Raw genomic sequence first — 72089 nt, forward strand, 5'->3', positions numbered from 1 at the left:
AGCAGATACGCTCCACTTGGCGTCATCCCAGCCCGCACTAACAAAATCATATTCCTACGCTTAATTACTGTTCTGCAGTTCAACAGTACTGTTGGGCTATTAGTTTTGGTGTTGTGATACTGAATACTTTTAATACAAAATAACCTCTGAACCCTCCAAGTTTAATTTCAATGAAACAAACTCTGCAACAATTATTACAGCTTTTTATAAGGATTTAATAACTAACAATAAGTAGATCCAAGATTAAGCACTGTTCGATATTCGTGCGTAAATTATAGCTCACTATGTTTTTGTTATTTATAGCTCATAGTGAAAAAGAGAGTCTTTCGAAATTGTTAATAAAAAAGTTAGACCAATTTAAACGATTTTAGTATCTTAATCTGGGGCAAACTTCATGCTTAGAGCAAGCAAATGGAGGACATATACCATCAAAGCAACTGCTGTACGCTCACTTTTACTTGCAAACATTGACTAATTTGCAACTTCCTTGACTAATTTGTTAGTATCGAGCCAGTGTGTAAGACGAGGCTAAGATTTATCAGAGATAGCTGGTGACGAAAGAGGAATACTTGAGATTTGCCACGATTTTAACTCAATCAGCATATTATTTGACAGGCTGGGGAGAAGACCGAGATGCAGCCTAACGAAAGTGGGTTGTCGGCAGACAGAGTAGATCAAAGATGTGTTTTGTGACTCGTTATTAGTCTGTTTAGGTAGCTCTAGAGCGGCACTGAAACATTCAGCCAAATCTAGTGTGAAGTTCTACGAGAGGATGTTGAGAACCTCAGATAAGTTCCATACGAGTTTAGAAACACATTTTTTCTACCGTACAGGACCTCATGCAAGAATCTTGAAAGTAAAATAATTAAATAAAGTTTCAGTGCTAGACACAAGACCATTCATCCGTAAATCGTTAATTATAGAATTTAAATTTTCGACTCACTGATTAACTTTTAAGTTAATGAAAAAAAAGCAAACCTTAATGGACTCTAACTTCCGTTAACTTTCTTTGAGTCCATTAATCGTTAGCTGGGACCCTACCGTTTATGACATAAAAGACGCTGCTCCGCCTGCGGTAATCATGATCTGATAAGTTCTGGTCATGTAGGCGTATGGCTACGACGAGGTGCGCGCGATTAATGTAAATCATCGAGTTGCGGCACCCGTAAAAAAATTAAAGATAATTAAGGCTATGGGTCATATGAATTGCGTGGTTTTAGCCAGTGCCTTATTAACTGGCAATGGTGGAAAGCCCAGACTTCTACTAGGTGTTTATCAATGCGAAACTGCTGCTGCTTTACAGCCATAATTCCGGTTGATGTGGCTGGAAATGTGTGAAAAAAGTCGAGTGAAATTTGTGAGAAAATGAATGAAAGGAAGCTCGGGACATTGGGCACACGCTGAATTGCACATTTGGCCCACAACTAGCCCTTCTGTATCTGTCTCGGTAAGAGCTATTTGAACACGGCCAGAGCTGCGTATATTTACGCAGTGATGTTCTCTGGACCGTCGAATCCACAGCAGCCGGACCCTTCGTGGTGCCGCAATGTGGATCAGCGTCTTGTTGCAGCCGTGACTGACCCACACGATCGCCTACGTACAAAACTACACTGGTGGCCATTAAAATTGATACATCTAGAAGAAATGCAGCTGATAAATGGGTATTCATTCGACAAAAACTAGAACTGACTAGTGATTACATTTTCACCCAATTTGGGTTCATAGATCCTGAGAAATCAGTACCCAGAACAACCACCTCTGGCCGTAATAACGGCGTTGATACGCCTGGGCATTGAGTCAAACAGGACTTGGATGACGTGTGCAGGTACACCTGCCCATGCAGCTTCAACACGATACCACTGTTCATCAAGAGTAGTGACTGGCGTTTTGTAACGAGCCAGCTGCTCGACCACCATTGACCAGACGTTTTCAGTTGGTGACAGATCTGGAGAATGTGCTGGCCAGAGCAGCAGTCGAACATTTTCTTTGTCCTGAAAGGCCCGTACAGACCTGCAACATGCGGTCGTGCATTATCCTGCTGAAATGTAGGGTTTCGCAGGGATCTAATGAAGGGTAAAACCACGGGTGGTAACACAACTGAATTATAACGTAAGCTTTTCAAAGTGCCGCCAATGCGAACAAGAGGTGACCGAGACGTGTAACCAATGGCACCCCATACCATCACGCCTGGTGATATGCAAGTATGGCGATGACAAATACACGCTTCCAATGTGCGTTCACCGCGATTTCCCCAAACATGGATGCGACCATAATGATGCTGTAAACAGAACCTCGATTCATCCGAAAAATGACGTTTTGCCATTGGTGCCGCCAGGTTCGTCGTTGAGTACACCATCACAGGCGCTCCTGTCTGTGATGCAGCGTCAAGGGTAACCGCAGCCATGGTCTCCGAGCTGATAGTCCATGCAGGTGCAAACGGTGTCGAACTGTTCGTGTAGATGGGTGTTCTCATGCAAAACGTCCCCACCTGTTGACTCAGGTATCGAGACATGGCTGCATGATCCGTTGCAGCCATGCGGATAAGAAGCCTGTCGTCTCGACTGCTAGTGATACGAGGTCGTTGGGATCCAGCACGGCGTTCCGTATTACCCTCCTGATAAACCGCAATCGCGATAGGCTACAATTCGACCTTTATCAAAGCCGGAAATGTGATGATACGCATTTCTCCTCCATACACGAGGCATCACAACAATGTTTCACCACGCAACGCCGGTCTGCTGCTGTTTGTGTGTGAGAAATCGGTTGGAAACTTTCCTCACGTCAGCAGCACGTTGTAGGTGTCGCCACCAGCTCTGAAAAGCTAATCATTTGCATATCACAGCATCCTCTTCTTGTCGGTTAAATTTCGCATTTGTAGCACGTCATCTTCGTGGTGTAGCAATTTAATGCCAATAGTGTACTTTGTAATCACTCTGTCGCATGGACCGGAGCAAAGGTGACTGCCCCTTTTCGGAGCCAAAACGGGAATTTTTAATTTCTATAGTTATCACACGGACTTGGCGTCCCGAAAGGAAATGGTTCATATGGCTCTGAGCACTTTGGGACTTACCATCTGAGATCATAAGTTCCATAGAACTCAGAACTACTTAAACCTAACTAACCTAAGGACATCTCACACTTCCATTCCCGAGGCACGATTCGAAACTGCAACCGTAGCGGTTGCGCGGTTCCAGACTGAAGCGCCTAGAACCGCTCGGTCACACCGGCCGGCTAAGCGCTCCGAGCCAGGCCCCACACAATAGTAATAATCGTCTTATGAACTGCTCAATCACCATCATTCCCGTTCGCTGTCGAACACCGAATGGGTGTCCAATCGGCGTTGATTTAGGAGGCGCTCTTTGTTTGAGGTCACTGGCCCGAGTGCAACACCGGCGCCGTTTTCAGAATTTACGGAAGGTCCCTCTGCCGTCAGGCGATGACGCCACCGCCGTCTGATACGGGCGTCCGGCCTTCGGTAAGATCAAAGTTACGCTTCCACACAGAATGCCGACTTCGGCGGGCCTATCTGTGGGTGTTGTGAAATCTCCCCCTGACTTCTCAGCACCAACTCCACTCCGCGAGGCAAAAGCTCTTCATGATATGTGATTATTACTGCAATGCAGCTTGTGCTCATTGTGCGTTTGACGTGTGATAATCACAATGATGTGTGCGGAATCCTTATCTTCATCTCCGCACATCACTGGTTGCCATGGTAACCGTCAATTAAGCAGTAAAAATACAATGTAGGTCTCGCACTTGCAGTGCATGGCCCAAATAGGTAAGGTCGCAACCTCTCAAGATTTTGAGGCTTGGAGCCACCGATAGTCCAAAGGACCGAGATACTTTACGTGGCGTTGGCGAAAGCAGCTGCAGTGAGTACAAAGAGGGTGAATTATTTTTTTTTAACTGTCACTCAATCGAGAGAGAAACCTAGGAGTAATATATCCTTAATAAATGAATCCCAGAGTCTACTCAAAATGTGACTGGACAAGAAATCGAAAGATCCGTTGAGTGATGGCATATTTCTTGGGAAACAGCCTTTACGAAATTTATTTCTTAAATGTAATAGCCCATACCTTTGAATGCTGCAGGCGAATGGCTATTTACTGTGAGCAGAGAAGTTTCGTCTCCTAAACGAGCCTCGCTCTGGGATGAAAACTTTTACATTATATTGTTCATGAAGGGACATAAGGATCTTATGTCGCATACTGTTAGATTCTCCCGTATTTTCTTGCTCCCTTGATATAATGCTGGTAACTCAATAATTATAAAGTTAAACGGTTAAATGAGGAAGCTGTTTTTTTATCTTAATGACGTATCCAAACTTCCTACTATATTCACAGGTCTCTCTCTTTTATGATACCTGCGCAGTTCTCGCTACATACTACCTCATGTCAGTGGAAACAGCGACTCAGTGATAGAAGAATGTAAACTTAATGAAATAAAGTTTACTTTGGTACTCACAGGAACGATTAACCCTCTTGAATAACAAAATGATATTTTTTTCCTCTGGCTGGTATTTCATTAAACCTGTTCTCAGTGCTTTAATAGTCGCTGCACCTAGAGAAAACGTATACAGGGTGTCCCAGCTATCTCGTCCACCCAAAATATCTCTGGAACAATAACAGCTATTGGAAAACGACTTTCACCGGTATCAATGTAGGGCTGGGGCCCATGAATGTACATTTTCGGAAACATTCTAATCGCGATGTGATTGACATGCGTAATCACACTTTCATACTTATCGAGAGGTCCGAAACGAATAATACGGTCTGCTGCCATCCTGCTGCGATTACGGGCAGCATGGGGTTCACGCCTGAGCCTCAGGACGTGTGCTAGCAGCGCATGTCGGGTGTTTCAAGCGTCAACTTCGCGTCTCAATATATCGGGATGTAATGGGAATATTGCGATGCAATCAACGCCATTGTGTATGTGCTTTGTCATGCTACGGATTGCTGAAGAAAAAATATAGGAGGTCCATTTAAAAAAAAGTAAGTTTGTGTTAAAAAACACATATGCTTTCGTTTTAGAATGTTTCCAAATATGTACATTCACGGGCTCCAGCCCTACATTGATACCGGTGAAAGTCGTTTTCCAATAACTGTTATTGTTCCAGGGATATTTTGGGTGGACAAGATAGCTGGGACACCCTGTATATTGAAATGAAATTTCACCCATGTAAGTGCTGTTTCTGAATTTTATTTCTATGGTTGATGTTTATAACTACTAAGTGACTATCAAGGGATAATAGCTGACAGACCAGTTCACAGATATTTCAAAGTGACTGGCCAAACGAGACGTGTGATTTGTGGAACAGAGAGGAAAGTCCGGATATTCCTGGCTATATGTGTACCTGTTCTCTGGAATCAGTGGGAATGTAATTAATGGAACTTGATAATGCCAACTCGGAGAGGGCTTTCGTCTCTGCAACATCCCACGCGCAATGAGCTATCGCTGTGATGCAAGTTGAACCGGGAATCCGCCTCTGCAGCTGGACAGGTCTTTGTTCTGGCGTCAGAGCATTACGGGCAGATGGTGCACTATTCAGTTGAAACCGACCGGTTGTGAAGACATGTTGCTGGATTCTAACACCGTTCTAACAAACGTGGCAATGGTCTATGGTCCATACTGTAGAGTGGATTAACTGACTGTCACCGTGCAATGACTTCTTATTTCGCTAGCCACTGCAGCGCTTACAGCTTTGACACGCTTATCACTGCAGTGGCGTTAAGGCCTTGCCTTTCATTACACAACATGTGAGATTCTAGGAGCACGGTAATTTATCCTCTTTCAGACACCGTATTTATTTCGATTACAGCGATGTAAACGTTCACAGTTGGCAAACAACGCTTCTCTTAAGTTCTTTGTGTTAACCGCTACCGAACTAATAAGAAGAACCAAAATCTTTGTATATACGAGGAAATATACTGACTGATTCACTGTCACATCACTGCCCAGTTCAAACTGCTATGCAAACAAACTTAAAATTTTGAGAGGGTGTTGATCCTGTACTGTACACATCGTTGAAGAAGGGACTTTCCGAAATTTTACCATTAAGGGTTGATTTAGGGTATAAACAATTAGTAGTGGCAATATTTCATTATAAAAAAAGTATTGCGGCAAAATCTATATCAACTTGAATTTGGCTTTCGATTACAAATAAAAAAAAGTAATTCTGTATTTTTGGGCAGTCAGCCCCCTGGGAATGAAATAGAGAATGAAGATTATTATGAAAATATTTTTGAACCCATATCTATGGAAACTGACAGTTGACTTCTGGGTTAGAATAATGAAATATGTGTTATATGATGAAAGTTTTCATAGAAATATCACTACAAGATCTCAAAAGGCAGAATTAATCAAAACCTCCGACTCCAGCTACCAGAAATGCAGTTTGGTCAAAACTAAATTTGTAAAATACCATGCTTCTGGAGCATTAATTACCGTGAAAAGTTTGATCGTTGTATCAGTGTTTGAAATAAATCAAAGAAAGCTGTTTTACAGTAACCACGACAAATCGGCTTTACTAGAATTGCGTAGAAAGAAAACTGCTCTTTAATAGATAAATTTTTCAGTACGCCTAATGTATGCTTATAAAATTACGCTACTGGCCATTAAAACTGCTACATCACGAAGATGACGTGGTACAGAGGCGAAATTTAACCGACAGGAAGAAGATGCTGTAATATGCAAATGATTAGCTTTTCAGAGCATTCACACAAGGTTGGCATTAGTGGCGGCACCTACAACGTGCTGACATGAGGAAAGTTTCCAACCAATTTCTCATACACATACAAATACACATACCGGCGTTACCTGATGAAACGTAGTTGTCATGCCTCGTGTAAGGAGAAGAAATGCGTACCATCACGTTTCAGACTTTGATAAAGGTCGGATTGTAGCCAATCGCGATTGCGATTTATCGCATCTACATCTACATCTACATCCATACTCCGCAACCCACCTGACGGTGTGTGGCGGAGGGTACCCTGAGTACCGCTATCGGTTCTCCCTTCTATTCCAGTCTCGTATTGTTCGTGGAAAGAAGGATTGTCGGTATGCCTTTGTGTGGGCTCTCTCTGATTTTATCCTCATGGTCTCTTCGCGAGATATACGTAGGAGGGAGCAATATACTGCTTGACTCTTCGGTGAAGGTATGTTCTCGAAAGTTTAACAAAAGCCCTTACCGAGCTACTGAGCGTCTCTCCTGCAGAGTCTTCCACTGGAGTTTATCTATCATCTCCGTAACGTTTTCGCGATTACTAAATGATCCTGTAACGAAGCGCGCTGCTCTCCGTTGGATCTTCTGTATTTCTTCCATCAAACCTGTCTGGTACGGATCCCACACTGCTGAGCTGAATTCAAGCAGTGGGCGAACAAGCGTACTGTAACCTACTTCCTTTGTTTTCGGATTGCATTTCCTTAGGATTCTTCCAATGAATCTCAGTCTGGCATCTGCTTTACCGACGATCAACTTTATATGATCATTCCATTTTAAATCACTCCTAATGCGTACTCCCAGATAATTTATGGAATTAACTGCATCTATTTGCTGACCAGCTATTTTGTAGCTAAATGATAAGGGATCTATCTTTCTATGTATTCGCAGCACATTACACTTGTCTACATTGAGATTCAATAGCCATTCCGTGCGCCATGCGTCAATTCGCTGCAGATCCTCCTGCATTTCAGTACAATTTTCCATTGTTACAACCCCTCGATACACCACAGCATCATCCGCAAAAAGCCTCAGTGAACTTCCGATGTCATCCACACGGTCATTTATGTATATTGTGAATAGCATTGGTCCTACGACACTCCCCTGCGTCACACTTGAAATCTCTCTTACTTCGAAAGACTTCTCTCCATTGAGAATGACATGCTGCGTTCTTTTATCTGGGAACTCCTCAATCCAATCACACAATTGGTCTGATAGTCCATATGCTCTTGCTTTGTTCATTAAACGACTGTCGGGAACTGTATCGAACGCCTTGCGGAAGTCGAGAAACACAGCATCTGCCTGTGAACCCGTGTCTATGGCCCTCTGAGTCTCGTGGACGAATAGCACGAGCTGGGTTTCACACGATCGTCTTTTTCTAAACCCAAGCTGATTCCTACAGACTAGATTTCTAGTCTCCAGAAAAGTATTATACTCGAACAAAATACGTGTTCCAAAATTCTGCAACTGATCGACGTCAGTGATATAGGTCCATAGTTCTGCACATCTGTTCGACGTTCCTTCTTGAAAACGGGGATGACCTGTGCCCTTATCCACTCCTTTGGAACGCTACGCTCATCTAGAGACCTACGGTACACCGCTGCAAGAAGTGGGGCACGTTCCTTCGCATACTCTGTGTAAAATCGAACTGGTATCCCATCAGGTCCAGCGGTCTTTCCTCTTTTGAGCGATTTTAATTGTTTCTCTATCCCTCTGTCGTCAATTTCGATATCTACCATTTTGTCATCTGTGTGACAATCTAGAGAAGGAACTACAGCGCAGTCTTCCTCTGTGAAACAGCTTTGGAAGAAGACATTTAGTATTTCAGCCTATAGTCTGTCATCCTCTGTTTCAGTACCATTTTGGTCACAGAGTGTCTGGACATTTTGTTTTGATCCACCTACCGCTTTGACATAAGACCAAAATTTCTTAGGATTTTCTGCCAAGTCAGTACATAGAACTTTACTTTCCAATTCATTGAACGCCTCTCTCATAGCCCTCCTCACACTACATTTCGCTTCGAGTAATTTTTATTTTTCTGCAAGGCTTTGGCTATGTTTATGTTTGCTGTGAACTTCCCTTTGCTTCCGCAGCACTTTTTTAACTCGGTTGTTGTACCACGGTGGCCCTTTCCCATCTCTTACGATCTTGCTTGGCACATACTCATCTAACCCATATTGTACGATGGTTTTGAACTTTGTCCACTGATCCTCAACACTATCTGTCCTTGAGACAAAACTTTTGTGTTGAGCCGTCAGGTACTCTGTAATCTGCTTATTGTCACTTTTGCTAAACAGAAAAATCTTTCTTCCTTTTTAATATTTCTATTTACGGCTGAAATCATCGATGCAGTAACCGCTTTATGATCGGTGATTCCCTGTTGTGCATTAACTGTTTCAAATAGTTCGGGTCTGTTTGTCACCAGAAGGTCAAATATGTTATCACCTCGAGTCGGTTCTCTGTTTAACTGCTCAAGGTAGTTTTCAAATAAAACACTTTAAAAACTTTCACTGGATTCTTTGTCCCTGCCACCCGTTATGAACGTTTGAGTCTCCCAGTCTATATCCGGCAAACTAAAATCTCCACCCAGATCTATAACATGGTGGGGATATCTAATCGAAATATTTTCCAAATTATTCTTCAGGTGCTCAGCCACAACCGCTGCTGAGCCAGGGGACCTATAGAGACATCCAATTACCATGTCTGAGCCTGCTTTAACCGTGACCTTCACCCAAATCATTTCACAATTCAAATCTCCGTCAATTTCCTTCGCTACTATTGCACTTCTTATCGCTATAAACACGCCTCCCCCTTCACTGTCCAGTCTGTCTCTGCGGTATACATTCCAACCTGAGTTTAGTATTTCATTACTGTTTACGTCTGGTTTCAGCCAACTTTCTGTCCCTAGTACTATATGGGCGTTGTAACCGTTTATTAATGAGAGCAATTCTGGGACCTTTCTATAGACTTTCCTGTAGTTTACTATTAGCTCATTAACATTGTTATTCCCTGTTGCATTTTGCCTACTCCTCCCTTGCCGCGTCTCAGGAGGCGTCTTGTCGGGCCTAGGGAGGGAATTCTCTAACCTAAAAAAACCCCATGTGCACTCCACACGTACTCCGCTACCCTTGTAGCTGCTTCCGGCGTGTAGTGCACGCCTGACCTATTCAGGGGGACCCCACATTTCTCCACCCGATAGCGGAGGTCGAGAAATTTGCACCCCAGATCTCCGCAGAATCGTCTGAGCCTCTGTTTAAGCCTTCCACTCGGCTCCGAACCAGAGGACCGTGATCGGTTCTGGGAACGATACTACTAATAGTTAGCTCTGATTCCACCCAGCGAGCGAGGCTTTCCACCTTCACCAATTCCGCCAACCGCCTGTACGAACTGAGGACGACCTCTGAACCCAGACGGCAGGAGTCATTGGTGCCGACATGAGTAACAATTTGCAGTCGGGTGCACACAGTGCTCTCTATCGCCGCCGGTAGGGCCTTCTCCACATCTCGGATGAGACCCCCCCGGCAAGCAGACAGAATTAACACTGGCCTTTTTCCCTGACCTTTCAACTATTTCCCTAAGGGGCTCCATCACCCGCCTAACGTTGGAGCTCCCAATAACTAATAAACCCCACCCCCCGTGTGCCTGCTCGGAGCTTGCTGAAGGAGCAGCCACGTGTCCACTCACACGCAGAGCGGGCGATACCACACGGCCAGCCTCCACATTGACCCTCCTCCTCGTGCGCCGCGAACGCCGCTGAACCCGCCACTCCCCTTGGGGAGAGGGTGGCCCAACCGCGCCCGGTACCCGCGAAGATGTCTCGAGAGCAGGGACAGTGGGTGAAGCATGTAACACCTGGGGTGTACCTTGCGACGCACCAGACTCCCCACTGCCGCTACACTCCGAGGCAGCTGCCTCAAGACGGCTGACCGCGTCCATCAACACGCTCAGCTGTTCTCGAAGAGTGGCCAGCTCCTCCTGCGTCCGTACACAGCAGTCACACATCCCATCCATCCTAGGGAATCAATTTATTGAAGAGACTTAATCAACTTTTAACTAGACTGCTAATTCACTAAAGGCGGCTGATTATTGACTAAACTGTGATTGCTAGCCACTTCTTGTAGAAAACAATGAAAATAGCACTACCTGTCTCTGGACTGTAATCAAAACAAACACTAGCACTACTGGCACTATGGTTGACTAAAGGGACCCTCTCTGACTGTATTCAAAACAAACACGAAATCTATGGAACACTATTAATAGCACTCGACAATTAAAGCTTCCTAAAAGCAAAAACACACGGAAGAAGAAGTGACAAGTAGGAAAAATACAGTTAATACTTAAATCAAGGTAGCTCGCTGCACAGCAGACGTGAAGCAGACGGCGGTTAGGATGACACTGCTCGCATTGGTCGAGATCCAATGACTGTTAGCAGAGTATGGAACCAGTGGGTTGAGAAGGGTAATACGGAACGCCGTGCTGGATCCCAACGGCCTCCTATCACTAGGGGTCGAGATGACAGGCATCTTATCCGCATGGCTGTAACGGATCGTCCCTCCACGTCTCGATCCCTGAGTCAACAGATGGGGCCGTTTGCAAGACAACAACCATCTGCACGAACAGTTCGACGACGTTTGTAGCAGCATGGACTATCAGCTCGGAGACCATGGCTGCGGTTACCCTTGACGCTGCATCTCAGACAGGAGCGCGTGCGATGCTGTACGCAACTACGAACCTGGGTGCACCAATGGCGCCGGCCGTTGTGACCGAGTGGTTCTATGTGGTTCAGTCAGGAACCGCGCGACCGGGGCATGAGGCATGGATGTGTGTGATGTCCTTGGATTAGTAAGGTTTAAGTAGTTCCAAGTTCTAGGGGACTGATGACCTCTGATGTCAATTCCCATAGTGCTCAGAGCCATTTGAACCATTTTTTTTTTTGCACGAATGGCAAAACGACATTTCTTCCGATGAATCCAGGTTCTGTTTACATCATGATTGTCGCATCCGTGTTTGGCGACATCGCGGTGAACGTACATTGGAAGCGTGTATTCGTCATCGCCATACTGGCGTATCACCCGGCCTGATGTTATGTGGTGCCATTGGTTACACGTCTCGGTCACCCCTTGTTCGTACTGACGGTACCTTGAACAGTGGATATTACATTTCAGATGTGTTACGACCCGTGGCTCTACCCTTCATTCCATACCTGCGAAACCCTACATTTCAGCAGGATAATGCAGGACGCATATCGCAGGTACTGTACGGGCCTTTTTGGATACAGAAAATGTTCGACTGCTGCCCTGGCCAGCACATTCTCCAGATCTCTCACCAACTGAAAACGTCTGGACAATGGTGGCCGAGCAAGTGGCACGTCACAATACGCCAGTCACTACTCTTGATGAACTGTGGAATCGTGTTGAAGCTGCACCTGTACATGTTATCAAAGCTCTGTTTGACTCAATTCCCAGGCATATCAAGGCCGTTATTACGGCCAGAGGTGGTTGTATAGTAATAGTCAAAGACAGTGCGTTAAAGCTTTTGGTGTGTGATACTAAGCGATGGTGTATTATGCTGTACTGCTGATTAGCTGGCAACGGTTCTGGCTTTGTTTCTGAGCGGTTCAGCTACTATGAATGAGAAAACTCAGCTTTACAAGAGTCATGTTGTGGCACAAAATAGTAAGGAGTAGAAATTATAATAAACGTATTGAAACTCATTCGCATATCCACAGGTAAACTCAAGTCATACGAGAGACAGGGGTAGATGCAGGAAGCGAGCCAGTACGTCGAAAATAGATCATATCGGCGACACATTACGACACTGCCTTCCAAGTGAGGATACGCATTCAGCAGAAAGGAGTCTGTGACTGAAAACCAGAGGAAGCGACCCAAGGATGTTCTTTAGCTCACAAGACTTGTAACAAGGAACTGTATCACTTTCACAAGGACACATAGCGAGGAACTGACTCAGCAGTTAACCGCCTGTTAGGCAAGTATAGCAAGATAAGAAGGGCACGTGTAGCCATTACGAACTGAGTCTTGCATCGTAGCTGCAAACTAGCTCCTTTTAAGTATCCCATCCCTCCAGCTCTCATAATGAGATGGTCATTGTGATCGGTGCCATTCAAAGCAGTAACAGTAACACTCTATTCCATGATACAAGTAGTGTAGTGAATCTATGTTCCAGATACTTCAGCACGGTCTATGAACTAGCTGGAGATGTGCTCAAGATGACGGTCCCCACCTGATGAACTTCATGCTGATCGATGCCCACCATCTGTTGATGGAAGAACTGAGTGTCTTCCAACAAGACCACAACAGAGGATGCTGCCAACACTGAATTTCAGAGAAGAAGCCAGCAACAAGGCAACAAGGCCTCTATGGATCCACGCTCGAATCCTGCCTCGGGCATGGATGTGTGTGATGGCCTTAGGTTAGTTAGGTTTAAGTAGTTCTAAGTTCTAGGGGACTGATGACCTCAGATGTTAGGTTCCATAGTGCTCAGAGCCATGTGAACCATTTTTGATCCATGTTCGTGCTTAACACTCAAGCACCTCCGGCTGCCTACATGGAGTAGGGAGCAGATAACCAACCACACGATTATTGACACCAGACACATCATGGATGGATTGTAAAGGTCCATCGTACAATTCGGAGTATGCACTGGGCAATGGCCGCGCATGTTCACTGGTAACCTGCCATTGCACTGGGGTCGCTAAACCTCGCCTGGGCGTGGAACGAAATGCAACTTAATGAGCAACAGCTCAAGTTGGTGTGGAAGTACGACGACACGTGAACATTGAGAATAAATGATTGAACTCTAATAATTTTTTGCAGGTATTGTTGCTGCTTCACAGGTTCCCAACAGCTATCATGAATTCACGCAAGGGTGTCTCCATTCAGATTTCTGTAGCTCTAGCCGCTTTAGATACTTGTAGACGGTAGATAACTGGTACCAGATGGTCATGTGTCCCTAAAATTCTGATGTGACTCATAGCAGTAAAGTACCAGAAGTGCGTATGAGCCAGTTGGCTGTACACAATCAGTGATGTAAGATGAGGTGACAAGGAAATGTGACAGAATAGCAGAGGAGACATTGTGCTTTGACGTGCTATTGAGGGGATGGAAAAGATGTTGCCTTTTTTTTTGAGTATAGCAATATGGACTGTGCATCTCGTCCAGTAGGAACAGTTTACTATTGTCAGTCATGTGACACGCCGTAGGAACAGGAGTAAAGAGATCGTAACCAAAAGCGACTGCACAGGAAGACAAGGATTTCTGTCAGCGAATGAAAATCCATTTCAACCTGTTTCAAGTAGGACACCGCGAAGGGAACTGCATGCAACCCAATTTTGTAGTCGGGTATTCTGTTGAAGGCCATTGCTCACACTGGCACATAAAGCTGCATATTTTCAAAGTCAAACAATATAGAAAAGCTGGACAGTGGCTGACCAGTGACATGTAGTGTGGACTGGCTAGTCTAAATTTTGCCTCTTATTAAATTCGGAGGGTGCAGTTTCGGTCTGTGGTGGTTCTTGAGATTTTTTTAGATGTCCTCTGTACCATGACTTTACCCCCCTTCTTCAGGTTACTAGGTATGTGAACATGGCTGTTTCTGTGAATAATTTCGTTGTTCAGATGTTGCCTCTCTTTTGTATCTTCACGGTAAGTATGTTGTGGACACTCCCATCTTCGAAGATAACAACAGCCGTGCCCACAGGATTGTACATATACTTCTCTTGCGTGACGAATACCCAGCCACCCTACCGTACCTCGACTGCGTCGCTAAATCAACCCATCTAAATCTCATAAGAAATATCTCGGAACACTTTGAAAATCGGCCTCTGGATTTAATACACCCCTAATGTGGTAGCTCTACCAGATCGATATAATAACCAATCATTACGAGTTGTAAACTCTTCTGCTGCATCACGCCAACCTAAAAACTTATGGTGTGGTGGGTCTGCCTTGAAGGAGAACACTATTGTTTATTTTCTTTTCCAACCTAGTTCAGTGAAATACCGACATCATCAGCGGTTTCCTTTATTCTAAACCACCAAAAATTAATTAGCATTGTTACAGAACATTACGAAAACTCTTATTACATTTATATTGGTTGATTATAGATACTGTATTGTGTGAATAGTTTTATAATATTATTTTTTCTTTGGAATCTTTTCGTGTGTTCGTGTGTCTCTCTATGTGTGTGTGTGTGTGTGTATGTGTGTGTGTGTGTGTGTGTGTGTGTGTGTGTGTGTATGTGTGAGTGCGCACGCGCTCGCTTGTCTGTGTCTTATTTCGGTCCTGTGTCAGTTCTCTATAGCAGTAAAGATTGTATTATTAAAAGATCACACACACACTCACTCACACACACACACACACACACACACACACACACACACACACACACACACGTTTCCCCCCTCCTTGCCACCCCATACGAAACAAAAAAAGTCACACACAGAAACCTAAGCAAGGAACAGAAGTTGTCAGAACTCTTGCTACAGCTTTCAAAATCTTCTCGCAGTGTGCAATACGTCTCAGACACACATCAACAACAAGATGAGATAATGTTTCGAATCACTGCCAAAGTGATAATTTTATGATTTTCCGTATTCTTAGAGCAAAAACAAAAAACAAAAACAAAAAAAGACGAACACAGACCGACTGTGGTGAGTAAATGACATGGTTATGTTATAACCCAACGCTCACCTAACTGCATGAAAATTCCGGCAATAATAACACTGCTTATGTGTGTGAGAGTGAGTGAGTGTGTGTGTGTGTGTGTGTGTGTGTGTGTGTGTGCGTGCGTGTGTGTTTGACGGAGAGAGAGAGAAAGAGAGAGAGAGATCCATAAGCGTTTGTGTGTTTTTTTAACAACACAATCCTCACTGTTTTAAGAAAACTTACACAGGTCAGAAATAAACGCTGACCAACGAAGATAGGTAAATGACATGATTATGTTATAATCTAGCTTTCACCGAACCTGAATTCACAACTCTGCCAAAACTTCCAGTAGTAATAACACTGACTTTTTCTAAGTTCACATGTTGGTACTTTTTAATACGTGTCTCTCGCGCCTTGGAGATGACATGTTGTATGCTGAAACACTGCAACAAACACAGAAATTATGGAAAACTGTAATATAAAAAAATTGTCTTATAAAGCTATTCACACCGAAAGAACGCATGTTATAACGGTTTTCGTAAGACTCTTTTCTGACGCTAATCTTTGCATGTCTTAGAATAAAGAAACCCATTGGTCATAGCGGTGTTGCGCTTAAACTACTTTGTGGAAAGAAATAAACAGTAGTGTTCTGCATCAGGATGGACCAATAATCACATATGATCTAAAAACCAATTAGTGGTGTCAGGTAGGTGGGGCTTGTAGCTGAAATTTATGAAATCCCCTCCTGGCTCCATTGAGGCCGCATAAGAGTGTGAGGCAGAGGCATATGCTGTTAACCTGACGTCACATGGCAAGGATTAATATTTTTGTATGCGTAGTTATTATACACTTAACTTAACATCGTACCCGTTGCTTTTCTATCTACTTCTCTTTCAGTACTCAATTACGAAATTATCATCTATAGATTATCACCGTGTTGAGATCCAGATCTGCTGAGTTAACCGAAATCACTAAAACTGGGGCGTCTTGGTAATATCATCTTTGTTTCATAACATTTATTCGTCGAGAGTACAAATATTTCTCCTGTAACTACCACCGCCATTAGCTCACAACCAACTGAGAAACAGGCGAACAGCAAGAAAAATTTAGAACATGCATAGGTGCCAAAAGGAAGTTGAGTTCTCGTCGTTAGTGATGTCTTGTTTTACTCCGAACGTAGAGGTATCGCCCACGATCTCACATACGTCATCGGTCAAACTGTTAAACACTGTCTTTTCAGAGAAGAAATCATTTCAATGACTTGTTCATTTCGACAGAGAAAGAGACATTCGGATATGTCTCAGTGGTGCTACGGACTCACTCACCCCTTAACAAGTTTTTGGTGCCTTTTCATTGCTTATAAATACACTCCTGGAAATGGAAAAAAGAACACATTGACACCGGTGTGTCAGACCCACCATACTTGCTCCGGACACTGTGAGAGAGCTGTACAAGCAATGATCACACGCACGGCACAGCGGACACACCAGGAACCGCGGTGTTGGCCGTCGAATGGCGCTAGCTGCGCAGCATTTGTGCACCGCCGCCGTCAGTGTCAGCCAGTTTGCCGTGGCATACGGAGCTCCATCGTAGTCTTTAACACTGGTAGCATGCCGCGACAGCGTGGACGTGAACCGTATGTGCAGTTGACGGACTTTGAGCGAGGGCGTATAGTGGGCATGCGGGGGGCCGGGTGGACGTACCGCCGAATTGCTCAACACGTGGGGCGTGAGGTCTCCACCGTACATCGATGTTGTCGCCAGTGGTCGGCGGAAGGTGCACGTGCCCGTCGACCTGGGACCAGACCGCAGCGACGCACGGATGCACGCCAAGACCGTAGAATCCTATGCAGTGCCGTAGGGGACCGCACCGCCACTTCCCAGCAAATTAGGGACACTGTTGCTCCTGGGGTATCGGCGAGGACCATTCGCAACCGTCTCCATGAAGCTGGGCTACGATCCCGCACACCGTTAGGCCGTCTTCCGCTCACGCCCCAACATCGTGCAGCCCGCTTCCAGTGGTGTCGCGACAGGCGTGAATGGAGGGACGAATGGAGACGTGTCGTCTTCAGCGATGAGAGTCGGTTCTGCCTTGGTGCCAATGATGGTCGTATGGGTGTTTGGCGCCGTGCAGGTGAGCGCCACAATCAGGACTGTATACGACCGAGGCACACAGGGCCAACACCCGGCATCATGGTGTGGGGAGCGATCTCCTACACTGGCCGTACACCTCTGGTGATCGTCGAGGGGACACTGAATAGTGCACGGTACATCCAAACCGTCATCGAACCCATCGTTCTACCATTCCTAGACCGGCAAGGGAACTTGCTGTTCCAACAGGACAATGCACGTCCGCATGTATCCCGTGCCACCCAATGTGCTCTAGAAGGTGTAAGTCAACTACCCTGGCCAGCAAGATCTCCGGATCTGTCCCCCATTGAGCAGGCTTGGGACTGGATGAAGCGTCGTCTCACGCTTCTGCAGTTCCAGCACGAACGCTTGTCCAACTGAGGCGCCAGGTGGAAATAGCATGGCAAGCCGTTCCACAGGACTACATCCAGCATCTCTACCATCGTCTCCATGGGAGAATAGCAGCCTGCATTGCTGCGAAAGGTGGATATACACTGTACTAGTGCCGACATTGTGCGTGTTCTGTTGCCTGTGTCTATGTGCCTGTGGTTCTGTCAGTGTGATCATGTGATGTATCTGACCCCAGGAATGTGTCAATAAAGTTTCCCCTTCCTGGGACAATGAATTCACGGTGTTCTTATTTCAATTTCCAGGAGTGTATAATTGTCGAATTAGGAAACGTATTCAGCTTACCATACTAAGAAATTCCATCGCCAGGACGGGTCAAAACATCCGAATATAAGAAACTATTTTTCCAATAAGAAGTGGAAAATTAAAAAACCACATTATTTACGTAGTTCACTAATTACAAAAGAGTAAATCCTGTGCCATATCTCACGTTTTCTTGGAATTTTTCTGTTAATAGTACCCGGCTTTTATTTCCGGAAACAGTTTTCCGACATAATATTCGTAGTGAACTTGTGGGTCAAATGTATGCCACAGCATTCATCTATTAGTTAAAATATGAAAAAAATTAGTATTCCTCTTTTCTAAAAATGATTCTACATCAATAAACTTCAAAGGTGTTATTGCTTCATAAAATTTTCTGGCAGGAAACCAACCAATAACCCAATGAACGTATCGAGCAGAGAAAAGTGACATAAAGGTATCTTGCTTTAGTTAATGCCAGTAAATTCGTAAAAAATAAGTACATTTCTCCAGAATTTGACATACCGTGAAAGTAGTGCCATTAGGAGATAAAACGTTAACTGTTGTTGAAGATCTAGGCTCCATATTTCTAAGCAGCTGTAATATTTTCGCGAACAGGTGACGTATTATTTCTATGCTTATCAAGCAATTCTGTCGTAGCTACCTAATCTGCGTAAGTCGCATTCGTTCGTAATTAGCCTTCAGGGCGTCCGCCTACTTAGCTGGGTAGTAATGTCCTCGCCTCCCATGCAAGCGAACCCGGGTGCGATTACTGGCCGGGTTGGAGATTTTCTCCACTCGGGGACTAGGTGTTGTGTTGTACTCATCATCATTTCATCCTCATCACCGGCACACAAGTCGCCCAATGTGACGTCGACTGAAGTAAGACTGGCACTTGGAGGCCGAGCTTCCCCGGATGATGCCTCCCGGCCAACGATGTCATACGCTCATTTCCATTTTAACCTTCAGGGTGTTCATTACACTGAAGACATCGAAATATCTCGAAAACTACACATCACATCAAAAAAAGTTATAATTCCAATTTGTTTGTCTCGGAGGGGGACGTGCAATGATACCACATTCGATCCCCCATCCCGCTTTGAAATCTTTAATGCGAACTCCCGTTTTTTTTGTTGCAGATTATGATTGTACGGAAAACTCTACATACGTTTTGTATGAAGCATCTTCTTCGTTTCGCCACAGGTGCCGCTGTAATCGGAGTAATATGTATGTGTACACAATCGTAAATAACGACATAGTACCGAATGGCCCTTTAATACCCATTGGCACGTTGGACCTACCTCTGTGTTGCGAGGATAGGTCAGGTCAGTATTTCATAACTTCTAATTGGAAACCCAATTTGCAACGAAGTATTCCTCTGAAATACTTATGACGAACTACACGACACGCCATTGTGGACATGGCTCGAGGCTAACGGTGTTCTAGTTTTCCAATTAGAGTAAGTACTTAAACTTAATACAGTCAGCTTCAGTACCCTTAGTGATCCGCTTTTCAAACGACCGTACATAGGACAGAAGCATAGCTGAGGGAATGTCTGCACAGGCGTTTCTGATACGGTCGACCATGCCTTAACGGCCTGTTGACACTTGCTGGTACACCTTATCTTTTAAATATCCCCCCAGAAAGAAATCCGGGGGCCTAGCGGGACAATTAATAGGTCACCTTTGCCGATCCTCCGACCAATTTAAACACGGTCTGATACCTCCCGTGCTTCAGTTGCTTAATGCTCTGGGAACAGTCATGCTGAAACTACATACGTTGTCGAACGTCCAGGACAGAATCCTGCAGTAGTAGCGGTATTCCTTGTTCCAAAAACGTTCGGTATTTGCATCCATTTCACGTGCTGTCAATAAAATACGGACCAATGAATTTGTTCCCCATGATTCCACACACCATACGTTAACTGTCCAAGGACGTTGATGGTCAAATTTTCTTAACCAATGGTGACAGACCTGTCACTTCCCTGGTTCGTGACTGTAGGCTCATCGAAAAATGGTGCCTCCGCAAAGAATGTGGGGGTCATTTACATGTCTTGACGTGTCCGTTCATCCTGTTACAGAAATCGGCGCCGTAAAAATCTTGATGCAGTGACACGTGGTATCGACGAGACTTATGACGGTGAGGTATTGTGACAATAATAGCTTCAAACATACCGGACCCGCAGCGTAATTGCCGAGCTCCTATCCGTGGGTTGCGGTGCACTGCCAGTAGAACAAGTATTTCATTATCTTCACCTGTGACACGTTTGCTTTCTTTCCTTTTGCCGATCTGTAAGCTGCCATCAGATATAAAGTCGTTCACAACCTTGTAAAAGAACAAACGAGAACGAGCTTTCTCTAGAAAACCCGAGGCGTACAAGGCAACAGCAGCCTTTCTGCTACATTCCCCGTAAATCAGTAACATTTCAGGTTTTTTTTTTTTCTGCGGCTCCAACGTTCATCGTCCACTTGCACGTCTGTTCTTCAAATGATAGGTAGGTGTGCTGGCAATAAATAATGCTCAAGTATTGTAATGTTTAGGGCCACTATGTAGTTCGTTATATGGCCACGGTGGTGCGTAGAGTAGTCCCCTGTTTGATATATCGGAGGAATACAACGTTGCGAACGGGATTTCCAATTAGAAGTTATGAAATACTGGTCTGTCCTACCGTCGCACTATGGAGGTAGGTCCAGCGTGCCACTGTATATTTAAGACCCATTGAGTAGCATGTCGTAAATTACAATTGTGAACCCATTCATATTCCCTAGGGAGCCTGTTTGGAAGAGAGTGGCCAACCGGACGATACGGCGGCCAAACTGCGGGCGAGACTTTTGAATGGCCAGTAGTGGAGTAGTGGAGTACACACTCACAGAATCAAAAGGGCAAGACAATATGGTGAAATCATTCGTTAAATGCCTTTCTTTACAGCTGTAGTATACTCATAGTGGCCTATTACGTACAGCGCAGGGAAATGTGGTACAGTGGCTGTAAAAATTATTCGTTACTTGCATTTATCTCCTTTAAAGTTCGTTTACTAGACATATTGCAATGAAAGTAACGTAAATAAAAAATATAGTGTATAGCATTTGTTTTGTATCGGAAGTACATAACGCATAACGTACCTGTATTACGCCAGATGAATGAAAGTCGTAAGCAATGTGTAAAAAGTGTGAGACGTATTAGTACTTCTTGTCGCGTCTTCAAACTTTTTGCATGTCACAAGCAAAAATCTGGAATACCTCTCGTAGATAACAAACGAAAAGATTACAAAAATCTGGTAATGTAGTGTAGGCTACTGTAATAACGACCAAATATAACAAGAAAGCTACAATATCCCTTCTAACCAACAGCAAGTAGGCCTATTAAAAACTGTCTTCAAGAGTACCTACAATTATTTACTACGAATAATGTTTGAGCAACCACGACAACTGCGGAAAACGTGCCTACTACTTGCCTGCGTCAACAGTCAGGCAATAATACTGAAACTAAAATAATGCCTAGTGTTCTGATTCGGAACGAAATAAAGTTTGACGCTATAAAGTCGAATGAGCAAGGCACAACGATTACAGGAACTTTCCGTTTCCAGCAAGGACTGTCAGATATTGGCTTCAGAAAAGTTTGTGATGCTACCAGAATGCACACAAACGCTAATTACGTACTAAAAACGATATACAAGTAAATCGAAAATGCATGCACAACGCATAACAAGTATCTCAATAATTCAAATACCTTTTAATCGTTTCCAAAAGTCCTCTGAACTTCACGGCTAACATAGGAAGCGCGAGAGACGTTTGGCAGAAAAATGGCGCCAAAGCTAATCAACCAATCACGGCCAACTTCACCTAAGGTCACTCTCTCCCTATACAGGCTCTCTAATATTCCCCCGATTACAGCGCCAACTGTGGTGAAACGAAGGAAATGCTTCAGACAAAACGGATGTAAATTTTTACGTAGAATCGTAATGTGCAGTAAGAAACTGTGGTTCCTATTGCGCATTTCAAAGTTGCCCCTCGCCAGTCACGCGCGAGGTAGGGTGGTGGGTCGAGTGGGGTATCATTGGATGTCCCCCTCCGAGACAAACAAATTGCAATTACAGCTTTCTTTTTGATCTAATGTGTAGTTTTCGAGATATTTCGATGTCTTCAGTTAAAATGAAAACCCTGTATATAAACAGGGTGGTCCAAATTAATCCATAATGGGGAATAATTCCTTATGGAGATGAGATACAGAAAAATCTCCTAGATGGAAGTTGTAGGTGGCAAGGAGGGTAACACATTGCTACTAATGACTGTAATTTGGAGGTTAAAGTTTTTGATGTGAACCCTCATATTCGATTTAAAATTTGAGATGAGCGGAAAATTTCACATATAAAATGACTCATTATTCTAGGTCATGGATAGCTCAATGAAGATCTAATAAGCAAAAATGTTTTTTAGTTCTAGTAGGTATCACCTTAGAATACAGGAGGGATACAGCAAAGCATAATGATAGATTCACAGCGGAAGGGACATCAGGGGAATGAGAGCCGGAGGGAGTCATTCAGCGACTTGTAAATCAATGATCTACGTTTTATTTATGTTTCTTCTTTCTTGGCAATGCTGCAGTAACATTTACACGCCGTGATGTATTTATTTTTTTCCAATACAGACATTAGTTATAACTTATAGTTCAAATCACTGTCTGCTCTTTCCAAATCCCATGTCACAAATACGCATTTCCATTAAAAAAAACTCAACCTTCGAATGACCTTCGATAATTACCTTTGAAATCATGTTTATTGGTAATGACACATGACCCCTTATGCTTCTTCCAACCTGCATCTAACATTGTATTTTACATTGTTCCGAGTTAATTCCTACTAGAACTGAAAACATACTTGCCTATTCCACCTTGACTAAACCTTGCCATGACCTTGAATAATGTATCATTTTATACGTATAATTTGCCAATATTTTCATATCTTGAATCAAATATTATGATTCCCATTAAAAAAAACTCCAAATGACTGAAGATAGCATCCAAGGTCACAGCCATTAGTAGAAATACGTGACCCTCTTTGAAATAAACAATTTTACTTAAAATATTTTGCTCTCTCTCATCTCTGTCCCTATTTATTACCCATCACGCACTAAAATGGATGTGTCATGAGCATTCTGACTGATCTGATGCGGCCCATGCCAGCGCTTCATCCCATAGTACCACTTGCCAATTATTTTTGACTGCCTTCCAATCTGTTATGCTCTATAGTTTTACCCTCTGCAACGTCTTCTAGTTTCACAAATGTTATCCCTAATATAAGAACACATGTCCCATCATCTTGTCCCTTCTTCTTGTCAGTGTTTTCTACATGTTCCTCCCTTCTCTGAGTCAACCTCCCCATTCTTTATCTTATCAGTCCGCCTAATTTGTGGCATTCGTCTTTCGCACCACACGTCAAATTCTTTGATTCTCTTCTGATCCGATTTTCCCATAGTCCATCACTACCACACAATGTTTATGTCCAAACATACGTTTTGAGAAATTTCTTCCTCATATTTTTGATATTAATAGTCTTCTTTTGGAAGGAATGACCTCTTTGCCTCTGCTAGTAATTTTTTATTTCTTTTTTTTAAAAAAAAAAAACAATCGCATAGGTTACTTTCGTTCGAACCGGACAGTATTCTTTAACTTTCTCAACTTCCTGATCACAAGTTTTGATGTTAAACTTCTCTCTATTCTTATTTTTGTTAATCCTCATTGCTTTCGTCTTTCTTCGATTTACTCTGAATCCATACTCTGTACTCAATAGACGCTTCATTCCATCCAGCAGCGCCTCTAATTCTTGTTTACTCTCACTGAGGATAGCAATATCATCAGCAAATGTTTGTGTTCATATCACTTCGTGATGAAATTTAATCTCACTCGTGAACCTTTTTTTCACTTCCGTCATTGCTTCTTCGATGCACATATTGAACAGTTGGGAAGATACTCTACATCTCTGTGTTTCAGCCCTTTTAAGCACTTCGTTACTTGTCTTGCAGTATTATCGTCCCATTTTGTTTCTTACAGATATTGTATATTAACCGCCTATTTCCACAGTTTAATGCAATTTTTCTCAGGATTTCGCACATCTTGCACCAATTTACATGTCGAATGCTTTTTCCAGGTCGACAGATCATATGAACGTGTCTTGATTTTTCTTCAGTCTTGTTTCCATAATGAAGCACAACGCCAGAACGGCCTCTCGGCTGCCTTTATCTTTCCTAACGCCAAAATGATCATCATGTAACAGATCTTCAGTTTTGTTTTACACTCTTCTGTATATTGTATAATAGTTATCGCACTTATCTACTCATGCTATCTCGTGAATGACACTTTCACGAACGTTCAATCGTATGTCGGCAGTCTCTTAGATTCTACACACCAACTTGAATAGCCTTTTAGTTAATTAATTGAAACCTGCAGCTACCGACAGGTGTTGTTGATATACCTCGATTGGGAGAGCTGAAAATGTGTGTCCCGACGGGGACTCGAACCCGGAATCTCCTGCTTACATGGTAGACACTCTATCCATCGTTCTTCGCGCAATCTCATTTTGTTCGTTATAGTTCGTTGCAATTGTTCGTGGCGGACGTCCCCTGACTCCTGTTGAAGTTCGTTATTGATCCATTCACTCAGTTTTTTTTTTTATCACGTAGGGTAGCTAACCCTCTGACGAACACTCTGAAGTACCGTGCCGGCTATCCATCTTAGCCATCGAGGACACAGATGAATATCGCGACTGCAGGGAGACCCACATTCCCAACTGTCCACAATCTACATATGTAATGTACCTCATAGATATTTGCCCATCCACTCATTACTCGCGCACACTAAGGTGACTATTTCCGTAAGAGTTAGGGCAACCTGTGCGCATTCTCACAGACGAAGGTCAGTGGCTGGGTAGCCTTTAACTATGTATATGACGATAGTATCTGTTCTCGAAAGAACAGATACCATTGATGACCGTTCAGATTCTCTGGGATAAATGATAATTAATTGAAACCCTCAGCTGCCTACAGGTGTTGTTGATATACCTCGATGGGGACAGCCTATTCCCCAAATGATTTAATAAATTCCAATGGAATATTGACTACTTCTTGTGCTTCATCTCAAATCTTCCAAGGTTCTTCCATTTCCATAGGCAAAACAGTACTCGTGTTCCGAGTTTCCTCTTAAGGTTTACGTGCAGTGGTAAATGTTTGCAAACAAATTACAAGAATATGAATTTCCATTTTCTTTACATCAGAAAAACAAATCGATTTAGGAAGGCAACATTTTTTTCAGGCGTGTAGTATGCTTCGCAAAATTGAAGACGTGGAAAGTAATTTGGCGTCTGTGGTGATTTCAGAGTCAAATTATGAATTTAAGGTAGTAGCTGTCTTCAGCACTTGTAATACAATTTAATTATGTGAAACGGGCTACATTTTTCTATGTGGAAACTCAAGCTAATCGATGATTTCATTCATATGTAGGAACAGTAAGTACAAAGTAACTCTCCACAGTCAACAAGCATGGAAGAAATAACAATGCTAACGGTCTGATATAATGGGTGGGAAACATCACGAGATTTTGTCTGCCGTGTGCCTGTATCCAGGGGAAATAGGTTGCATTCTGAAACGAATGATAAGAAAGGTAATGTGTACAATGATTAGGATAGCGAGTAATATCATCGCATGCCCAACGATAATCATGTTGTCACTAAATCTGAACAAAACGTGGTGTCCATGTCAGTGTTTCCTCACATACCGCAGAGCTCGATAATTTGTAGATCCTGCCCATTTATTGTCATACAGTCAATTTAATTTTCATCTTCCTTCTGTAACATTACACATAGCACGATTCTCTCCTTTTCCCACGCTCCATCATACACTTCCATAAAACGCTGTGTTGCAGACGTTAATTTCTGAAAGTTTCTTACTGAAAGTAATACCTGTAGTTGACAGACTTCAAAATGGTTCAAATGGCTCTGAGCACTATGGGACTTAACATTTGAGGTCATCAGTCCCCTAGAACTTAGAACTACTTAAACCTAACTAACCGAAGAACATCACACACATCCATGCTCGAGGCAGGATTCGAACCTGCGACCGTAGAGGTCGCGCGGTTCCAGACTGTAGCGCCTAGAACCGCTCTGCCACCTCGGCCGGCTAACAGACTTGCTACCACAATTATTTTGATGAAGAATGGCCTCTATACCTGTGCTAGTTTACTACTTGTATCCTGCTCGTTTCATTCGTCATTAGTTGTATCGCTTCGACCACCACGTTAAGTTAGACGATGGACAAATTTTGTTGACGTCTGATGATCGAAGTAAGTAATAGTAACAATTTTACTTATTTTGCTGGAACATTTTGTGGTTATAAGGGCAGTTTCTTAGCTATCGTACACTGTCCTGTAACGCTGAGAGACGTGCAGGAAGAAAGTCAGTGATGGTCTGAAAGGTACCGACAGGGTTGTGGAATCATGAAGACTCCAGAGATGTGGCCAGTTGCTCTAGGTTTTTCGGTTTAGGATACATGGCGCTTACACCCCGATCGAAGTGGTCCCACAGATAAACTCATCCCGTGCTCTTCGAAACACACACGTAAGCTGTGAACCTGTCAAATGTGACATTGTCCTGCTGCTAGATGCTGTATGTGTTTGTGTGTGTGTGTGTGTGTGTGTGTGTGTGTTTGATTCTTATGGGCGCCTAACAGTGGGTTTATCAGCGCCCGATGCTACCATGTCGAGGAAAAATAAACTGAATGTAGGGCTGGCCATGGTCCCTAAGGATGGATACGTACTTGTATTGGTCCATTGTGCCTTCCAGATTGACGAAATAACCAATGGAATGCCACGAAAACGTTCCCCAGACCAAAACACACTTTTCTTAGGCCTTGACCATTCCGACGATTGCTGCCGCATGTTTGACTTCAGGCGTTTCACGCTCTACGCGCCAACGGCTCTCTGCCCGACGGAGCGTAAAACTTGTTTCATCTGAAACGGCCATCTGTCGCTTATCAGTCGACGTCCAGTTGCGGATCTGGCGTGCAAATTCGAGCCTTCCTAGCTGATGAACAGCAGTCAACACGGTCGCATGAACGAGGCACCTTTTACGGAGGCCAATATGCAGCAAGTTTCGCTGAACGTTAACTGAGGTGGCACGGTAGGTAGCCCCTTGGTTCACAAGCGCAATCAGTAGCTCAACGACTGCACTTCTATTTACACGTCCACATGTCCGCAGCCGTGGTTCACACCTGTCATCTGTGGGCTGTGGTTCATCACAGTTGCCTGGCGCCAGTTTTGGACAGCTACATTTTCTCATTCACTATATACTTCAACCATTTGTCATTCACTATATGCATCAACCACGGCGGCACAGTTTACAAACTTCGCAATTTCGGAAATGCTTCCACCCTTGTCCGGAAATAAAATGATCAGATAAATCGCTCTGTTTCTGCTTTCCGGCAACGATTGCACTGTTTACCACGTCCACGCCGACACGCTTTATGTACCCTCGAGTGCAAGTACAGCCATCTGCCGTCTGTGAGTGGTTATTGCACGTTGACGTCGGACGCTGTCAGTTGTCACACTAACGAAACCAGCCCGTTAGACCATTTGAAAATTTCGGAAGTGAGGGTCCTGAAAGACATGCTAAGCGATTTACGAAGTAAATCTCACTATGTAAGTAACACAACTGAGGGGAAAGGATCCGAACCTAAAGTAGTATTTCTATGATTCCATGCCGGCCGCTGTGGCCGAGCGATTCTAGGCGCTACAGTCTGGTACCGCGAGACCGCTACGGTCGCAGGTTCGAATCCTGCCTCGGGCATGGATATGTGTGATGTCCTTAGGTTAGTTAGGCTTAAGTAGTTCTAAGTTATAGGGGACTGATGACCTTAGGAGTTAAGTCCCGTAGTGCTCAGAGCCATTTGAACACCAGATAGTCTGAATGACATTGTTTTCTGTCACTTTTGTTGCAGTTTTAAGGTTTAGCAAATGTGTTTCAGTTTATCACATTTATCCGCAGTCGGTTCAGAGATGACGACCCAAGGAGAAAACTGTGCTACTAATTTCGACTTTCTGTGTAAGTGTTGTTATTGATACAACAGGGAAATTCAATATACGGGTGGCGTTCAATAAGTAAAGTAATAGAGTGCAGCTACATACACAAAAAGGAGCATTGCCGAGCAACCAATTAGGAGCAATAAAAAGATACAGTAATATGCTGTAAAAATACCTAATGGCGTGCATATTGCGTATGTTTCCGGTGACTTCTGTAGAGACTAGATGAGGAATATTGTTGTACTTTGGCTTTTGTTGCCCTTGTCGAAACTAATGATTTAGCACAAGCAACAAGGAAGAAGTTGCCCACAGTCATTTGCAAGTTATATGGACCTGGAATCCAGTGAAGCCATTAAGCACAGCAAGTAAAACATGCGGATGATACTACAGATTAGCGCAAAATGCTTGTTATAAAGTGTACTGTGGTTTAATCGTATAATGTAAATAACTCTCCTAGTGATAGCTCTGAAAAATATATAGGTCAATCACAGATGTCTCAGTTCACATTTCAGAATGGAACCACTAGCAATGGAATAGTATTTGTTTACCGTAAAGATATTTTATGTCAATTGTGGATGTAACGCAAAGGTGAGACGTACATTTAACAACACATGTGGTTCAACGACAGCACCGTCGCGAATTATCATTTCTCGGTGATTTTATAGCACAGAACGGAAGTCTTATTGTGATGAGGAACTTCATGTATCCCGTGATAAGAGTTTTGTATAATGTTTTCCATGTTTCTTTACATATTGATGAAACGTTTGCAAAAGACCGGACCTCTACATGATTCCAGAAAGCGGCACTCAGGGTGACCAGTATCAGTTGTAACCTTGGAAAATAAGTCCTCTCTATCAACAAGAAATCCAGAACAGCAACTCGGTATGTCACGACGGGCACTCCAAAGTGTAATGAAAGAGAAAATAACCTCTTTCCTTATAAAATTCAGCTGTGTCAACCTTTGAAGGACAGCTATGTGGAGCGACGATATTCTTTACCAAAGGAGACGACAGATCTGTCTGAAGGCTCAGATCTAGTTCTGTGACGAGGCAGTCTTCCATCTCCATGGTTACGTTAACAAACGGAATTGTCGCCACTACGTTGCTGTGAATCCACACGTTTAAGCTGCTGGTCCACTTCATCCACACACTACAGTTGTTATTTGGAAGCAATCACTCCACAATGCATAATTTAGTTCATTTATAATGAGGAACTTGTCACAGCAGAAAAATATAGATGGATTCTTGAACATGAATTTGTACTGGCCACCCCAAATGCGCCGAAACTTCTAATTCATGTGGAATGGAGCACACCAGCACCATACTGCTGACGACTTCCATTTCCTTCAGGAAACATTCAGAGACGGGATCGCTGCCCCACAAACTTTACAAAACACTGAACAAGGTGTAGAACAGTGTCGTTATACCCTTGATCTTCGCCCATGCGATTATTTCTTACGGAATTGTCTAAAGCGGTCTTCAGCGATGAACGTGCAACACTTTAGGATATTCGTAGTGTAGTTTCCGGAGAGATTCGTGCAGTCGAAAACGTTGTTCTCCAGATACTCATCATGGATTCAGTTCAAGAATCTACGCACTCATTGCTGCAGAATGAAAGAACTTTGAAAATCTTATGTTTTAAATTTCATGTTATGTGCTATAGCATAAATATAATAACAAGAGTCTCTTATGTCGAAGCGCTTTGAAAATCTTGTGATTTAAATTTCATGTTATGTGCTATAGCATAAATGTGATAACAGGAGTCTATTGTGTCGTGGTAGACGAAACCTTTCTAACAGCTATTTTGCGCCACATTCTACGTAAGTATTGGACTCACGGTAATCATAGCGTACAGGAAGAGACGTTGCCATTTTTTAAATACAAACAATGACATAAATGCAACAACATTCATAAATAGTTAGAAATTTCCGTAGCTGTATTTTTAAGTGAATGGCAAATAAGTTGTCGACGCTCAGCCTTGAATGACAGTGGATTACTCATAGTACTGTGTTAATCAGTGGTCAGAGACAATTATTTCAGAATGAAAACATGTAGAGAAAGACAATCAGAACCGCACTAGAAAAAAAAAGAAAATTAGAAGAACTTCCTTTAATGAAAAAAATGGTCATAGTTTCTCGTAGCAAATACGTGCATAATTTAACTACCAGCAAACCCGTTCTACATTAGTCCCGACAGTGAGTGCTAATCTGTTACCAGGACAGTGCTAAATACCATTTTCAGCTATGCCAGACGAGCAGTGGAAAACTATTGGACAATTTCTGATGAACTAGTTAGCGTCGCTAGTTGACCTGGTGCGTTGTATATGGTAACAATTGGATTTGGAGCATCTGGTATACTCCTTTTCAATAGCCCTCTGCTGAGCATCATTCAGCATAGGACACTCGAAATTTAAAAATAATGTCATAACAACGTCATAATTTCTGTGTGTGCTGAAGGTGTGCCCCACCGTAAGTAGTTATCACCTAAAGGGGATGTGATTAATGGCGTATTTTTCATCAAGAGATGTGATGCACTATTTGTGGCAATGAATTCCAGTTTTTGAAGCTCTGGGTTTCAAATTCCTGTCCGAAAATTTGTGTTTGGCTTACATATGGTTCCGCTTAATCCACACAGGTTATATCCGAGAAGAATTCTGTCAAGGGGACAGTGCCGATATCGTCACGCATATTCCTTCGGTAGCAACTTTTGCTCTATATCCGACAACCGCGTCGTTGGAATGACGTTGAACTCAAAAAGTCCTCTCTCCCTCTCATTATACCTTACTTGATAGTGGGTACAGTCATGAAGAAAACATTGGGCCGCTTTGACCAGACAAAAATCAAGGACTAGCTTTCTATGCAAATGGCTCCAGCTATTCAGTTAATAAGACAATTATTGTCGGGCAGAAACGGTTGCAACGCATTTATTTCATCACTACAGTACGCCTGTGATACTGCTAGCGTATGTTTCCCCAACCAGCAAACAATGAGCTTGAAATGCCACAGTATGTGGTGTGTTACAGATGTGGTTACTGCTTCAAATAACATGTCAGTGAAAAGCTTACAAGCAACAGACGAGGGGTGTTCAACAAGTAATGCAAAACTTTTTTTTTCTGTTAAGATAGTTTTATCAAGGATTCCAATACGCCATATTATTCCCCACTGTTTTAGCCACAAAATACTTTTTCAACATAACATTCATTCAATGTGACGGCCTTATACCACTTGTCTGGGGAGACCTGTATGTCCACATGGTACCACTCTAATGGTCGGTGTCGGAACCAGCGTTTTGCTGCATCAACAACCTTCCCATCAGTCACGCTCGGCTTCCCACGGAGTGCACCAAGTCAGAAGGCGCGAGATCGGGGCTGCAGACTGGATGAGGAAGAACAATCCACTGAAGCTTTTTGAGCTGCTCCGGGTGCTCAGATTTGTGTGAGGTCTTACGTTGTCATGAAGAAGAAGAAATTCTTCTGCGTTTATACGGCGATTAACACAAAGGAAGAGTCACAAGTTAGTTCGGCCGGCCGGCCAAGGTCAGGCATGTCTTGGCGACCCTGTTATGATCGTGATACATGTCTCGCCCGAGGGCTCCCCGTTCTTTTTTTTTTTTTCACTGCCAGGTATCCGTTGTCATTCTGCAAGGCCTTTGAATAAACTGTCCTCTTGTTTTCCTCCAAAAGAAACACAATAACAGCTCTCTCTTTGGAATGCACATTCACGATGTACCACAACAAATTCCGCTTTTTCTCAATCGAAACTGGATGACAAAAGACGTGTTGCGGTACTTAATGAACGACCCTCGTGCGACACACGCAGAACCACTAGCAAAGATACACTATTTGGGCAAGAATATTATTTAGGAGACTTAACTGTATAGGTAAATATCCATAGCGTTATAAACGCTGAGAGGTAGCTCCTGCTAGTTTCAGTACGAACAGGGTAGATTCAGGTGACAGAAAAACTGAGTCAGTAAGAATCAAGGCCATCAAGAACGCTCGTTTCCGCGGCCAGTAAACGAAAAGAAGATGTGGCTGGTATAAACTGAAAGAAGATGTAGTTTCTAGTGAACTTTTATACTAGAACGGGCACAGTACTTGTCCAGTGCTTCTCAAATTATTAACGAACACAGAGGTATGATATTTCTCATGGGGCTAGAAACCAGTGTATATCATCTATCTACAGTTTTGAGTCATTTTGAAACCAGTGGTCGTCGAGTTGCGCAGCAGTCCACCGACATTTCTCCGTAACATAGTGCCGCATTTTTTCTACGAGATTGTCACTAATGAGGGACGGCTACGCATTCCGCTCTGCAGCATCAACACTTTCGATACGATCGCAAATTTGCTTCTGACATAACTGTACTATATGTTTGCCCATACGTCCACTAAATACATTACGCTGAGATTACGTTTAATTAGAAATGACGACGCTCTGTACGAGGTAGTTAACTTCACTTTTAGCCCATGCAGTTTGTGGATAATGGAGTGAAAGCCGCCATGCCAAGTAACTACAAAGGCGCTACCCCCAGCGAAGGGGAAATTACGTTAGTGCATGTTTTCACGTTATGTTGCTTTCTCCCGTATCCAGTCACTTTCCGTAATACAGTGATTGCTATCTCATGCTGGGATAAGAGGTCTGCTTTCTGTATCTCAATGTATGTTGTGAAACAAATGGTGATATTGCAATATTTTAACTAATAATTTTTACAAAGGCAAAAGCGGAATTTTTTCCACCGTGACGTGAAATCATGAACAAGCTGTGATCTTTAATTTCTAGCTCATTTTACTGCCTCTTTGTTCTTCCTCGTGCCGTAGGTACCCTCTAGACACCACAGAAAATGAATTCACAGCGCAAGGGGCCTTCTGTGAAGCTGAATTTGTAGCAGTGGCCTAAAAAGTGACTATCCTAATAAGATTATAGCCAGCCGCAGGGGAGAGCTGTTATTAAGTTAGGGGCCTTCTCTGTTCTGACGGCAGCTCGTGGAATCCTGTCCACTGAAGAGGCTGCCTTACACTGAATCTTTAGACACTTGCCGTCCACCAAGAATAAAAACTATAACAAATCTGCCTTTAAGGGATACTAGAACATATTCAATTAAACAGTAGTAAAGACATTCGATATTTCTTCCTACACTTGATATTATAACAACATAAATAATAATTTATATACTCAAAAACACTAGCGTATGCCTGATAACTTTTTTTTCCTGTGACTTCCTTTACATTGTTTAGGATATCACACCAATCATTTGTTTAACTTCTGATGTTCGAATTTATCTCATATACTGTCTAATATTAAAGTATTTTCTCTGTAATAAAAAAAAGTTCTGTTCTGTTTTGGAGCTCTTAAAAGTGCCGATACCTATAAGTTAGCATTCTATATGATTGCCTTCCAGGTAGGTTATCAAAGAGAAAGTTTGCAGAGATACTTTGTTTTTCATTCAGCTTACTAGCAGAACACAGAGCTCCCTGTCGAGACATCACTTCTGGACAGATGAATACTAAGTAATGGACAGATTACTAAGCTTTCTGATAGCACGTTAGTGCATTAAACGCAGATGGATTTCATAAAGAATGTGTTGTTCACTCTTCATTCTCATTGCAGTTACTTACTACTGTTCATTGAACTTTATATAAATTTTACAGAGATGCAATTAATAACGAATTATATGATGGTTCTCTTTATCACATTCACAATGAAATGCTGGTTCCTCCAAATAGACCAGTCACTGTGAGGTAATGAGCAAACAAAAAAAAAAAAAAAAAATATTGCAATTAGTCTGCCTGATTTATGAATTTCTGTGGAATGTTAAGGAGGTGATTTATAGTTCACGATCAGCTTTTACTAACCTCTAATAATTAAATCAATTATATAATCAAGGAATATCTAAGGGAGTTTGGTAAAAAGAATTTCAACCTGTAGGGAAGCAGCCTACTAACGCCTTATAAAATTCACATCAGTCTTTCCATTGTGTTCCAGCCAGTCCACTGTAACTAGCTCTGACGTCATAAAACTTGCGAAATACTTTGAAATGAAGTAAATAACCTAAAACGTTTCTAGCATGTCAGGAGTAATAGAAAATCAATATGTGTTGGATATCAGTTCAATAACTTTAAGCATTTTCTAAATTTGGATGTTTTTCTGTAAAAATCATTTGCGCAACAGAAAAGAGCTAGAAACTTAAAAATTTATATTTAGATTCCTTTTGCAGAATAATTTAGCATCAACAGTTTTCTGGATCTCACAAATTAAAATTTTTGTGGAAATTCATGATTTTCTGGTTTTTATCTTAAAAATTAAGGAAGGAAGGTAGATTAAGTAGGCGAATAAATAAAGCTAGGATGTCTACATTTACGTACAAGGGAGATCCGCTATAATCATAAAGACGTGAGAAGTTTCAACTGAATAACTATAAAACTATAGCTGTAAGTGGTCCATGATTAAGGAATTTGTTGTGAGCGCACTCGAGCTGATATAATTTCGATGTATTGCTCACGCGCTGCCTGCGATATGTAAGCTGTAAGAGAATCTGAGACCAAAGAGCAGTGTTGACTACAATAGGAACTGTGTGTTAGTAGCAGTAAGTAGTTGCTAGCAGTTGTGTGTACGGAGTTGGCTGGGCCGGTGCTGGGGAGCGATGGCAGAGCCTGAGCGTTGTAGGATAAGGTAAAAGCAGCCTCGCGCATATGTAGTACTGTTACATCAAGTCCCATCTAAATGTTTCTAAAAATATCTCATAATAATAATCTTTCTCATAAAAAAGTAACTTTTGACAATCACTCATCTCAATTTAAAGAATTTACTAATTTCTCCGATCCTTGGTCATCCCGATTATTGAAAAGAAAAATCAGTTCTTTCCTTTTATATAAGACAAATCTATCGGCCAGCATTGCACTTAGCTGCGCCAGAAAAATTTCTTATAGGAGCAGATATATACGCGTTATCCGGCTACCTAATTAAGGTAAGATTTTTCAGTTTATTCAGAATGATGTATCAGGTCCATGACGCAGCACTGCTGACGTCCAAAATTTACCAGTTTAAATTGTCAGTCAATTATTGAAAGGTTGTAAGTGAGCGACAATTTTATTGAGAGAGTAGTCACATTGTATTATTGGTAGGTTACGGAATTTATTTTTGGGAGGGTACGCTGAATACTATAAATAATTATATTTCTTACTGTTGGGAGGTTGCGGAAATTGTTTTGTGGGGAGGTTACACTTGTCGACAACTGGCCAGGATCATATTTTTGTGAATTTCTGAGAAGCAGTCAGTTATATATCTCCTCTTATTTACTTAATATTAAAAGTAGTTTGCATCTGGCGCAACGCATTTACTAATTTGTCACTCTTTCTTTCACAGATAATCGGCAATTAATTGATCTTTGTTGTAATTGTATTTGTTCCATTTTGCTTTGTCTTTGTTTGATTTTGTGCTTAGCTTTGATCTGTGAAAATGCCGCGAAAAGTTGCTAACATTTCATCACGATGTGCAATGAGTGAAAAAGCCGATTCAAATAATTTGACCGATAATACTAGCGACACTCAGTGTAATAGTGATAATCCTCTAATTACAGATAATCAGTGCATGCCGATTACTAGTAATGATTCTAATCTACATGATGAGCAAACTAATTCAATTGTGTCCACTGTAAATTTAACAATTGATGACGCGGCACTTTCCGTTACAATGAACGCTGCCCAGTTTAATACACCTGATTTGCAAAATTTACACAGTGAACAGACAAATGTTTCTAACGAAAATGAACAATGTACTCAAAATATGTCAGATTTATTTGATTCCGGTGTAGGGGCCAACAGTGCACATCCAACTGGCAAAATTTTTCAAAAATCAGAGAATGACCAAATGGTTACACAAAACGTGACAAATGCAGATACACCATCACGCAGCACAGAAAATAGAGTCGCAAATTTTGGATTGGATCAAGTTATGGCATTATTGCTACAAGCTACTGACTCAAATAAACAACTTAATGAAAATATCAAACAACAACTTAATGAATCGAACAAACAGCTTAACGAAAAACAAGACAACAATTTCAAACAGCTTAGTGAACAGATTAAAGCCGTTGCCGTGCAATGTCATGATACTAAAGAACAATTACGTGAGGAAATTAAGGCTTATGCTAGGAACAGTAGTGAACAAATTAGATCTGTTGCATAAGAATTAAGTAATACGGAAGCAGCCACAACAAAATTACTTAGAGATTAAATTGGTGCAGTTGCTAAACAATGTGCAGAAAACGCAACACAGTTACGCGACGAGTTTAAATTAATGTCGGCAGAACTTTCACGCACACTGGATGCGAAAGTAGACAAGAAATTCGAACAACAGAACAGGCTAATTGACGAACGTTTTAATCACCACCTACAATACAGTGAAACCCGTTACCGTCAATTCATACAGAAACAGAACAAAGTAAAGAAACAAGTCATGGAAACAATTACTGCACAGAGACAGGAAGATAAGCGTAAAATGTTTACGAAAGCGAAAACATACGTAGACAACAATATTGCAAAAGTATCAGACGGAATCAAACAGTTGAACACCGAATTGCATGATGAAGTCTCCGATCTTAAAACAAAAACAGACACACACACAGTAGACTTTCGGACAGTGACCAACAGACTTGAACAATTAGAATTAATACAGGATCCCGATGCCATTGAAGCAGACGTTAAGAAATCGAACAAAACTACCCGTAAAATCCAAAAACAAATTAATGTTTGTGACACTAAAAATGACGATCAGGTAAAAGCACTGACTGAAAAAATTGATGAATTGGCCAATCGCATTGACGTTATCGGAAATAACAATGATTCCAAATCAGACGATACGTCACCAATTTCTTTCAATCAAACACCCGAATTCCAAAATTTACAGCAGACAGTGATTGAGATAGGTTCGTCCAATAATATATTGGGTAGAAAAGTGTCGTCTTTACAGCAAGAAATGACAGAAATGAAAAATGTTTCAACCTTTACAACGACACAGCGTCCGCTACATTCCAAATATTTGTCACACTCCCTCAGCCAGTGTAACTTAGGTAATCTACAGCGAGTACGTGACTTAGAATCCGAAGAGACACAGACAAATCGAGTCTCATACAATCGTGAACCTGCTCAGACACACAGAGACGATGCTTTCGATTATAAGCACTTTCTATCTGTGTGAAAATTTAATGTATCTAAGAACGACAGAAAGCAGATGCACCCCGTGGACTGGATACAACAATTTGCTTCTGAATTTTCACCGGCACCGCCTGTAACGCAGAAACTAACATTTATTTGCAGCGCGTAAGAGACCTCAGGGGATTCATTACACTTTGCTGAATATGTGCCGTAGCGTGCACAGGGCCCCGCGCCGTAGCAGTGCTATTTCATCTTTAGTTTTCTGCACTGCTGCCTTCTGTTCTACTATCCTTTATATCTATCAAAACAACTCTTAAACTATTGATCTATCTCGGATTAAGAATGAGTAAAGACAAACTGATACGAAGAGTTTTACCTGAAAGTGACAGTCATCATTATACGCTCCAGAAATGACAACCACGAGAACTTTAATACCAGACAAAAGTTTAATCATCAGTATGTACAAAATTTTCAGCTATCGCAAACACATTTTTGCAACAATAGAGGGTTTTCTCCGCAACAGCATCAAAACCAGCCGCTTAGCATAGCTAACCAACAATGTAGTCTGCAAGGTCAACCAAGCTTTAATGTTTCGCCGCCTACACGAATAGCGTCGGCTCCACCAAATAGTAACGCACAGCAACAAAGAAATCACTACGTACAGAATACGCATCATTTCAACTCCTGTCGCAATGCGCCGTATAGCAATGATTATTATAACAGACGTAAAAGTAATGAGCACAATTTTCAGCGTTAACAGTCGGTCTTATCAGCAGCAGAATCATCCGCCACAACAGATTATCAAGAATGAACCAGACATTAGGTATCATTCCGAACCTAATACGTCAGGAAGAAATAACAGAACAGTACAAATAGTCGAGATGCCACAGCATCCTCCCACAAATAACAGCACGCCAGAAAGAATCTGACTAGATACAGTACAGGTTGCATCTTCCAGCAACGCAAGCAATACTTTTGACACACAGAATCTTGTTCACGAAAATGTTATTACTTTTGACGATATCCGAGACACACTTTTGCAGGAAAAACCAGTTATTCAAAAAAAAAAAAAAAATCCCACCCTGTCATTGAAGGAAAGATTGGATCATCCACATTTTCAGCAGTAATCGACTCCGGATAACATGTGCCAGTTATAAATGAAGAAATCTTCAACGAATGTAACAAAAGAGAACACCTATCCTACGTTACTATTAGGCAAAACTAAAGTAAAAGGTGCAGTATCTGGTAAAGGAGTAGGTGTAAAATTACAGACACACTTATCATTTTGTATTGCAGTTCATACGTTCCATTCAATTTTTTGGATTGTTCCCTTATTGACAACAGACGTTATTTTAGGTACGAATTTTCTGGTTCAACACGACGAAATTATTGACTTTCAAAATTCCTATTTAATGTTAATGGATGAAAATGTAGATCTGGCATTATAATTTGAGCACTCTTTATCTGCAGAAGAACAAACAATTAATCGAACAGAGGTCATTTCTGCATCACGTAACATAGACTGTCATTCCACATTGTTCACAGATACGTTCGTACACAACTATAATACACCAGACGAAATGATTTCTGAGAACGCAGAACAGAGCAGTGCAAATACAGACTTTGAACGTACTCAACTATGCAATATCCTTTTACAGGAAGCTCCAGTTTTTGACAACATCCCTGGTACTATGTCCGGTTTCATGTATGAATTTCAAGTTAAACAGCACGACACATTTAAAGCCAAACATTATCCTATCCCGTATATTCACAGAGAACAAGTTAAGAAAGAATTGCAAGCTATGCTTGACCAAGGTATTATTGAACCGTCCGTTAGTCCATATATAAACCCGCTCCATATTGTTAAGAAAAAGGATGGCTCTCTTCGGCTCGTACTTGACTCGCGTCACATCAATGACATTATTATTAATGAAACAGATCGCCCTCAAACACTAGAAGAACTTCTACAGAAATTTCATGGTACTGGTGTTTATTCCACATTAGATTTGAAATCGGGATTTTGGCAAATTCAGCTCCATCCGAATTGCAGAAAGTACACAGCATTTCTCTGTTTTGGTGACTGTTATCAATTTTGCAAATTACCGTTCGGTTTAACAATTTCCTCAGCAGCATTTATTCCCGGTTTTAATACTATACTTCCGACAGAATTAAAAGACAGAATCACAACGAATGTAGACGACATTTTTATTGCAGAAGCAAACTGGTCTGAACATAATCTGAATCTGGGAAAACTGTTGCAAACTTTTCGTACACAAGGACTCACAGTTATTCTCAACAAATCGCACTTTGGCAGAACTTCCATAAAATTTCTTGGATATGTAATTTCAGCAGAAGGCATTGCGCCTGACCCGGAAATACTTCAATCTTTACGTGACATTACTGTTCCAACGACGAAGAAACAACTACGAGGCTTCGTGGGTTTAATTAACTATTTCCTTAAATTTATTCATTACTCTGCTTTAGACACCCCTAGATTGTGCCAACTAACGGGTAAAAACGCTATTTGGTCCTGGGATAGCCAAGCGCAGTCTGAATTTGTCAATCTGAAACAAGCGTTGTTGAACGCGCCACTTTTATCACACCCAGATCCTACCAGAAATTTTTCCATTGCCACCGACAGTTCTAACACAGCTTTAGGCGTACACATTTTTCAGGAAATTGAAGAAGACAGTACGAATTTTCTGGTTCAACACGACGAAATTATTGACTTTCAAAATTCCTATTTAATGTTAATGGATGAAAATGTAGATCTGGCATTATAATTTGAGCACTCTTTATCTGCAGAAGAACAAACAATTAATCGAACAGAGGTCATTTCTGCATCACGTAACATAGACTGTCATTCCACATTGTTCACAGATACGTTCGTACACAACTATAATACACCAGACGAAATGATTTCTGAGAACGCAGAACAGAGCAGTGCAAATACAGACTTTGAACGTACTCAACTATGCAATATCCTTTTACAGGAAGCTCCAGTTTTTGACAACATCCCTGGTACTATGTCCGGTTTCATGTATGAATTTCAAGTTAAACAGCACGACACATTTAAAGCCAAACATTATCCTATCCCGTATATTCACAGAGAACAAGTTAAGAAAGAATTGCAAGCTATGCTTGACCAAGGTATTATTGAACCGTCCGTTAGTCCATATATAAACCCGCTCCATATTGTTAAGAAAAAGGATGGCTCTCTTCGGCTCGTACTTGACTCGCGTCACATCAATGACATTATTATTAATGAAACAGATCGCCCTCAAACACTAGAAGAACTTCTACAGAAATTTCATGGTACTGGTGTTTATTCCACATTAGATTTGAAATCGGGATTTTGGCAAATTCAGCTCCATCCGAATTGCAGAAAGTACACAGCATTTCTCTGTTTTGGTGACTGTTATCAATTTTGCAAATTACCGTTCGGTTTAACAATTTCCTCAGCAGCATTTATTCCCGGTTTTAATACTATACTTCCGACAGAATTAAAAGACAGAATCACAACGAATGTAGACGACATTTTTATTGCAGAAGCAAACTGGTCTGAACATAATCTGAATCTGGGAAAACTGTTGCAAACTTTTCGTACACAAGGACTCACAGTTATTCTCAACAAATCGCACTTTGGCAGAACTTCCATAAAATTTCTTGGATATGTAATTTCAGCAGAAGGCATTGCGCCTGACCCGGAAATACTTCAATCTTTACGTGACATTACTGTTCCAACGACGAAGAAACAACTACGAGGCTTCGTGGGTTTAATTAACTATTTCCTTAAATTTATTCATTACTCTGCTTTAGACACCCCTAGATTGTGCCAACTAACGGGTAAAAACGCTATTTGGTCCTGGGATAGCCAAGCGCAGTCTGAATTTGTCAATCTGAAACAAGCGTTGTTGAACGCGCCACTTTTATCACACCCAGATCCTACCAGAAATTTTTCCATTGCCACCGACAGTTCTAACACAGCTTTAGGCGTACACATTTTTCAGGAAATTGAAGAAGACAGTAATGCAGTAATTAAAAACATCGCCTTTGCAAGTCGCATTCTGTCACCTGCTGAACGCAATTATTCTGTTACAGAACTTGAAACATTATGTGTTGTATGGGCATTTACCCGATTTAGGCATTTTCTTTATGGAAGACATACTACCGTTTACACAGACCACAGAGCTATCTAGTTTTTACTTTCCGCTAAATTTACAAATGACAGATTAAGCAGATGGAAACTGTATTTACAGGAATTAAATTTACAATTGTTCACATTCCTGGTACGCAAAATATTGTAGCAGACGCACTATCCCGTTCTCTCTGCAACAATCAGCAAGACATCGTAACCAACTTCTGCCAAGCAAATTCTAGCGTCATGTCTATCCAACATGTCGCATTTGAAAATTTTATTTCATCGTCATTACGAGACATAGCACAAGAGCAGAGTAAAGACAACGCATGGAAAGAAAGTAAACACCTTTGGCAACATAAGAATAACGTTACGCAATAACATTCTGTTCCTCGGCTCTCACCCTGACGGCAACAACTGGTTATTATGCATTCCTGACGAACTTGTTAACAAATTGATTTGGTATACTCATTTAAGTTACGCACATTATGGAGCCAGAAAATGTTTTCTTATACTGAGACAGAAATGTTATTTTGCCAACATGGGGAAACGTATTCGACGAGTATTAGCGTAATGTAAAATCTGCCAGAAAGCTAAATCAGAGGCGACTTCACATATTCCTCCGTTACATCCCATTGTACATGTTAAATTGAGACACATGGCCGCTGGAGACATCTGGACCGATTCCCAGAACTAATAGAGGTTTTTCTTACATCTTTGTCGCTGTTGAACTCACTTCGAAATTTGTTACCTTCACTCCGTTTCGCAATGCTACTGCTAAATCTATTTCGAATGCATTTGTAAATCATTTTTTATTTCATGTAGGGCATGTATTGAAAGTAATTTCTGACAATGACCACAATTTCGATCTGCGATATGGACACGTATGTTACGAGCTAGAAACATTTCTCCGATCTATATAGTCAAGTATCACGCTTCTTCGAACAGTTGTGAACGACTGATGAAAGAAATTGGTAAACTGTGTAGAATGTACTGACATAAAAGACATATTGATTGGGATAGACACATACTCTCATTCCAGGATGTAATTAACTCCATACCAAATGAATCTACTATGCTATCTCCGACTGTTATATTGAAAAATGTTGAACCACCCAACAAAATTAAAGAATTAGTATCCTTTCCTACATCTCGTCGACTACGCCACCATGAAATAATTGACATTGCACTCAAGAACATCAAACGTGCCGCAGAGCGCCGGAGAAGACAGCAAAAACAGGTTTGTACATGCCGTGACTTTCACATTGGACAGAAGATATTAGTACACACACACTATTTATCCAACAGAGGAAAGAATAGATGCAGTAAATTTGGACTTTTATACGCAGGTCCATACAGAATTCGCAGCGCTCCTCATTCCAATGTGGTACATGTTGAAACTTTGAGAACCAGAAAAAGCAAAGGCAATCACCATGTCTCCAATATTAAACCCTTTATTGAATGAACATACTTTATGATTTATCACATTGTAATGCCTTTTCCGGTTATTGATATGAACACTTACTGTTGATTATCATATTTTTTCCTGGCAAGTGCGCGGCAAGGTAAAGTTAGCAGGTCGCTTTTCTTGTCGTTATATATCAGATCGTGCACATTTTCGATTTTTTGTGTATGTATGATTGTTTTTCTATCGAAAGTAGAATTTTTCTCTGTATGCACTATGAAATCTTTAAGATGTAACAAACACCAATTGAAATTGACATTTTTCCTTCTGATATCTCACTATCGTGACTATTCTACATTTTTTGCTACTACATTATGATACTGTGTATATATTTTATGCACTTGAAAACTGTCTATGTTTTTGACCTAATACGTTCTCTGTCATGCTATGCTGTATGCTTAGTTATACCACTAGGAACAAGTTTTCTTTTAACAAGTTTGTGATTTAAATGCAAGATATTAATCCTTAGTCATAATTTTCAGAAAGCAATACTATGTAAAAGAAATGAATTAAACAACCACAGTGGTTTACTATGAAATGGAAATTTTACCATCAGAATGAAGGGAAGAAAATGCAATATCTTGTCATGAAGAGTAAATGGATCAGAATTAACAAGCATGAACCAGAATATACTATACACATCGTATGATAGCAGTCTTGACTATTTATTTTTCTTTCAGAATACGAGGTGATTGATGCAGGCTGTCAGACAGAACTACAGATATTAATTTTAGTGATGATGTATGCTAGAAGTAAGAAACACTATACTATGAATAGCTGTATGAAGTAAATGGTAATATTAATATGAATAATGAAGTGCCTATTTTGCAGATAATAATAAATGATGATGAATAGTTATATGAAGAATATGGTAATATGAATAATGAAGTTTTTCTTTGCAGATAGTGATGAAGTTACGATAATATGAATAATGAAGCTTTTCTTTGCAGATGAGAATAATGATGAAGTTTATATATTTACTATTAGTTAAGAGATGCTATGTAGTTATTTAAGTATTTGTTGCAGTTCCTTTTGACAGTAAGTCTTATGTCACATAGTATAATGGCTGAATGTTTTGGGAAGGACAACTAGTGTACATACATAGTGAGTACACGTTTCATTACCTGTTAATTCGAAGTTTAATACTTTTCAGCATAATATACATTTTTTCTTTCAACTCAATAATCCATTTTGTAATTTTACCAGGAGAAGCTTTTCATGATATTAATATGCTATAAGCAGTTCGTTATCTACCTGTTGTAGTACTTGCATTTTTTACCCAGTTGTGTCTACCTTTTATGAATTTGATCACATATACTGTACTTATTTCATAACCTTGCTACAGCTAACTCATGACGAATGACGTTATTAATCCTTATTTACAGCAATAAGTCAAAAGCAAATATTTTCATGCCCCAGCAATTATCAATCCTAACGCAATGCATTGCTAGCACAAATCATGGTAATGCGCTACTAGTCCGTGCAAAATCCCCACTGGATTCGACAAGTTGCTCATCAACGACAGTGGAGTGTCAATTTTTAGTGCGGTATCATTGCCAACTGTATTGTAGGTCCCTATTTTTACCGTGGGACATTGAATGAACAGCAATATGCATCATTCCTTCAACACACACTAGCGCCCCTCATGGAGGATCTAGGAATGGAAATTCGTCTATCAATGTGGTTCCAACATGGTGGATGTCCAGCACACAATTCAAAAGTTGCATTGACGCCATTAGACTTCTTTCTCTGGGAAGCAGTGAGAGCCACAGTGTATCAAGAGCCCCCAACAAAAGTAGAGGATATGTAACATCGTATCGCTGCGGCGTGTGCGGCAATTTCTATAGAAACTCTACAGTCCGTGCAACACTCTCTCGTTACCCGTCTACAAACGTGTATTGACGCAAATGCAGGGCACTACGAACAAATGTTGACGTGACAAAGCTTCACTGGTAATTTTCTTTGCTGCATGTAATGCACAACAGTACAGTATCTGTGGGCGTCAGGCCACTAGTAAATATGTTTAGCAAAGTCAATTCAAGTGTGTTATCTGTAATTGTAGCACTAGTTGTCTTTTTGCTAGAATAAACTTACTTTTACAATCTGAAAACGAAACTCTGCGTTAGACGTGTTTCTTGTTTATTTTCGTGTACTGTGCATACTTTCCCATTGTGTGATCCCCTATCACAGGCAGCATGAGGTGCACACCTGAGTCTCAGGACGTGCGCTAGCTGCGCGCTTCATTTATTTGAAGCGTCAGCTACGCTTCGCAATTTCTCGGGATGCAATCGACGTATTGCGATGCAACGAACGCCATTATTTTGGTAATTTTTTATGCTATTGATTGCATACGAAATAATAGGTGGTGTCTATTGAAAAAATACATAAGTTTGTGTTATGTGTTAACGTTTTAAAATTTCGTACACTATTTGGTCTTGAAACTGAAGGCGATAGACCGAGGCTGGAGTAGTGTCATTATGAAGCGAATAAAGGCCAAGGTTATCATGGGTCCCTTCAAGAAGCCAAGGTGGTAAAGGGTTCACTCCCATTGAGAAAGTTGCAGGTAGCGTGAAGTTAAGCCGCCGTAACAAGTGGCGAAAGTGGACTCCAGGAGGAAACAGAGAAGAAGGACGAGGCCCATACTGACGATCTAAGGAATCATCAAAGAAGGAGACATAGGAGGCGTGGCCACACATGGCAGACAAGCGGCATGCATACCTGCTAAGGAGAAAGTCACGGCAGTAGGACCGTGGTAGTTCAGCCGCTTCAACATACAGACTCAACGAGGCTGGTTAGAAGGTGTCTGTGGCCAAACGGATGCCATGGTGATGCACAGTGTTGAGGCAGTGTAAAGGGGATGGGCATGCAGATGCATAAACAAACCACCCTTAGTCGAGTTTCGAATGGACTACGGACCGGTACAAATGGAGGAGGCTGGTTCCATCGGCACCCCAAGAAGTATCACTGGGGACATGTTGGACATGGAGGGACTGCTTGCAGTGGGCTGCCAGGTAAGAGACATGGGAGGACCAAGAGAGTTTCCTATCGAGCATGAGCCCCAGGAATTTCGTATTTTCAACAAACGGAAGGGCAACAGGCCCAAGATGTTGAGATGGTGGGAGAAACCATTTCCGGAGACAGAAATTCATACAAACGGTTTTGTCAGTGGAAAAGCGAACGCCATTGACGATGCTCTAGGGGCAAGGACGATCAAGACAGCGCTGAAGACGCTGCTCTTTGAGAGAGGTCCATGGAGAACTGCAATAGATCGCCAAATCATCGACAAAAAAGGAGCCAGAGACGCCTGTAAGGAAACAGGTCATTATAGAGTTAATGGCTATTGCAAAGAGGATGACGCTCAGGACAGAACCCTGAGGCACACCATTTTCCTGAATAAAGGAGTCCGACAAGGCAGAGCCCACACGCACCTTGAAAACTGGGTCTTGTAAAAATGCCAGAAGGAAACAGGGCAGGCGCCCACGGAAGCCCCATGTGTAACGAGTATGGAGGATACCAATTCTCCTGCAGGTGTCATAGACCTTCTCCAGATCGAAAAACACGCCCACAGTGTGGGATATCCTCAGAAAACCATTCATGAGATGGGTGGACAAAGTAACGATATGGTCAACTGCAGAAAGCAGCGCTCTAAATCCACACTGTGCATTCGCGAGTAAATGGCGAGACTCGTGCCGCAACACACGCTGGGTATGAATCATACGTTCCATTACCTAGCAAACACAGCTCGTAAGAGAGATAGGGTGGTAGATAGAAGGAAGGTTTTCGTCTTTACTGGGCTAAGGCAGGGGCATGATGGTGGCTTCACGCTAGCATCCGGAAATGTGCCTCCAGCTCAGGTACAGTTGTATGTGTTAAGCAGAAAGTGCTTGCCCGCAAGAGAGAGGTGCTACAACATCTGAATATGGCTGGCATCTGGCCCCAGGGCGGAGGACTGGGATGAACTGAGTGAGTGATCTAGCTCCCTCAGACAGAAGGAGGCATTGTAGCACTTACGATTCAGAGAAGAGAAGATTGTCGCCTAAGCCTCCTCCACTCGTTTCCGATGGGTGAAGGCAGGGTGGGAACAGCTGTAAAAATTTGCAAAATGGCGGCCCAAGGTGTTGGAGATAGCAACGGGATCCACGATGACATTGTCACCCGCTGTCAGGCCAGAAATGGGGGAATGAATTTTGGTTCCAGAGAGCCATCGGAGGTTGGCCCACACGACAGAGGAAGATGTGTAACTTTAAAAGAACTAGTTAATGATATCCAAGTAGCTCTTTTGCCATCCCGAAGAACTCGACGACACTTCGCAAGCATCTGTTTATAGTGAATACACTTTTACAGTGTAGGGTGGCTGTTAAATACGCGGAGAGCACGTCTCCGGGCGCGAATTGCGTCATAGCATGCCTCAGTCCACCAGAGGGCTGTGACACGACGTGGTAAAGAGGAAGTGCGAGGAATGGAACGTTCTGCAACAGTGAGGGTAACGTTGGTGTGATAGTCCACCCGGTCATCTTAACTATGGTAATATTGTTCTGCGAAGGTCGCCAGGGAAGAGTAAAGTTGCTAGTCAGCCTTAGTAATCTACCATTTGGACATGCATGTGGATGGGGTAGGAGTCAGCAGACAGAGAGCATACTGGAAATGGTCGCTCGAATAGGCATAAGAAAGAACGGACCACTCAAGACGATGGGCAAGCTGTGTTGTGCAAAAGGATAGGTCCAAATAGGAAAAGGTGTGCAAGGTGTCATAAAGGAAAGTGGGTACTCCAGTGTTAAGGCAGAAGAGGTTGAGTTGGTTATGGTCAGCCAAGAGGGCACCTCTCTGACAGGTCCTGGGATAACCCCAAAGGGGGTGACGTGCGTTAAACTCAACGAGTAGCAATAATGGGGGAGGTAGCTGCCCAATAAGCTGAAGGATGTCTGCTCTGGTGACATCGAAGGACGAAGGTACATAAATGGTACAGAGGGAGAAATTCAGGTGGGGAAGGAAAAAGCAAAGGCAACAGCTTGTAGATGGGTAGTCAGGGAGATGGGTTGACTATGAAGGTCAACCTCGTATGAGGAATATAGCGTCCCTATGACATGAGATGCCGACCTCAGGGGGAACGTCAAAACGAACCGGTAAGTAAGGTGAACGCTCAAAGTGGTCTTGAGCGCGCAATTTCGTTTCCTAAAGGCAGAGTACAATGGGGTGCTGGGATTCTGGAAGCTGCCGTAAGTCCTATTTGTGGAGCCGAAGGCCGCTAATGTTCCATTAGAGGACAGTCATGAGGAGGAAGGGATGTAGGGGTGTCGACTTGGTAGCCGCCAAGCGACATTCAGTGGTGAGTCGCTACTACAGGTTACAGAAGCAGGAGGATCCTGCTCCATGGGGGCCCACAAAAGCATCGGCGTGCTTGTGCAATCGGTCTGTTGAGTCCAACGCTGAAAACCGTTTGATGGCGCACACCTGTGAGACAAAGGCCAGCAGGGCTAAGTGACCACATGGTGACACCGTAGAGAAAGATGTTCGAGTTGGTGAATCCCTTCTGGTTAGAGGAAGACTTGTGTGTTGTTTTGCTGGAGGGACAGAGGAAGTCTTCTCGGAAGTACTCATTTTGTCCTTTTCTGCCTGCCAGGTGTGTAGTGGGTAGCTACACCCCTTTAGGCGAGAATATGACGGTTTGTTGTCCAGCGGGACGGGGGGTTGGCGATTCTACCTTGACACTGGGCGACATCTCAACCTCAGAGCCATATTTGAGGTCGCATGTCCGAGTGGCCATGTCCTTCATGGAGCGAGGGGTAATAAGAACTGAACTATAGGAGCCAAATGGGATGATACAGGGTTTGCAACTATCCAGTAACTTGCGAGCTACTGGGTAAGGCACTTTTTCCTTTACCCGAATCTCCTTAACTGTCCGCTCATGTAGATACATTAGATACATGGCCACTCCCGGGAGGAGGCAGCATGACCGCCACTGCAGTTGCTACAGTGGGGAGAAGGAAGCATACATTCGCCCTCATGTGTATGTGCCACGCAAGATAGTAAGACATGGAAAAGAGCCACCGTGGTACAAAAACTGAGTTAGAAAACTGCTACGGAAGAACAGGGAACTTCACAGCAAACATAAACATAGCCAAATCCTTACAGACAAACAAAAATTACACGAAGCGAAATGTAGTGTCTATGCGAGAGGCGTTCAATGAATTCGAAAGTAAAGTTATATGTACTGACTTGGCAGAAAATTCTAAGAAATTTTTGTCTTATGTCAAAGCGGTAGATGGATCAAAACAAAATGTCCAGAAACTCTGTGACCAATATGGTACTGAAACAGAAGATGACAGACTAAATGCCGAAATACTAAATGTCTTTTCCCAAAGCTGTTTCACAGAGGAAGACTGCACTGTAGTTCCTTTTCTAAATTGTCGCACAGATGACAAAGTGGTAGATATCGAAACAGATGACAGAGGGATAGAAAAACAATTAAAATCGCTCAAAAGGGGAAAGACCGCTGGACCTGATGGGATACCAGTTCGATTTTACACAGAGTACCGGTACGAGAAGGAACTTGCTCCCCTTCTTGCAGTGGTGTACCGTAGGTCTCTAGAAGAGCGAAGCGTTCCAAAAGATTGGAAAAGCGCACAGGTCATCCCCGTTTTTAAAAAGGTACGTCGAACACATGTGCCGAACTATAGACCGATGTCTCTAACGTCGATCAGTTGTAGAATTTAGCAACACGTATTATGTTCGAGTGTAGTGACTTTTCTGGAGACTAGAGATCTCTTCTGTAGGAATCAGCATGGGTTTCGATAAAGACGATCGTGTGAAACCCAGCTCGCGCTATTCGTCCACGAGACTCAGAGGGCCATAGACACTGGGTCCCAGGTAGCTGATGTGTTTCGTGGCTCCCTCAAAGACCCACAGTCGTTTAATGAACAAAGTAAGAGCATATGGACTCTCAAACCAATTGTGTGATGGGATTGAAGAGTTCCTAGATAACAGAACACAGCATGTCATTATCAATGGAGAGAAGTACTCTAAAGTAACAGTGATTTCAGGTTAGCCTCAGGGGAGTGTCATAGGACCGTTGCTATTCACAGTATATATAAATGACCTTGTGGATAGCATCGGAAGTTCATTGATGTTTTTTGTGGATGATGCTGTAGTATATCCAGAGGTTGTAACAGTGGAAAATTGTACTGAAATGCAGGGAGACCTGCAAAGAATTGACACATGGTGCAGGAAATGGCAACTGAATCTCAATGTAGACAAGTATAATGTGCTGCGAATACATAGAAAGAAAGATCCCTTATCATTTAGCTACAATATAGCAGGTCAGTAACTGAAAGCAGTTAATTCCAGAAATTGACATTAGTAATGATTTAAAACGGAGTGACCATGTAAAATTAATCGTCGGTTAAGCAGACGCCAGACTGAGATTCATTGGAAGAATCCTGAGGGAAAGTAGTCCGGAAAAAGAAAATAGTAGTTTACAGTGCAATTGTTCGCCCACTACTTGGATTCTGATCACCCGTGTGGGATCCGTAACAGGTAGGGTTGATAGAAAAGATAGAGAAGATCCAACGGAGAGTTGCGCGCCTCGTTACAGGATCGTTTAGTAATCGCGAAAGCGTTACGGAGATGATAGATAAACTCCAGTGGAAGACTCTGCAAGAGAGACGCTCAGTATCTAGGTACGAGCTTTTGTTGAAGTTTCGAGAACCTATCTTCACCGAGGAGCCAAGCAGTATATTGCTCCCTCCTACGTATACCTCGCGAAGAGACCATGAGTATAAAATCAGAGAGATTAGAGACCACACAGAGGCATACCGACAATCTTTCTTTCCACGAACAATACGAGACTGGAACAGAAAGGTGAATCGATAGAGGTACTCAATGTACCCTCCGTCAAACATCGTCCGGTGGCTTGCGGAGTATGGATGTAGATGTAGATGGAGGTGTAGACGTTCTAGTGTGATTGAACTGATGACATTGGCGGCAGCGCATTGGATTCGGAATTTATGGCTGGACTGCCTGTTTTAATCTTGGATGGTAGCACCACCCTATCAAAGATGGAGGACAAGAGTGCGGGTGGGCACCATGGAGGAATCGACCCTTTTCATTACACGACGGACGGCAATGACACCCTGATCGGCGAGGTAAGATTGTATTTCAGCCTCAGTTAGACTGTTAAGCAGCCTGGTGTAAATTACACCACAGGAAGAATTCAAAAGTCCTATGTGCCTCGACACGAACAGGGTAGCCATGGAGAAGCGAGACAGCAAGTAGTAGTTGTGCTTTAGAATCAGAAGCCATCTCCAGAAGCAAAGTGCCATTCTGTAAACGAGAACAGGATTTCACAGGGCCAGCAATGGCATCAACACCTTTTTGAATAATAAATAGATTAACTGTGGTGAAGGACTGATCGTCTGCTGTACGGGATATCATGAGGAACAGCTGCACAGCAGGAGAGGTTTCCGAATCTGTAGCCTCATTAATTTTGCGTTTTGTCGACGTTGATGGAGAGGCTGATTGCCAGCATCTCCGAAGGCGCACTCCCTCAAACTGGGTGCCCCCTTCACATGGAGGCGCACACGTTAGGTGATTGTTCACACCTCAGGTCACACCTCGCGAACACCTCACAGAGGGACCAATGGGCAATTTGGGAAGGTTACAACTCAGGCAGTCACCCTTCCCTGGGCCTGGCCTGTACCAGGGGGTACGTTCAAATCCTACCTGTCGACCTGGGGATGGGAATTACGCGTTAATCAGTCACCGTTTACGCGTCAGACCTATGGTCTAGCCTTCAGGAGCACACAGGGAGGAAGAAGAAAACAGAGGCTCCTGAAATGCCGAAGCGGAGGAACGAGAGTAGAAGCGAAACAAAGAAAGGAAAAGGGAGCCAAACAGAAAGTTGAAACTGTTCGCAGGTCAGCGACAGAATGCAGAAGATTCCCAATAATACCCCAGACATGTTCCCCAAGGGAGGGAAAAAAGAATAGCAAGAAGATAGACAAACAGTACGGAAGAGAAAAGGTGCTGCAAAGGCTGAGGCCCCATAGTAGCCAAGCTTGAAGCCGCCAAAGAGTGATGAAACCCCTGGAGAGGGATGTAGTGGTACATGTCGGCCCGAATGACGCCTGCCACTTGGCTTCTGAGGCCATCCTCGGCTCATTTTGGCGGCTGGCTGATTTGGTGAAGGCAAATAGCAACGCACGCGGGGTGCAACCCAGTGTTGATCGCGGTCCTCTGGTCTGGAGCAGAGTGGAAAGTCTAAGCCAGGGGCTCAGACGACTATGCAACGTTATCGATGCGAACTTCTCGAACTCCTCAATCGGGTGTAGAATTTTAGGGTTCCCCCAAACAGGTCAGGCGTGCACTACACGCAGGAAGAGCTACTAGGGTGGCGAAGTAGATGTGGCGTGAACAAGGGGCTTTTTTACGTTAGAAAACCCCTACCTTGGAATCAACGACGATTTGCCTGTTAAATCAGCCACAGCGACCTCAGAGAATCTTGGTCCTCGCAAATCAGAGGTATAAAAGATAAATATGGTTTTAGTAAACTGCAGGAGCATCCAAGGACAGGTCCCAGAATAAGTATCGCTTGCTGAAGATTATAATACCCTGATAGTTTTGGGAACATAAAGCTGATTGAAATCAGACGTCAGTGAGAACGAAATCCTAAGTTCAGATTGGAATGTATGTCGCAAGGATAGGCCAGTCGCCAATGGTGGCGGCGCGTTTATTGTAAAAAAATTCGACAAAATCTAACAAGTTTATCACGTATTCCTAATGTGAATTAATCTGGGTGAAATTGAGTATCAAAGAAAGGTAAAAAATGGCGATCGAATGCTTCAATAGAGCACCTGGGTCATGATCTGTAGTTTTAGAGCGCTACACACAGAACTTGCAGAATATAATTACTAACTTTCCTGATCATGCCGTTAAAATAGGAGGTGACTTCAACTTGCCAGGTGTAGATTGGGAATTTTATGCCACCAAACCTCGTGCCAGAGACGGGGAATGGTGTGGCATTGTTCTGGACGTCTTGTCTGAAAATTACGTTGAGCAAATAGTTAGAGAACCAACTCTTGAGGATAACGTCTTAGACCTCCTGAGACCAAACAGACCTAAACTTGGCGAATCAGTTAACAGGGAGGAAGGTATCAGTGATCATAAGGCTGTGACAGTATCTATGACGACGTGTCATACAAGGAATGTCAAGAAAGGTAGGAAGACACATTTGCTCGGCAAGGGTGACAGGATACAAATTTCAGAAAATCTCAGCAGTCAGCATAAAATATTCGCTGATGACGACGAAGATGTGGAAAACGAATGGAAAAAATTCAAAGGCATCTTTCAATTAGCCCTAGACAAGTATGTTCCCAGTAAGGTTTTAAGGGATGGGAAAAATGCACCCTGGTTTAATAGCGGAGTTAGAAAAGCGCTCCGTAAGGAAAGAGCACGTCATCTCAGATTCAAGAAAAATAAAATCCCAGCTGACAAACAAAATCAGAACGAAGTGAAAATAAGCGTCAGGAGAGCAATGAGAGAAGCGTTCAATGATTTTGAATGTAAGACGTTGTCAACCGACCTGAGTAAAAATTGCAAGAGATTGTGGTCGCATTTAAAACCAGTAAGTGTGTCAAAAATCATCTCTCCATCCCCTCACAGACCACACCGTCACCGAAACAGAAGATGGCAGAGAGGAGGCAGAAATACTGAATTCGATTTTCCGAAGCTGTTTTACCGCAGAAGATCGTAATACTGTCCCTCCTTTCAATCGTTGTACGAACGTCAAAATGGCAGATATTGAGATAACCGATCGCGGAACTGAAAAGCAGCTACAATGGCTTAATGCTGGAAAGGCTTCAGGAGCACACGAGATACATGTAAGATTCTATAAAGGTAATGCAAAAGAACTTGCTCCCCTTCTAACAGTAATTTGTTGTAGATCGCTTGAGCAACAAAAGGTACCTAACGACTGGAAAAAAGTACAGGTCAGCCCCGTTTTTAAGAATGGTCGTAATAAAGATCCACAAAATTATAGACATTTATCGTTGACGTCAATCTGTTGCAGAGTTAAGGAACATGTTTTATGCTGAATAATTACAACATTTTAGGAAAATGATCATCTCCTTTATGAAAATCAAAATGGATTAGGCAAACTGAGATCCTGCGAAACTCAGCCCGCCGGCCGCTGTAGTGGAGCGGTTCTAGGCGCTTCATTCCGTAACCTTGCTGCTGCTACGGTCGTAGGTTCGCATCCTGCCTAGGATGTGTGTGGTGTCCTTAGGTTATTTAGGCATAAGTAGTTCCAAGTCTAGGGCACGGATGACCTCAGATGTTAAGTCCCATAGTGTTTAGAGCCATTTGAACCATTTGAAACTCAGCTCGCTCTGTTCCTCCATGAGATCCACAGCGCAGTGGTCAACGGAAATCAGGTCGATATCGTGTTCCTTGATTTGAGTAAGGCGTTTGACACCGTCTCTCACTGCCGTTCAATGAAAAAATTTCAGTTTATGGAGAATTGGAGCAGACTTGCGATTGGATTTAAGACTTTCTTACTGATAGTACTCAACACGTCGCTCTTAACGGAATTAAAGCGGCACATGTAAAGGTAATATCTGGAGCACCACAGCCAGCGTTTCTGTTTAAAAATATATATAAATGATCTAGTAGAAAGAGTCGGATGCTCTTTAAGGCTATTCGCAGATGATTCAGTTAGTAGCAACGCCAGAAGATAGTAAGAATTAGCAGAACCACATGCAGAGAATTTATGAATGGTGCAGGCTCTGGCCGTTGACCCTGAACGTAGGTAAATGAAACATATTGTGCCTACATAGGAAACGAAATCCACTATTTTGCAGCTACACTACTGATGACAAACAGCTGGAGACAGCGTCTGCCGTAAAATATCTAGGCACAACTATCCAGAGCGACCTTAAGTGGAATAAACATATAGAACAGATAGCGGGAAGAGGAGATATCAGATTCAAATTCATCGGAAGATTGCCTCACCCATGAAAGAGGTCGCTTATAGGGCGCTTGTTCGCCAGAATTTTGAGTATTGTTCATCTATCTGAAATTCCTATCAGGTAGGACTCATAGAGGAGATAGAGAAGGTCCAACTTAGAGCGGCACGTTTAGTCACGGGATCGTTTAGCTGGCGAGAGAGCGTTACGAAGATGCTAAACAAACTCCACTGCAGACGGTACAAGAGAGGTGTCGTACATCACGGAGAGATTTACTATTGCAATTTCGCGACAACAGTTATCAGCAGGCGTCGGGCAGCATATTACTTTCCCCCATGTACATCTCGCGTATTGACCACGAGGAGAAAATTAGAGAAATTAGAGCCAATACAGAGGCTTACCAACAGTCATTCTTCCCACGTACTATTTGCTAGTGGAACAGGGTTGGAAGTATCAGATAGTGGTACCGGAAGTACCCTCCACGACACAACATTAGGTGGCTTGCGGAGTATGATGTAGATATAGAATACAATGAGATGGTTCCTCAAACCACTAATCGTATAAATTATTTTTTTCTATTAATAGAAATTATGTATGCTTACATTCTTCACGTGCAGTATTCGCAAAAAGAAAAAAAAAGGATCTTCGCTTTTCATCACTGACTAAATCCATTATGAACAGTGAAGAAACATCTAGAAAAGAACCATTGTGTATCAGAAAATATTGTTATTATGAACTATGGTTCAGTGAATCATTTTAAACTAAGTTTTCTTCACCTCAAAATTTTCGTCATTTACTGAGCTATGAAGATCTAGCCATAAGGCACGTGCCTCAAAACCGAGAAGTTGAGGGAACGAATCCCAACCGGACATGGAAATTTTCATTCCGCGATTAGAAAAGCCGCCACTTCTCAAGGATGTGAAGAGTCACGTAATTCGGGTTCCACGTTAAACTGCGGGTCACATTTCCCCGGCTGCGTAACTGAGGTAGATTAGGGATAAGCGAGAGGTGTCCAACAAAAATACCTATTCTCCGCCTCTGAGCCACGCGAATTAAATGATTATAACTGAGGTACAGATCTTAGGAACCATGTAAATCCAGCTGTTTACAATGACCCTCAATACAAATGAACACAAGTTTGCTGCTCATGGTACAGATCAGTAAGTTAATATACCTTGCTTCATTTAAATTTATGATGTTATACTGAATTGTATTCTAGAATAACTCATCTTTAAAATATGGAGTCGTTCATGAAAGACAAATTCACATAGCTAAGCTATCACAGACTGTTAAAAAAATTATGTTCCTAATAACTTTGGCCTATACATTGACCATATTATGGCACTGGTCAAAAATTGCTTACATAATTTTGTTTCTGTTGTATAACGTATAGGTGCCTCAATATTTAATTGGCAATTACCAGTGTTGTTATAACACAAGTCACCTGTAATAACAGCACAGTCCGATTTACCTAAGTGTCGGTCAGGGAGAGACTTTTAGCAATCATTTTAAGTTATTTTCAGGCATGTCAACTCTCGTTTTAGTCCATTTTTTGTCACTGCAATACCATCTTGGGCATGTCTGTATAGGCATGAAGTGCTCGTTATAAGGAGACAGGGCGTCATTTTTCACGTGAAAAAATGCAGTCTGAAACATTGTTTGGTGACCTGAGAACCCCTGCCTCCAGTTCAGTAAGTCAGTTAAAAGTACATTTGCGCGTCAGAACGGATATTACACGCATATTTTTCGGATCTAAATACGATAACTTTGAAGCTCTAAATATCGGTAACCAATCATGATAATGAAAAAAAGTTTCAAGGTTCTCCGACAACATCGCCGTTGCAACACGAGGTAAGCATTTCGACGATTTGCCACTAATACAAATTACAGACGTGACCATCCCCACAATTGGTGATTTTGGTACATAAAAATCGTGGCGTTTCTACGCGATTGTCTAAAGGATGGTACGGTTACAATTTTCATAACTGCCGCCCTGGGAACAAAAACTGCTAAAAATCAATTTTTGCGGTTTTCTGCTTTGAACCTTTATTTCTTGGTAACGGATAATGATATCGAAGAACGTATCGAAGTTTCTGGAGAATGTCATATTAAGAATATATGGTAAAAATTTCGACAACCTGCAGTGAATACATATTATAGAAGTTGCCATCCTCATAAATGTTACTTTTACTAAAAAAAAGTCATGGTTTCCGGGGCTTTCTCAGGAACCACCCATGAATAAATGGTGCTTTTATAACCTTCCTAAGTTCCACATTGGAATACACCTAATACAATAGAACCACCCGGTCTGATCATTTTATCTGGGTTGGAAGAAGTGTTTAATGTTTAAATTTCGACCGTGTACTACCGACAGGTACAGAAAGCCCGTTTTCCGATGGCTATACAAATGGTTGCTAGGCGAAGTACTTTCCAAACCAGTTGATCCTTTATCTCTGTGATCCATAGACCCCAAGATATGACCGCCTGACGAATTGCATTTTTTCATTCGCGGCTATTTGGAACATATTGCTACAGTGCACTGTCGTACACGGACCGATACCAATTGTAATATTATTAGCAAAGTGACACGTTCGACGTCACTACGTTATATGATGCAGAGTGACCCATGTAACATATAATGAACTATTAATTTCTAATTACTGGGGCTTTATTTTTAGTGTCCTGACTATAAATGCTCTGATCAACAACACTGTGTCTTTGGTAGTTCCTAAAAAATTGTAGAAACTAAACAAGACATTAGTTAGCCGAAGATTTATGCATAAAGAAAAGTCTGATATTTTTAATACACCTCTACCTGTGGAACAAAATCTCACACCTTTGATGTATGTTTCTGTGCAGTCGTACGATGAACTGGCATTCTTCATTATTAATATATATATATATATATATATATATATATATATATATATATATATATATATATATATAGGTTGAAAGCACCATCGTAAAACGAGGGAAAGATGCTACGGTTTTACGTCCCTTCGATGTCGAGGTCTTACTGCTAGAGAACAAGTTCGATTGAGGAAGGATGTCAGAGTCAATCGGCTGTCTCTTTCGCAAAGGAATCATACTTTCTTTTGCCTCGATCGAGTTTTGAAAGCCCACGAAAATGTATATGAAGGTGGCCGGACGGAAATTTGACCCGTCGTCCTCCATTACATGTGTGAAGTGTCTCACCTATTGCTCCACGTTACTCGGTACTACACTGCAGTAAAGCAAAAGATTAATCCATAAGCTGCTTGCTGTCGTAACCTATCCGTCACTTTATCCTTAGGACTGTACGTGCCGTTTATCGCATATGCGTTAGGAGATGTTATGTGTAGCTACCACTGAAATACTAACTGTGTATGCAGCCCTGTAAGAGAAGATATAATTATTTGTCTTCATAAGCAAATGGTATTTATTTATTTATTATTTATTCATTCATCCGGAGACAAATTTCTGTGTGTGGACGTATAATTTATCACTAAATTACAACACACACACACACACACACACAAAAATAATCATAAGTCTCCTCTGCTTGCAGTGCGTCTACGCTGCAATTGGTCAACCTAATTATTTATTTGTAATAATTTTATGCTGTGTGGACTCTATAAGGGAGCAAAAGCTATTTATGATGCAAGGCCAGTATACGATTGCAGTATTTAGTCACATAACATATGTCTTGAAAAAAACTCTAAGTTTCCTGACAACGAACTGTGGCAAATAAGGTGACCAATTGTCTCTCTAACCCAGTCGACGCTTTTTACCAATTAGCAAAGATATAAGCCGTAAGTTGCTGTTAAGAATACTTGTAACATTGAGTCACAAAAGTATAGACATGAAAACTGATTCAATGCTAATTAGCAGAAACATTTTGTTCGAGCGCCCCAGTGAAATACAAATTAGGTTGGCGTTTAAATAGGGTTATTAATACTGTCCATAATTAGATACAATTTGGCCTCAGCATTCGCGAATTATGCATTCCGACAGTCTGTCGCTAATTGATGAATTCTGAAGGCCTTGTCTCATGAAGAGGACGTCTGTTCCGAAATGTCATATAAATATTTTAAAACAGAAACCGTATTTTGTCCATCTTACAGTATTAATGTATAACAATAAGTACGTAGTGTAAGGTACGTTTTATTGATGAAGTATGAAGTGCTACCCTCTTTACTTTCATTTTGTCTTCCGGTAAATAATGTTTTGAAGAACAAAAGAGAAAATTCTAGCTCTTGTTGATAGGTAGAAGACAGTTTTCAGTCACCGTTAATTTCTTAAGTCATTCTGTTCACTTGAAAATATGGGAAAAACATTTTTCGATCTCCTGTCACTATTTGATTTGCTTTTCTCTGTCACCTCTTGTGTCTTCATTTAAGTTCCTAGGAACACAAGTGAGGAATTATTTGACAGTTCAGCATTACTTATATTAATATTCCTTTCCTTAAATTTAATTTTACTGGCTTTTTGTTGAAACAATACAACTGTTACCACTGATTATTAAGGTTAGTGAAGGCAGGTAAATCTTAAGTATAGCACAATCACACATTTACAAATGTCGGTGTTCGGTACGTCAGAGATTTATATTCTCTTATTGCAGGTAACGTGCTATTCAACTGTTAAAATTCGAGATTTTTCTCACTCATTAGTCTATTATTATCTGTTGGCAAGGTAGTTCCAATGTTTATTCCGGTGCAGAACACATTTAGAACATCTTCTAGATGTTCGCTGTATATGGGTGAATCTATCACTCCGATGTTATGGAGGTTCACAGGGAAACATACATGTTCCAGCCATATTGGAATAACTGCTGTCATGCGTCTCCTCGGAAATTTCCTTTGGCTGTGTCACGGTTTTGTTGGAATTGTGGGCAGAGCTGAAGCTAACGTAAACCCTTTCTTCTGTAAGGATATTTTCCAATGACATACCTGTAGTTGCCATTCATAAGTCTGGAGAAAATCGTAATATGGGAACAGTACAGAATGTAGCGGATTTCCTCATCTAATGCTGTTTTCGATGGCCATCTACTACTTCATAGTCCTAAATGCCTGGGTGCCCATTTAACCGCATTAGACATGCGGTTTTATTTTTGTATTGACTGTCATTGGTAATTCGTCCTTCTCTTTGCTGTAAATCTGTACTAGCAAAAACCACCTCTGATCACAGATATTCCTATTTGCTGTTCCGCATCTCGCATAACATAGAACAGAGTGTTCGAAATAGCGTACGTTTCCTGCTGTGTTCCGTCTCATTAGTACCAGTAATTAGATCTAGCGTTCATTCTCGTGAATCCAAAGTTTCTTTTAATGAAATAATCAATAACTCGAATGTGATTTCATCAACGCTTGCTGTTTCTCCTCTAAATTTCATATTTTGCTGATAATATTTTTGCTTAAAACCTGTCCTCCCAGTAGCCTCCACAAACAGTAATAACGAATAGCATCAATAATAACAGACGTTAGTAATAGCAGTAAGCTTATTTGAATTAGTACACTGCTGCAGCGTTAAAAGGAAGGTAGACAGCTAGTTTTGAAGATTCCAATGACAGTGACAATAACTGTCGTTAAAAATCAGTCCAATAGAGTGCAAAGGGAGGTGAAGTTTGGGTGACCGATTAGTGCGCTACAGGCAAGCGTGTGGAAGAGATAGTATTGCGATAGAAGGAGGATCATTAACAGTCTTTCTAAGTTGGAAAGAAAGAAAACTTGTGATATTATGAGGAAAGTGTTTCAGAAGTCGGTTACCTGATACAGAAAATTATTTGGGAAAAATGGTTTTATTCTGGTTCACATAGGGCGTTTTTTGTTTGGTTGAGAACGAATATTTTCGTTATGTTGTTTATTAAGTAGTGTTAGAGTTAAAGATAAAAATGAGAGAGTTCAGTGGGCTAGCAGACGGTAGCCATGATAAATGCTTGCAAACATAAATGATATGGTCCAAAAAACTAAAGTTACAAATCTGCCGCAGCCAAACGTTCACCGTCAGTCCGTGGAGGTCGCATATGAAAGTCTTTGAAGGACTCCGCCACTATAATGAAGTCCAGACCAGTGTCAGCAATTTAATTTTTAGTCCGAGAGAAAATAATGCCAGTATATACTGTATTACTGAAGTGTAAGGAGAGAAGCTGACACCGTCTTACAGCGTGTGTTTAGTGCGGACCAACTGATGGCCCAGAATTATCATCAGTTTCTTTGCAGGAGAAGAAATAGCTACTTCGGTACAGGGTAGGATTGCAAGCAGAAGTGATCCTTTGAACTCAGAGATAACTAAGCTAGCTTGCGTTTTAGGTGGATTAAGTTTAACTTCTTTTCTGTGCCAACTGTGATAATGCAAATAAGTCAGGGTTTGCATGCTGTATGGCAGCGCACAGGTGTGTTGGACTTAATCTGTTAGGAACAACTGAATGTCGTCAGCGTGTGGGTTACACCTGCAGCAGGAGAAGAAAATTTACACCTCATAAACGTACAATGAGAAAAGTAACCGTCCGTGTACTAATTTTTGGGGGACCTCTGAAGCTACAGGCCTCCATTGTGCTCATTTGGCTCGGATCATTACACTCTGCTGGTAGGGTGCATAGTATGAACGAAACCATTGTATAGCACTTGGAGAAAAATGTTCGCTTATGAGTTTCATAAGTAGAACGAGAAAGTTCTTAATGTCGAATTTTTGCTGTAGTCGATAAGGTACTAAAAGTTTGTCAATTTCGGAAGAGTAGCCGTGGTGCCATGATTTTTCGCGGTAACCTCAGTGCTAGTAATCCTAAAGGGTATTTGAAATTAAGTAATTAGTAAGGTTATCATGAATTATGTAAAGGCATTTGAAAATACAGTTATAATGCTAACTGGATTATGGTCGTAGGATTTTTTCACATATTTCATTTTAGGCAATGGATTTACGAATCCCTCCTTGCAAGCATTGTGAACAGATGACGAAACTCAATTCATTTTCAGTATACTGGGAAAATGCGGTGTATACAGGAAATGTAGCTTACAAAATAGTGTATTGTTTGCATTGCTTCTTAAAATGAAAACCTTACAGGGTAAGTGCTTGCATAATGGCTATCGCTTCGTGATGACCATTTCAATTCGTAAGCACAAAGAGTGCTGCAGTGGTGCCGATACTGCATGAAGGTATAACTCGAAACTTCCTAAGTCACTTAGTCATTTGATGGCCTGAATATCCAGTTCGTGGTCTCGCTGTCATGTTTTGACTGGTTTGGAGATTTGTAAGTAAGTATTTCGATGTCGGACTAAGATAATGCTATTAAATTCCTGCAGAAAACGCTGATGTGAATCACGACATTCTTTTGTTAAAAAGAGATGCACGATTCGCCCTCCGCCTTTTGTCACCGCTTCTTATCCGTCAATCTTCTCTCTTGCAGCAGCTCAGAATGTAAGCATCCATGTAATTTCATTTAAGGAGTTGGACAACAATAACAACTGTAATCACTGTTTTTATCTACGTTACATTTAAAGATCGCCATTGCTGCCATTATCACTGATGGTACGGAAAATTTATGTTTTTCTGTGAAAATGAAGTTGGAAGGAAACCTGTATGGTGACGCGTCGTTTTTTGAGCTAGTTACGCTCCATTAAGTGCATTTTAGCACTCTAGAGAAAAGTCGAAACTTTGCAGAAGTCCGATCTATGTTATTTCACGTAAAGCAAAATTGTGATTCTTGAAGTTTTCCCTGCGTATGAATATGCAGCCGCTTCATGTTGACTTATTGCGACAATATTTCGGCTGGCAACCGTCCAGCCATCTTGAGGTGAGTGTCTGCCACTGGAGTCTGCTAGTTTCTTCTTCGTTATTGTAATTTAATGTCCCGTCCTCATATGGGCAGAGGAGAGCTGTTAGTGGCACAATTCGCAGCTCTCCAGCTGAGAGACAGTGACAAAAACATGAAACAAAATATATAAAAAGGCGATGAAAAGGGGAACATGAGAACATAATATGGGGCGAGACGATGGGGGTTAAATTATATGCTTACACGGAGACGTTGGTTGTGGGACATAGTTAAAAAAGGTCCTCATAAAGATAAAAAACACAGCTGGTGATGTGCATAGCACGTAAAATACGCTGCAGTCACATGCACAAGATAAGAATTGGTAACATTGTTAAAAGCTCATCACATTTTAAAACCACTGCACGAGACCGAACACACATGACAATGCATAAAAGCGGCTGGCAGGGACATGCCGAGGGAAAGGAGAGAAGAGTGGGGAGATGAGGGGGCTGTGAGGAGGGATGCAGAGAGAGGGGAAGAAAAAATGGGGCAGATGGAGCAACGAGGGGCAGGAGACAGGGATGGTGGGAGAGGGAAAGCTAACAAGGACGGAGTGCAGAGCAGCAAAAGAGTTCTGCTGGAAAGGAGGGGGGCATAGGAGGGAGGAAAACACCATTCAGGGTAGGGAAGATGAGGGGAGAGGGAGCCCTGATGAGGGGAGTGGGGAGGAGAAGGTGAGGCTAGAGTTGATAGGAGAGGTAGAAATCAGAGCGATGTTCATCATCTAGGAGGGGTAGGCGCTGGAAGATACATTGGTAAAAGAGGCAGAGGGTGCGGATAGCGACTGAGGGCAGGACACAGTGGTTAATGCGTGGCAATGAACAGGGGAAGAGAGGATAGGAGACACCACGGGGTGAGAGGGATCGAGTCTGCAGACAATGTACTTGGTTAGGATGTGTTCGAGGAAAAGGAGAAGCTGTGGGAAGCGGATGAGGTCAAATAAGATCGAGGTGGGGGATGGGAGGCCGATACAGAGAGCAAGGCGGAGGGTATAGTATTCTAGAGCTTGGAGGGGGTTCATAGAATCTGCATGGGGTGGAAATCGAGGCAACACTGGCACAATAAAGGATGGAATGTATGAAGGAATTGTAGGTGTGAAGGATGGTGGAAAGATGCAGGCACCATGTCCAGCTGGACAGGAGTTTCAGGGGGTGGGATCTGTTGTGGGCTTTGTGTTGGATCTAAGGATATGGGGACTCCAGGTGAGGTGACAGTTGAGAGTTTCAGGGTAGAAGTGAGATAGCGAGGATTACCATAAAGGGTAAGGTAATAATGGTGGAGCCAGAAGTAGGGTTTGCAACAAACAATGATGATTTCCTAGTAGTTTCAAACGGTTGATGTGAAGGTGCCACTGGTTGCACCAAGTGGAGAACTGGGTGAGTTGGCTTTGAAGGGCAAGTTGGGACTGTTGAAGAGAATGATAGAGGGCCAGAAAGCCGGTGTCATCAGAAAATTGAAGGAGGTGAAAGGATGGGAGAGATTTGGGTATATCTGCAGTGTATGGGGGACAGAGGAGAGGGGAAAGGATGGAGCCTTGGGGCATGCCAGTAGTGGGATAGAATGTAGAAGATTTGGTATTGTGGATACTGACTGAGAAGTAAATATTGGAGAGGAAGGAAGCAATGAGGCCGACAAATCTGATGGGAAGGACGTAGGTCTTGAGTTTGAAGACTAGCTTGGGATGCCAGATACAGTCATAGATACTCTGGAGGTCGAGAGAAATAAAGATAGTGGAATGAGCTAAGTTCGAGGGAAATGAGATTGCTAAGGTTAAAGAGCTGGTTGTTGGCTGAGAAGGACAACCAGGAGCTACACATGATAAAGGGAAGGTGGTGATGAATACGTTGTGAGACAATAGACTCGAATACCTTACTGAACATGGGGGAAAGGCACATAGGACTATAGAAAGAGATGCCAGAGGGAGGTTTGCTGTGTTTATGGAACAATCGGATATCGAAGTCTTCTACAGGTCAGCGTAAAAGCCAGTGGAGAGGATGACACACAAGGTAGCATGGACAGCCAGGAAAGGGGGTGAGGATTCCTTGAGTTGTCAGTAGGTGACACTGTCATGAGTAGGAGTGGTGCTGTGTTTTGAGTGCAGTATCAGTTTGATGTCATGAGGTGTAACGGGAGAATTTAGATCTGTTGGGGGGAAGTTGATAGGGACTTGGGACGAGGGAGTGATCAAAGTGAGGGCATGTTGGGAATAAAGAAGACCTTGGAGAGGTGGGGAGCAATATGGTTTGCCTTATTGAGGTTGTCTGGGAAGGGGCGGTCTTCATGGAGAAGGGAGTAATGAGGGGTGGGATGGCTACTAGTAAAGCAGTGGGAGGCAGACCAGTACTTGGAGGAGCTGACAGGGAGGGCGGCATTAAGTTTTGTACATATCTGATCCCAGTCCCAGCATTTCTTTGCTGTTAAGAGGCTGCAGATATGTTGTTGTAATTGTCAGTGGTGGATCAGTGTACTCCACTGGGAGGAGGTGGGTGATGGTCTGAGGAGATGGTGACAAAGACTAGGAGGTGGCCACTGTCTATGGGGTTGAGGACATTCATATTGATATGACCAAGGAGGGTGGTGGAACTGAGGACATCAGGGGTTGAGCTAATTTCGGAATAGGTGGCCTGTGGGAGGGGAACAATGACATGGTGGAGGGTAGCGAGGAACTGATGCCATCATCAAAGGCTGGCAGGGTTATGGCTGTGGACGTTAAGATCTACAGCAATCACATAGGAGGAGAAGGTGCAGTCAACACAGGAGATGAATTTGCAAGGGAGAGAAGCTGCAGGATGTGCATAGATAGTGGCATAGATGACGGTAAGGGAGGGAGAAAAGATGCTGAGAATGAGGTGTTCAGTCAGGTCATTGAGCAGGGGTTGAGACTGGACAGGCATATGATTCAGGAGGTCAATAGTGACCACACATCATAGAAGGGAAATGGATTGTTGTTGTGGTGGTGAAGGAGGTAGGGAAAGATGCAGATAATGTTGTGAGGTAGCAGTAAAGTTTCAGTAAGGATGGAGGAGTCGATCTGGAGCTGGAAGGGTATGCATGAACATGTATTTGTTGGCGTTGAGAGAGCAAATATTTAGGTGTAGGATATGGTACTGTTGGCACTCCAGGGAGGGAGGGGGCATAGTGTGGAGGGAAGACGAGAGACTTAAAGGAGAGTGTCAATGTGGGCAAAGATGAAAGGGGCCTGGTTGAGGGAGTATGTGGCATAGGTATTCAAATGGAAAATGAAGTGAGCAGCAAGGGAGGTCTGCTGGAGGATCTGGGATCGTCTGGAGTACGACAGTCAGGAACCAGATGATGTCATCAACTGTAGGGAGTGGACAGATACGATTGTTCAGGTGGCTGGACTGATCAACGGGGAGAATGGGGTAGTAAGCTCTGGGGTTGTGGGAGGGGGTTTGTCATTGCATTTGGAGGAGTAGGTGCTGTGGGGTTTGTTGCAGATATTGCAGGAAGGAAGGGAGGTGAGATTAGGACATTGTTTGAGGAAGTGAAATTCGTGACAATGGGGGTAAGAGGGTTGAGAGTTTCAGAGGAGAAACAGTGGTAGTGGTAGGACTGAGGAGGGGAACAGGAGGCATCAATAGTTTGGTGACAGCTGAAAATCAGAACTCCCTGAGTGAGGAGGTGATCTATGGAGGAGGCTAACTCTGTGAACACATGCATGAGGAAGGTAGGGCCAGAGATGTTTTAGATGCATTGGGCTGAGTCGATTTCGTGGGCAGAGTGGGCATGCAATTCATCCATCACCTCCACTTTGATGACCACAGGGATGAGATTTGTGATCACAATGCTGAGGGTAGGCAGAAGATGGGGAGATTGAACTGACAGGGACGATGTAAGGAAAGGTGTGAGAGATGAATGAGAACCAAAAGTGACATGAGGTATTTTCTGGAGGAACTCTGTGTGGAAAGAGAGAGAGGGGCATTTGATAAAAACAGAGTCTTTTCTGGGGGGGGGGGGGGGGGGAATAATTGAGCAATGGGGGCACTGTGGATATAGATGTGGATTTCTAGCATGAGGGTACAGACGTCAAGGAATTTAAGATTGGGGTGGAAAGGACGAAAGTAATCAGGGTGAAGGAATGTGGTGTGGGAGGAGGGCGGTGTCTGTGGGAAGATCAAATGGAAGAAGAATGGTGAGCAGTGATTTCATGTACGAGCGGGTGGAGGCGAGATCACCACTCAGGTATTTGTGGAGTTTTTTGGTAGGTCAGACTGGGAGGAAGGGTTGGAGTGGGAGGTGGCAGGAGGCAGACCCTTTGTGTGAGGTGGAAGCACTTTGAAGGGAGGATGGGTGATCTATGGTGGCGAGTTTGGCGCCGTTGATGGTGACATGGGTGGGTGAGCAGTGGCGGTCATTGCAGGAGGAGTGAGGAGAGGGGGAAAATGGTCCCGACGGGTGGAAGTGGCAGGAGTGGTGGCAGGAGTATGAGAGAGAGAAGGTGGAGGAGCAGAAGCAGGAGCTGTATACAGGTTGGGGTACATGGAAGGGGAGGAGATCGAAGGGGGTGGGATTTTGACGTGGGGAGGTGGAGCAAGGAAAGGGAAGCCTGGAGGAGGCATTAGATGAGGACAGGAGGACAAGGTGGCAGCAGTGGGTGGTGGTGGCGTGGACAGGCACTGGCGCTTGGCGGTGGCGGCGAGCACCAGGCGCGGGCGGTGGCGCCTGCGGCGACAGCGAGTACAGGGCAGTGGGTGGCGGGCGGCGGAGATGGACGAAGGACAGACAGATACACAGCTGCAGGCGATGACGAATGGCAGCAGATGGCGACAGAGGGGAGCTTCCAAAGCGTCGATTTTGCCCTTGAGGGTAGCCTAGGCAGCGAAAATCTTCTGGCTTGTTAGTTATGGGACTCCAACCCACAGGATGGAGTCTACTAGTTCGCGGTGACGGTTGTACAGAAAAAAGGTGCAGAAACAAATGGCCATCGGTGGCCATTACAGGAGCGTCGTCTATCGAAATCCGCGGCCTCTGCAAATACTGACCCACCTGTGGCGAGCAGGCACATATGTTAAGGTAAAACTACATGTCCGAGCCCTGTCAGAATGTGCACTCATGTCGCTAAGAAACAAACATCATATGTCGCTACAAGTGTCATTATGAATAAAATATTCTCTCTCAGAAAATATTAAAGAGATCACTGGGTCCCAAGTCTTTGTCCAGCTGAAAGCCCCTGCCTCGGCTAAGGTTCTTTAATTACTGAATTCCAGAAGGATTTAGGCAGGGTCATGATTTTTGTGGCAGAATAATCTATATATTGTGTTCTGTGGTAATATAATGCTCAGTTTTTAATTCTATCAAAGTGTTAGTCAGTTATAGTGTTTTTCGTGTGCTCGCTGACTTATTCGCGAAAATACCTGCACAGTTGTGTTTTCCATGGACGCGTCGGCGGTCGTGTGAAGGCGACTGCAGGCTGCAATCGGTTTTCCATCTGATGACGACATGGCTCACGTCACAGACATCGCGTCGCACGCTACACTGGGTAACACTGTACTACAACTGCAGCATGACTGTGCGAAGCAAATTCTGAAGATTAGGTCTAGATCAGACACAAAGGCAAAACACTACGTGGAGAAGTAAGACTACCGACGTTATCGCAGGGAAGCTTTAGATGACCTGTGCCTATCAACCAACTGCTTCAGGAGGACACAGACGATGGTTCTGAGGAATTACTGTCTTCTGACTCTAACCATGCAGCAACAGCAACAGGTCCTAACAGGACAATCAATTCGGATGGTGACTCCATGGAATGCGAACCTACTGTTGGCAATATGGCTAACAAGGTGTTTCAACCAACTCAGCACAGGAAGTCACTTCATCACACTGCTGATCAGTCACTGGAACAAGCTGCACAACTTACCCTTGCCACTACAAACAGATATCACGCCGTAGCTGGAGAATTGGTGCAGTCACCTACGGCCGCCGACCCACCTCCCGCATCTCTGTTGGTCCTAGTGGCGCCAAAGATACCACTCAAAGTGATTTACATCTGTGCCAACCATGGTAAGTTGTGCCACACCCTTAAAGAACGGATTTCTGGTTTACGAGCTGAACACACGGGTGATGGTGTAAAATTCTACACTTACACCCTCGGGGGATATCAGAAAGTCTTCTAATTTTTGAAGAATCAACAGTTACGATTTCACACGTACCAGGATGTAGGAAAAACTCCAACCACTGCCAGTGAAAGCTGCAACACTACCAAGGGGGATAAATCGGATACCATCTATGGTCTGCTATATGCTGTCGACGAAAGTGAGGGTGGAGGATTACTACTACCAGAACGAACTGCCCCAGTGTAAATGTTATCAATGTTGGACACACACATCTAATTATTACTGGTTACCAGTATGCTGTGTTAAAAATGGCGCCATGGACCCCACTACTGCATGCACACTACATCTAGGCTCACCTTCTTAAGGCGTGTGTTGCGTGCCTGCATGCAGTTTCCTGGAAGGGCTGTAGCGAATTTCAGAAAGCTCTTGAGAAGTTCAGCACCTGCACATCAGCCTCAAGTCCTGCACAACCACAGAGTGAGCGTCTAATCATTCCCAATGACGTGAAATTTGTAATGGCTGACATATTTAGCCAAACTGCTCAAAAAGCCCCATCTACTACCACAGTACCAGTTGTGGACTGAAACTATAACAGGAGGGACGAACGTTTGCTTCAGCACTGCAGAGTTTACAGCGTACACTGGTCATTCAACACAGAGGGCGTCTTGAAATAAAGATGAGAATGCTGTGCTTAGGGAGGTGACAATTTTTCTCAAATTTCTTAGTAGGCAGAACTGTCTACACCATCTCATCCCTGCTGGGGAATAGATGTTAGCAGCTAAAGACATGCTGTCTGAGAATGCTATACTGGTGGAAACACTGGATCAGCTTGAGGGGTCAGATTAACACCATGGCCACACATACAACAGATCTTTGCCTCTGTCTATGAAATGCTACTGGAGTTCGCCATAAGAAACATGAGCAACAAGATTTCATTGGCCGTCATAAGATCGATGTAGTCCTATATTCAGAGACTCACATATGGCGAAATGAAACTTTAAAACTTTGACATATGATGGGTTACTGCACTGAGAGACATGCATAAGGTGGTGGCACAGCAGTATACTTTCACAGTACTATTACTCATCAGCATGTCGACCTACCTAACCTACAGGAGATGGAGGTGACTGGGGTTTCGGGCTGGTGGCATATCTTCACCCTGAAATACAGCTCATAGCACAAAACTTACTTCATATCTTGGCATCAAATGAGAAGACATATATTGGCGGCGACTGGAATGCGAAGTATTCCTACTTGGAATTCACATATCACCAGCCCTAGGGGAATGGTGTTGCAGCGCTTGGAAGAGGACTTTGACCTGGAGATAAGGGGACCTCTTGAGGCGACTCACACTCCATCTGTCAGACATCAACGTCTAGATGTCCTTATACTTTTATCACCCAAGGACTTGGGATTGACCCCATCTTGTTACTGTCAATGACTTATCGTCGAATCGTCATCCTGTTCTTGCGTCGCTTTCATGGTCGCGTAACCTACTGAATCAGCAAGTTCACCAGGAAAATAACTGCCCCTAGTTCAAGAGGTACTTAAACAACAACATCGTACCTACACTGGAGATTCAGAAACCGGCCCAAATCGATTATGCTGTCGATTATTTAATATGGAGACTTCGGAAGGCCATCAACCTGGTTCTTGGGGACTTCCAGATCTACAATCCGTAGCCACCATTAGATGAAGAACTAAGACTACAGAAGAACCGGTACCAGAAGATATGGTAATTGTCTCGCTACCCAGCTTACCACCGATGGGTGCATTGCCTGGAAAGGCAGCTTCGCCAGCGATTACTTGAATAGCGAGTAGAGACGTGAGAGGATAATATGTCCTCCCTCTTCCTGAAACCAGAGAAGAATGACGGTTAGTGAAAACCCTGAGTGCCGAACCCTCGCCCAAACGACCGATTCAGATTTCTCAGGGGTTAACAGAAGGCTCACTCACGAAAACAGAAACATTCGCGATGGCATTTGACCGATAGACGGCACTCCTCAGGGAGCCTCTGAACAGAGCCCAGAGGGACCACGAGTATGCCACCAGACAACTCGTCCATCCCATCACCACCGCTCCTAACTGGTTCCGTCCCCAACTACATATAGCGAAATTAGAACCATACTCAGAAAGCTAATTGGGAACAAGTCACCTGGTTTTGACAAGATCAGCAACTTACAAATGAAGAGCTTGCCTTGTATTTCATGGGTGTTCTTGACAAGAATTTACAATAGCCGTCTCTTGACAAAGTATATCCCCACTGCGTGGAAGGTCGCCGAGGTAGTTCCTATTCCCAAATCTCGGAAGGATGTTAGCCTGGCCAAAACTTACCGTCCCATTAGTCTTATAAGACCTTCGAGACAGTCATCCAGGCCCACATTTTGGAACCACTGGTGGAAGACGGTTAGATTACGATACAACAGACCGAGAGAGCTGGCGCACTGGTTAGACACTGGGCTCGCATTCGGGAGGACGAAGGTTCAATTCCGCATCTGGCCATCCCGATTTAGGTTTTCCGTGATTTCCCTAAATCACCCCAGGTAAATGCCAGGAGAGTTCCTCTGAAAGGGCACAGCCGACTACCTTCCCCATCCTTCCCAAATCCGATGAGACCGATGACCTTGCTGTCAGGTCTCCTTCCCCAAACAACCCCAACCCCCAGTGGAACAGTATGGCTTCCAACTTAAGCTATCTGCGGAGCTGCAACTCCTTCATCTGGCAGAACGTGTTACCAAAAATTTCAGTGTATCTAGTGCTGCTGCAGCGGTCTTCTTAGATACTGAAAGGTCCTACGACAAGGTGTGGAGGTAACAAATAATTCGGAAACTAAATGAACTGACGTCGATACCCAATTGTTACGTGAGACTGATAGCTAGTTTTTTGACAGACGGAAATATGTTGTTACAGTAGAGCGCTGTTACACTGAGGCTGCTCAAGAATCCGTTTTATCCCCATTACAGTTTAATCTCTATGTCAATGATATGCCAACTGTCACAGGGGTACAAACTGCGCAACTGGCCGATGATACGGCTTTTCTCACCAGCGGCAGACACAATCATGCCAACATTCGACGCCTTCAATGTCAATTAGATGCCGCAGCTGCTTGGTCTAAGACCTATAAAGTGTAACTAAATCCCTCCAAGACGGCAGCCATTTATTTCAGCAAGAAACGACCCTCGATGCCTACCAACTTGAGACTGCATGGACGGAATGTCCTCTGGGCTGCAACAGTGACTGACCTGGGTGTCACTTTGGACAAACACATCTTTCACTATAAACACGTTGACCTT

This window comes from Schistocerca gregaria, chromosome 3 (assembly GCF_023897955.1).
Source record: "Schistocerca gregaria isolate iqSchGreg1 chromosome 3, iqSchGreg1.2, whole genome shotgun sequence".
NCBI lineage: Eukaryota > Metazoa > Arthropoda > Insecta > Orthoptera > Acrididae > Schistocerca > Schistocerca gregaria.